Here is a 72,089-nt window from a genome sequence, read left to right as displayed (position 1 = left end):
TACTTATACTGATGAAAAATCAGGCAGCATAATGTTAGCTTCCTATGTCCTAGCTTCACAAGACACCACCAAATGAGAGGGGCCAGATAACAGGATGCTCAGGCAGTGGGTGGCTGTGCTATTGAGGGGCTCCTTCTAAATACAGCCAGCAAATTAATAGACATACACAGAAGTCAGCAGCTCTACTCTAAGTGGGTCAAGGTGGAAAGTCCTGTCCTCCTCTGAAACAAGGGGGTGGATAAAACCAGCCTTACATCTTTCTCCTGCAAACTAAGGAGATGTGGATAAGCTTCTTCATGGCAGCTCCCCATAAGACTGCTTATTCCCCTTATTACATGAGGAATAGCAAGGTGTTTTACCAAGACTTGGGTCAAATTACAGTTAAGCATTGCTTCTATGTCCTATATGGGCATGTACTGGGGTGGCAGGGCACCACCCCAGAGCTATTCCTCTACACACAGATGTAATAAGAGTCCCAGAAGGAAAGGAGAGAGAGAAATAGGCAGAAAACAGGGAGATGGGGATGTCTAATGGGTACAAAAAAAGTAGAAAGAATGAATGAGACCTACTATTTGATAGGACAATAGGGCGACTACAGTCAATAATAACTTAATTGTATATTTTAAAATAACTTCAAGAATGTAATTGGATTGTTTGTAACTCAAAAAATAAATGCATTAGGGGATGGATACCCCATTCTTCATGATGTACTTATTTCACTTTGCATGCCTATATCAAAACATCTCCTGTACTCCATAAATATATACACCTATTACGTACCCACAAAAAAAATTAATAATAAATTTAAAAATAAAAAAAGAAAGAATGGGCAAAACTCCCCAAGGAATGCCAAAGAGATAAAAACAAAGAGATTCACACCCAGACACATCATAGTCAAATTGTTGAGTGACAAACACAGAGAAAATCTTGAAAGCAGCAAGAGGCCAGCACGGTGGATCACTCCTGCACTGTAATCCCAGCACTTTGGGAGGCCTAGGCAGGCAGATTGCTTGAGCCCAGGAGCTTGAGACCAGCCTGGGCAACACGGTCAAACGCCACCTCTACCAAAAGAAAAATACAAAAATTAGCCAGGCATGGTGGCATTCACCTGCAGCCCCAGCTACTTGGGAGGCCTGAGGTGGGAAGATTGCTTGAGCCAATGAGGTGGAGTTTGCAGTGAGACAAGATCACACCACTGCACTCCACCTTGGATGACAGAGCCAAACCCTGTCTCAAAAATAAAATAAAATAAGAAAGCAACAAAAAAAGTAATTTTACTCATCTTATACAAAAGAACAACAATATGATTAATAACAGATGTCCCATCAGAACAACTGAAGCCAAAAGGCAATGAAAAGACAAAGTCCTGAAAGACAAACAACCGTCAACCAAAAATTCAATAATCAAGTAAACAATTTTTGCTTATTAAAGGTGAAATGAAGACAATTCCCAATAAATTAAGACTGAGAGAATTCACTGCTAGAAGACCTGTCTTCTAAGAAATATTAAAAGTAGTCCTTTACACTGAAGAGAAATGACACCATATGGTAACCAGAATCCACCAGAAAAAAATCACCAAAAGTGGGAAGTATGTGGGCAGATATAAGAGACATACAATCACATACATAAAAGACACAAAAATTCAAAAAAAAATAAATAAAACAAAAATATAAAAAATACAAATACATATTTTTTTTCTTCTCTTAACTTCTTTAAAAGATATGTCCTTATAAAGCAATAATTACAACATTGAGTTGCTGTATGGATTCTGACATATATAGCTGTCATATGTGTCTAAATAATACCACAAAGGAAGGGAAGGATATGGAGTTATATTGGAGAAAAGTTTCGTATTTTACCAAAATTAAGTTAGTATTGATCTAGAGTTTTCATTAATTTATTACGTTCATATTACGACAAATTAAAATTTACATTCTAATCGCTGAATAAACCACTAAGAAAGTAACTCAAAAAATAGTTTTTAAAAATCAACAGAAAGCTTTCTACCAGTTAAGCAGCACAGATTGACAGACTAGTAAAAAAGCAAGATTCAGCTATAGGCTGACTGCAAGGGGTACACTTTAAATACAAAGACATATTGTTCATAAGGAGAAGGATGAAAAAGATATGCAATACAAATACAAGGTACAAAAAAGCTTCTGTGATTCTATTAATGGCAGACAAAACAGACCAGAATATTACCAATTCTCCCGGGTAGAGGTAAGAGCCTCAGCACTAGAGAAAGTGAAACCTGCATCTGAGCCCTGCTCAGCCCCTTACCAGCTGGGAGACATTGGGCAAACAATGGTTATAAGACCTATAGCATACTAAGCACTTTACATAAATTATCTCTAATCCTCACAAACCCTACAAGATTAATATTATTATCCCCATTTTTCCCGATATATAATAGCTCAGTAGATAACAGACACATCATTACTTATAGTAATTATTATTATTTCTAATTGTTCAGTAAGTTCTTATGTGCAAGGCACTGTCCTAGGCACTAGCATACAGTGGAAACTAAAATAGACAAACTCCTTAATTTCAGAGTTTATTTCCAGTGGAGTGGAAACAACCAGAGTAAAATAATAATAATTTTAATTAGAGAGTAGTAAGTACAATGCATAGATTTAAAGTGGAGCAATGTGATGGAATAATTGGCTGGGTAATCCAGTTAAGAAAGTTATTTACACAAAAATATAAATTATACAAGACAGCCACACGAAGATCAGGGAAAATAGTAGTACAGGTGGAGGTGACAGTGCAAAGGCCCTGGGGTAGGAATGAGCTTGTTATATTGGAGAAAAGTCACAGTGGCTGAAGCTGTGATGTGGCCAACAGGGGGAGTAATATGATAGGTGATTAGAAAGGGAGTCGCAGACCAGAGCGGGGCATCCACATGTTACTCCATGCAATGGGAGGCCACTAGAGGGTTTTACGTCAGTTAGTGATACAATGTGATGCACATTTTAAAAGAACATTCTCACTTCAGAAAGGAAAATAGAGTACAGGGCAGCAAGAACAGACGCAAGGAGACCACTTGGGAGTCATTGTGGCAGTCCAGGAGAAAGAGGTGGCGGGTTAGGTGGAGAAAAGTGGGAAAGTTTGGGATGAATTTTGGAGGTAGAGCTACCTTGGTGATGGACAGGGCGTGGGGTGTGAGCAAAGAAAGACAGGAATCAAGGATGACTCTTAGGTTTGGAGCTTGTGCAACTGGGTGGAGGGCGGTGCTGTTTACCAAGAAGGCGAAGTCTGGGGGAGGAATAGGATTGCTCAAGGAATGCAATAGAGGTTGAGGAAGGGGGTGAAATAATGGGTCCTGTTTTAACTCCATTAGGTTTGAGAGACTTATCAGGCTTCTTAAACTATTACTAGGTCTACCCAACAATATAAAGATGACCAAAACAAAATCCCCATCTTCCAGAAACTCACAAGTCTAGTAGGGGAGAAAAAAATGGATACATATCAGTTCAAGAAAACCTGTAGGTACTTTATAAAACAGGTAATATGTACCTGTGTGGTAACTAGGATCCAACAGATTGGCAGGGCATCTGGGAAGCCTCCATAGGGTGTAGATAGGTTCGAAGTTCGGATTCCAAGTGTGGGTGAACCTGAACAAGCAGCCCTGGAGTGGGATAGATTCTAGGCAGAGGGGAGAAACTTAAACTGAGGCTCTCTAGAAGTGAGCCACACTCAAGGAAGGTTTGAGATGTATTAGAAGTGGATGATGGGAGGCCCTGAAAAAGCAAGTTATATTCACATTTGAAAGACTTCGAAGGCAGGCTGGGGTGGTGGGTTTTATCTTGTGGCCTAGAGTGGATGGGGAGATACAGAAGACTTTTTAGCAGAAAAGTGACCATCTTAGAGGTATGTGTTAAGGTCACTCTGACAACAGTCTTTGAAAAGTAGGTGATGGATGGCAGAAATGAGAGACAAAGAACAAGAAAAGCAGGAAGCTAGTTCAGAGATTATCCTACAGTCTAGGCGAGGGGTAAGGAAAGCACTAGGAATGAAAATGAGAAGAATGAGACATGATGGAGGTTAAGTGATAGGATTTGGTGATTGATTGGATGTGGAAAAACAAGTCCTAGATAACTCTGAGATTCAGCATGAGTGTCTGGGAGAACCAAGGTATCATGATCCAAGATAAGGGACCCGGGAGCAGGAAAAAGAAGGGGAAGAAAATGGGGAGCAAGGGAGATAATGAGTCTGATTTTGGTCATGTTCAGCTGGAGGTGCCAATGGAACATCAGTTTTCAAGTAGAAATGATCCATCAATAGGTGAACATTTTGGCCCATGATTGGGAGATGCAACTGACCTCAGAGTAAAGATTTGGGAGTCCGTGGCACCAGTAATAATAATTTATTGTGCATCAGGAGCTGATTTAATCCTTTACATAATTATCTCATTTCCTCCCCCATGACAGCCCCATGAGGTGGGTGTGATTATTATTGGCATTTTGCAAATGAGAAAGCTGAAGTTCAAGAAAGTTAAGCCCCTTGCCCAAAGTTACATACAAATGTAGTGGCAGAGTCAAGATTTGAACTTGTGCACTTGGTGCTGCTCTACATGGTAAAACTAGGGGGGAAGGAGGGAATGATGGAAGGCCCTGGAAAAGCAAGTTATATTCACATTTGAAAGACTTCGAAGGCTTTCAGACTGGGGCCCACAGGATGCCCTCTTTGACTCTGCTCAAAAGATCCATGGAATGTCAGGACTGAATGGACCTTAGGAATCACTAAGTCATTCTCTCAGGTCACAGCTAGCAGTGACTAAAGCCCAGAGAAGGGCATTGACTTACCCAAAGTCACAATGTATGTTAGAGGAAAAGTCAGAAGTGGAACCTGGATCTCCTGGCCTGTCCAGTGCTCTTTCCACTACACTGCATAGCCCCCACTTGACCAAATGCACCCTGAGCCTCATCCAGGTGAGCCTCCTACAGCCTTTCTCCTTACACTTGGTATAAATTCTGCAGTCCAAGTTCTGCACGCTCTGGCCCCTCCACCTCTTTGACCTGATTATATCACTCTCCCTCTTTGTCATGAGGATGCAGCCCCACAAGCCAAGCACATGCCCTCCAAGGGCCTTCGTGTTTGATGTTTCCTCTGCTCTCAGATATTCTCCTAACTGCTTCCTTCTTATCATTAGGTCCCAGCCAAATGGCCACCTCCTCGCAAAAGCCCACTCTGACCAGCCAACCCAAAGTAACCAACCCTATCACTCACTGTCCTTGTACATGATTCTATGTTCTTCTTGGCAGTTGTGGCTATCTCAAGTACCTTATTTATCTATGTGGTTGTTAATATTCATTCTTCTGGCCAGGCGCGGTGGCTCATGCCTGTAATCCCAGCACTTTGGGAGGCTGAGGCAGGCGGATCACGAGGTCAGGAGATCGAGACCATCCTGGCCAACATGGTAAAACCCCATCTCTATTAAAATACAAAAAATTAGCCAGGCATGGTGGCGCACGCCCGTAGTCCCAGCTACTCAGGAGGCTGAGGCAGCGGAATCATTTGAACCCAGGAGATGGAGGTTGCAGTGAGCTGAGATTGTGCCACTGCACTCCAGCCTGGTGACAGAACAAGACTCTGTTTCAAAAAAAAAAAAAGTCATCCTATCAGAATGTACAGCAATCTTTCCTGTATTCCCTGAGCCTGGAACAGAATTTAGCAGTGGAACTGCTGAGTAGAGGAAGTAAGGAAAGAAAGAAGGAAGGAAGATACAAAGGAGGGAGCAAACCTTCCTTTGGACAGAGGAGGCAGGAGGGAGTTTGTCCAATGACAGTGCCTTTATTTTCAAGAGACCCACAGCCAGACCAGGCCTCCTTGGAGCTCCCGCCTCTCCCGCCATGATATTTGTATCTCATGGACTCAGAGTCATGGCCTTGGGAAAGCCATGGACTCACTTTCAGAATAGAGAGAATAAGATCATGCCAGATACCACAAACAGGCCTGGAATTCTGGGAGCAGAGGCACCAGGACTGCCACCGTCTCTGTCTGCCTGCCTCCACCCCTCTCACCCTCTTATCTACTTCTCCTTCCCCCATTAATGCCCACATTCCCCATTCCCCATGGCCCATGGCTCATACTGCCCCTTATCTGCTCCTCTCCTCCATCACCCGGCTCCCAGAAGGCACCTTTTCATCTTCCCCATTCTCTTATCTTGCCCTTATCCCAGGGCCCCCTCTATCTGCTTCCTTTTGCTCTCTGGCCCCTTATCAGATGTCCCTCTCTCCATCACGCTTCCCTTATCTGCTCATCCCCTTGCCCACACGCACTGTTATTTTTATTGCCTTCTGGAAAGAGGCCCACAATAAACAGCAAGAGCGGAGAGTTTGCATTCCAGGCTCTGATGGACAGGCTGGGGGAGTGATTGTCAGGCCGTCAGAGTTGGGACTTCATGCACGACTGAGGACGCAGGCTTTGGAATCAGCCCCTGGTGGAATCCTGTCAGAGCTTCAACCATTTTTCATTATACTAACTAAGAGATGTTAGCAAAATGGTTTTAATCTATCTGAGCCTCATCTACAAAACAGAGCTTGAGAATACCTCCCTCTGAGGGTCACTGGAGGCCAAGGATAGTGCAGGCCAAAAGGGGAACGTGGTGCAGAGCCTCTGGGCTTGTTCATCACCGCTGCAGCCATGCACCCGTGTGAACTCATGTTCTCCTCCTTGCAACCCTAGAAGGGAGAGCCTGTTATTGTTGACTTTCTGCAGATGATGGAGCTGAGACTATAGAGGTTGACTGATTTTCTTGAGGTCACAAAGTCGACCCCAGTTGGCCCTGAGGGGATTCCTCACCATTTCTACACAGTGAAGCAGCTCTCGACATGGGAGGCAACCTCTCAGCACCCCCGCTGCACAACTGTCTGCCATGATTCTAAATTCCACAGCCAAGTGAAACCTGCAATGGCTTCCCCTCTCCTGGAACATCTGCCTGGTTCCCAGGACAAAGTAAAGGTGAGAACCAAGTTCCCTCTAAAGAAATGGGAGGGAAACTTCTTCCATTAGGACCTCAGGAAATGACTTCAGCAGCCCCACTTGGCCAGTTTTCTGGTGTTAATCATTTTCTCACACCAAGAACAACTCATTGCCACCTCCTGAGTCCTGCTCCCCCTGACTATAATTAGGGGTGTCACTGGGGTGTTGCTGTGGAAAGTGACACCAAAAGCCCTTCACACACCTGCTCTCGGCGACAGCGGCGGGCCCCACCCTGGGCTCAGCACACAACCAGCAGCTGCCGGCTTGCTAGGTGGGAGGGGTGGGTATCACCGCACTGCATAATGGAACAGCTACTGGCATCTGGAGCTGCTGGTGGCACGTCTGAGGACAGTCTCAGGCCGCTAGGGAAAAATGTCCTCAGGGACCATAAACTGCAATCAGCTGCCTTATCTTTTGGGTGAGAACAATAAGGCTCAGAGAGAGAAAATGTCTTTCCAAAAGTCACACAGCACTAACTTCCTGGTATGAAAACCCAGATTTTCTGCCTCCCCAGCCTATGTTGCCCACATCCTTTCCCATTTAAGACAGTAGTTCCTAATCAGGGGTTATTTTGTCCCCCTTGGGGAAACATTTGACGATGTTAGGAGACGTTTTTGGTTGTCTCAACTTGGAAGGATTGGTAGTTAGAAGGGAAGGATGCCGCTAAGTATCTTACAATGCACACGGCAGTCCTCTATAGCAAAGACTTATCCAACCCAAGATGTTCATAGTGCCATGACTCAGAAACCCTGATTTAGCAGCACTGTCACGAGGGCTTGCAGCTACCAAGCATATCACATGCCCTTTACAACTGAAATCAGGACGAAATGTATTGGTACACTGGCTCCCATGGGCTCCTATGCGACCCAGTGATTCCTAAAGAAAATAATTCCTGCCATTTCCCTACTTCTATGCCTTTGCTCAAGCAGTCCCCCTCTGAATGGGATGCTCTCCCTGGCCCTACTTATGCCACTCCCACTCATCCTTCCCACCCTGTTTGGTGTCACTGCCTCCAGGAAGGCAGCCCTGGTTTCTCCTGCTGGGAGTCATCTCTGAATCTCTGAACTCTAGAAGTACTTCAGCAATACCTCTTCTAACACCTAGAAGAGTTCACCTTGTATTAGAGTTAAGAGGTAGTGTAAGTCTATATTACGTTTGTGGGCTCTGGAGTCTGATGCCCTGAGTTCAAATCCCAGCTACCCTACCTCCTACTTCTGTCACTCGGAACAAGTTACTTAACCACTCTAGGCGTCATATTCCTTGTCTGTAAAATGGGAGTGAGGATAGTAATAGTGCCTGTCTCATAGGATTGTTAGGAAAATATCATTAATTAATCCATGTAAAATGCAGTGCTTAATGCAATCTCTGACACATGGGTTGGTGTGCAATACATGTTAGTGATCATTGTAATGATCTAAGAATTAGTCTTGCCCAAACTACAGCATGGCCTCCTTCAACAAAGGACTCTAGAGTCCCACATCATTGTCATTTTACCTAAAACATGACCCTGCTAAGTATGGGGTTTCTTTTTAATGAAGGAAGATGTGAAATGGCAACAGCAATGATACTTCATCCAGGTAAATCATGGTCACACTCGTGACACAGGACCTCCTTCATGTCCAGCCTCCCTCAGTGCCTTTAAGAAGCTACGTCAACCCACACTGACAAAGAGGAAAAAGAAAAAAACCTCCTGATGCATCTCCTACCTTGTCTAATCACTGGGACACAAGCACCCTTTTGAGCATCCTTAGGTTTAAAAAAAAATGATAACCCTACAGCAAGATCTCTCAACCGCATCACTTTTTGGGCTGGGTAATTCTATGCTGTGGGCACTTTCCTGTGCATTGTAGGATTCTTGGCAACATCTTTATCTCTACCCACTAAATGTCATTAGCACCACCCTCTGCATGCACACACACAATTAAAAAAAGCCTCCAGATATTGCCAAGTGCCCCATGGAAGGCAAAATCACTCCAATTTGAGAACCACTCGTCTAAGCCATACATTATCAGTGGGGGAAAAAATTGGTTCTTGGAAGGCAAAAAAAAAAAAAATCTTATCTTCTCTATGTATAAAGCATAGATATATGTATAGTACACAAACAGGTATACAGTATATTTGTGGTAATAAAAATCCAGGGGGCAGGGGATTAAGGGAAAGAAATGCGTAAAAATGTTCCTGGAAGAATGATCATGGAATGATAATAAGGCTGAGAAACACTGTTCTATGCAAGTTATCCTTTGTAGAAAGTCATAAGCTGAATCAAACCACAGATTGTTAAATGACTAATAATAATATCTGCCAACCTCTGTGCTAAGCCCTGTGCTCACAAAGTCGGTACTTCTGCATCTGCTGTTTACAGGTGAAGGCCCTGAGAATTAGAAATGTCCTTTCACAGGACCTGAGTACCATGGCTATGAAAAGGCTTTATTTTCTGGTCCTTGAATCAAGTTATATAGTCTGAGAAAGGGTTTGGAGTCATCTTTTGGGAACAAGGAACTTTCTTTTTTTTTTTTTTTAGAACCCAAGGCAGGTCTGTCTGACCCCAAAGAGCTTGTGCTTGCCTGCCAGGCCACCTTGCCTATCATCTCAGCGTTGCTGGTTGCTGTACTCCTCAGTCATGGAGCCCTTCCCAGATCCCCACCCACTTGTTCACGTGTACCTAGGCCTTGCCTTGGGACCACCTGTGGTCTACAGGGCTTTGAGAAGATAGTAATGGCTAATCATCGCTGGCTGATTTTTCTGAGCTAGGTACTTGCATTACCTCATGTTCTCCTCCCAGTAACCCTATAAGATGGATGCTGTTGTTGCTGACTTTCTGCAGACAATGGATCAGAGACCCACACAGATGTAGTTACTTGCTCTAGGCAGAGCTGGGCGTTGAATCCTAGCAGGATGGTTCCAGTGTCCGCAGCATGGCCACCATACCACAGGCCTCCCTGCCTTCCCCACACCCCCAGCACAGGCACCCGAGGATCCAGAGGACCTTGGAATTTCTCAAGATAATGTTAGTGTGTTGTGCTTCCAGGCTCCAATGGGCAGTGAAGAGCCTTGTCTGTCTGTCCACACACACCCCGGTCAGGAAGGTAGGGAAAGCAAGAAGGTAGAAAGGAAATGCAGAAAATGGAGGAGGGAAAAGGGGGCCTGTGGAGGAGAAGAGGAAAGAGAACAAATGAGGAAAAGGGACAGGGAAGGAGACAAGCACTGATGACCTGGAATGAAAGAAAAAGGAGTTAACAGAAAGGTAGCAGGGACCGGGAGCAGGAGCTCAGACGCTGGGATGAGAGGGGGAGGAGGGAGCTGCATTGCTGAGCTATTTTTATGAACCTGAGAGCGGCTGATTTACATCTTTAGCGTCTCCTTGCATACTGAGGTCAGAAGGTCTCAACTCCTCACGTGAGCAGGAATAAAAATTCATTAGTATAGCCTTCTGGAAGGCTCTTCAAGCACACCATGTCCGGTTCTTCCCATATGGAGGAAAGGGAAGGGGAGGAGGAGAGCCAACTACCGTGCAGCAAGGGTATCTTGCAAGGGTATCTCTGGAACACAAGTGTGTGCCAGAGGAGGCAGCACTGGACTCAGAGTTAATGTCAGCAGGACACCAGTGCCACCACCTCCTCACTACATCTCCCTGAGCAGGTCACTGAGCCTCTGAGGCCTCAGTTACTTCATCCACAAAAGGAAGGAAAGTGGGCTAGAGGCCTGGAAGGAGCCAAATCAAGTTAAGCAAATCACTCCATGAATTAATTCATAGGACAAGCTCATATCTCAAAGAGAGTTGGAGGAGAAAGTGATTAGCCAGGCATTTCAGATGCCTTGCCCTTTGTTCTGAACCTTTGGCTACAAAAAGGGAGGAAGGGAGGAAGGGAGGAAAAGAGGAAAAGAGGAAAGGAGGAAAGGAAGGAAGGAGGGAAGGAAGGAAGGAGGGGAGGAAGGAAGGAAGGGAGGAAGGGAGGGATGGAGGAAAAGAGGAAGGGTGGGAAGCCGGGAAGCCTTCCCAAGCTAACTTGTGCACTTGTCACTTGCATTATCCTCAAGTTGTCCTATGAAGTAGGTACTCATAAAATCCCCATTTACAGATGAGAAAACTGAGGTTCACTTGGTTAGGTTGCTTGCCCATACTCATGGTATTAGGAGCAAAGCTGTGATTTGAACGCAGTGCAATCTGAGACCATAGTTCACACTCCCAGCTATTACGCTATACCAACCAGACAAGCACATGAAGATGAACAATGAAGGAGAGCTTGGGCACATGGAATGGGAACAGGAATGACAGAAATCTCTCATTAGCCACATCGTCTCTCCCCACTCCTTGCATATCTGCCCCATTAGCCTGGAGCAGATCAGTTTTGGGGGTTACTTGAGGCTCCTCTGTACTCTCCAAAACCTTTGGTTTATACACAGTTTTGATTTATCATGGCAGGAACTCTGACCCCAATTCTATGTGAGCTCTCAGTTCAAGCCCCTCCATCAACTAACTGACTTAGTTCTGTGTCACTGAGTTCCAATTCTCCAGAGACAGGATGCAATTTACCCAGCCCAGCCTGTGGACTGGTTCTCCTTGAGTGGCCTTTCAGATGTCCACCCCTGGTTTGCCTACATGTGGCCTGGAGGCACAAGGACAAGGTGTACAAACAGGAGAATTAGAGGCCACGGGCACACCAGGAGGGATAGAAGAAACTGTGGCAGGGAGCACTGGGTGGCTTCTCCAGGGAGGTCACTCTTAAAGGCCTCTGCTCAGGGCTGCCTTTGCTAGAATGGGAGTCAGAGTGTCTGAGTTTAAGCGCGGGGAAGAAGAGAATACATAGTGGAGACAGAAGAAGTTCAACAGAAAGAGTAAGTGACTGCCTACATGGGAAGACAGGAAGAGCCCTCAGGGTCCTTGTCATAAAATATCTCCTCTGCTCGCCTGCCTAGTACCTGAAGATCTACCATTTGATATTCCTGCAGAACCTCATTCAGGTCCTTTAAGCTCCTTCTGTGTAAAAAGCATGAAGGTCAGCCATAGACATTTTGCTCTGATGAGAGAATATAAAGGTTATTGGGTGATCGTGGGAGCACAGACGAAGGTCAGAGCAGAAACTGATGGTTATCTCCCTGATACCTATTCTCCTTTTCTTCTATAAACAGACTTCTTATCTGGATGCATGGCCAACCAGCTAACCACTATCTTTTCTAATCTTCCTTGCAGACTAGCTGTGGCCAAATGCTTGGATTGAGGCCAATGAGTTATGAGCAGAAGCCATGGGTCAGGCCTTAAAAGGGAAGAAGCATGCTGTCACCTCCCCTTAGCTCCTGCTTGCTGGACAGAGCCCCTTGGTAGTGGGAGCTGAATCAGCATCTCAGCCACTAGATGGAATGTACATTTGGAGGATAGCAAAGCAACAGGATAGAAAGAGTCAGCTGCCCAGGGCCACGGAGCCAGTGTGTCAGCCCTGGGCTGCCTGTGCTCATACTGTTACATGGGTGAGGCACAAACTTCCTTATTATAAGCCAGGATTATTTGACTCTTGATGTAGCAATCAATGTCTTTCCTCACCTCAGGTAACGGCGTCCCTGGTGCCCACTGCCATGCCATTTGATAAGCACAGCTTGGTGTCCTTCACAGAGAGGGAGGGGAGCACTCGGGCCAGGTAGCCAGATTTCAGCTCTGATCCCAGCTCAGAGCCACACCCCTTGAAGCCCTCTGCTACTTCTGCTGTGGAGGCTTTATTTTCTGGTGCTTGAATCAGGCTACATAGTCTGAGAAAAGGTTTGGAGGCAGCTTTTCGGAACAAGGAACATTTTTTTTTTTTAGGAACTCTTTTACACTGTTGGTGGGAGTAGAAATTAGTTCAGTTCAACCATTGTGGAAGATAGTGTGGCAATTCCTCAAGGATCTAGAACCAGAAATACCATTTGACCCAGCAATCCCATTAATGGGTGTATACCCAAAGAATTATAAATCATTCTACTGTAAAGACACATGCACACATATGTTTACTGCAGCACTATTTACAATAGCAAAGACTTGGAACCAACCCAAATGCCCATCAATGATAGACTGGATAAAGAAAATGTGGCTCATATATACCATGGAACAAGGAGCATTCTAAGGGATATAGCTTGGATGCTAAAACGTTGGTATTTCTGGGACATTTCAAACAAGCATGAGAACACTAGCTACCTTAGATGCTGGGTTGCACTCAAAAGCCCAGGCTGTCCAATGCTTTATTTAGGAGAAGCCTGCACTCCCCACTGGCCTAACCTGTCTCTTGTCTCCTTCACTCCACCACCTCACATATTTAGAGCACTTATCTGGACCAAGAAGGTATTAAGTTACAACCTTTTTTGTAAATGAATCAAAGTAGAAAGTGGCTGCAGGGAGAGTATAGGAATCCTAGGGTAGACTTTCCTCTGATTTATACAGTTCAGTCTTCAAAGACAGGTCCTCCAACCATCTCTACCGCCCCCACCCTCCCGCCCGCCGTCGTAGACTAAATATTTTAAAACCCAGGGAAGAATTATCCACTTGCCCGGGGGTTAGACATACGCCCTCTCTTGGCTTTTCCTAAGACTGGGAAAGAAGTAACTGGTCCTCCTTTGCTTCCCTAGGAATAGGAGGTGAGCACTGGGAATCATTTTCCCACCAAATCTCACAGATATAAAGGTAACGTATTAATATTCCACTGAGATTTGGGGAAAGCAATGAATGCCAAACAGACAAGAAATGGAAAAGTGACCATTAGATCTACCATACCCTTGCAAGAAATAAAAGTAAAATCTAATCAAACAAGAGAAGAGTGGGGCTCCAGAGAGAAACTCTGGAACCAAGGGAATTTCCTTTCCCACTGAGGTATTATAACCAGTGTCATAATTTGATTTTCTATCAATGCCTGTGATTCAGAAAAGGAGAGGGAGTCAACACTGTTAGGAACACAAGCTGCAGGGGAATATCATCCGGACATGACCTCATCAACATCCTCTGGAGGAAAGCTTTCAAAAGGGATGGTAGTAAATTCCTAGGTGTCACAGCTAAGTCAAGGAAACGACTACCTAGGGAGCAGGACTGGGTGCAATAGTCTGTTTTTTTGCTATTTTCCCAGACTTCTTACTCTCTGGCAAGATTCCATTGTGCCCCCTTCTTCCACCTGGATCCAAGACAATGTCTCTAGAAATGTAGTTTATCTCATTACACACCTGAATGCCACTCAGTTCTTGTAGCCGATAGAAGGGACCATGTTTCCTTCCATTACCATCTGGCCACCTGCTATGCTTCACAGTAATGCCTCCTAAAAATACTCATCTCCAGGATCCCCTGTGAATTTAACAGAATGAAGAAAAAAATCAAAGTTAGTCTGCTCAGATTGGCTTTCCATCAAGGGATACTTTTATGATGTGCAATCGAGTAGGAAAGCAGAAGTCTGAGAGACAGACAGATCTGGATTAAAATAATGACAAATTTTTTATTATACCTAATATGTATTATTACCATGTGCTGGCCACTGTTCGATTCACTTTTTGTAGATTTCCTCATTTAATCTTCTCAATAACCCTCTGAATTAAGCAACATTATTATCCCCATTTTATAGATAAGAAAACTGAGACGTAAGTGACTTGGCCAATAACATTCAGCAAGAAAACAGCAGAGTAGGTCTGACTCCAGAACCAAGCTTGCAATCCCTCTGCAAAACTGCCTCTGATTAAATAGCTGTGCCTTCCCCATCTCTCAGATCCTTGGTTCAGACAGCTTTAGGCATGAAGCAACTCGACTGGCGGAAAAGGGAAGAAAGATACTTCTTGAGAGGACAAGGGGATGGAAAACACCGTCTGGTCATCTTGAGGACAGTCAAATAACATGAAGCACATGAACAGATCTGGGAAGCCACTGGTATTCAGGGAGAGCCTATGAGGCAGCAGACAGTCCCCCAAATGACACAGTCCCAGCATCATGGCTGTGGCCACTAACAGGGGTCAGACAGAGTGGCAAGTTGTCAGAAATTCAGGAATGGCTGCAATCCCAGCATAAGTAGATAGGTAGGTAGGTCATAGATAGATAGATACATCCATCCATCCATACATACATACATACATACATAGACGATAAAGACATAGACAGACTATTGATAGATAAATAGATTAGTTAGATGGAACATAGATAATAGAAGAGAGATTAGATAGGTGATAGATACATAGATAGATGGAAGATAGATAAGATAGATGATTGATAGATAATAGTAGATAATTGATAGATGATAGATAGATAGAAGATAGTAGATAATAGATGAGAGAAATTAAATTAGATGATAGAGACAAATATATAGATAGATGGAAGAGAGTAGATAGATATAAATGATATTGGACCAGAATGATCTATCAGATGCTTAGCCACAGAGACAGAACAATCTATGTAAAGGCAGGCACATAGATGACATGGGCTGGTACAGTATTAAGTATCACCAGGCACTAGACACCTGGCAGAGTGGGCTGAGGCAGCTGATACACTCGCTGACCTGGTCGGATGGCCTCTAAACTTGGACTGGGCCGAACCTCCTGACAGGTGCATGGATGACTCCAGCCAACAAGCTTTGGCTAATGTGAGATTCCACCTTCCTACCCCTTCCCACTTCTGTGCACAGCAATGTGGGGATTCCAATCACCTCTCCGATCATATAGATCATCACTACTGTCATCATTAGCATTTATTGAGCCTTTATTTTCTAGCAGGCATGGTTTGAAATGCCTCACATCTGATTCCTCATTAAACTATCACAATGGGCATATGCAGTCAAATGCGATTTTAGGGTCTTGGGTTGCAAATGGCAAACACATCACCTTCCTTCACTATCTGTCTCTTTCCTTACCACAGCCTCCATAGAAGCCACGTTTCAGACAGAAAAGGCAAAAAATGTCTCAACCTCTTTGGACTTTAAGAAAGTGAGAAATAGGGCAGGCACGGTGGCTCACACCTGTAATCCCAGCAATTTGGGAGGCGCAGGTGAGCGAATCACCTGAGGTCAAGAGTTCGAGACCAGGCCTGGACAATATGGCGAAACCCTGTCTCTACTCAAAATACAAAAAATTAGCCAGGTATGGTGGCACATGCCTGTAGTCCCAGCTGCTTGGGAGGCTGAGGCAGGAGAATTGCTTGAACCTGGGAGGCAGAGGTTGCAGTGAGCCGAGATCACACCACTACACTCCAGCCTGGGCGATAGAGCAAGACTCTGTCACAAAAAAAAGAAAGAAAAAAAAGAAAGTGAGAAATAAACTTTTATTGTATAAAGCCACTGATGACTCAGGGTTAATTTGTTATTGCATCTTTGCCTGACTAATCCACCGCTATCACATAGGTTTGCTGTGAGAATTGAGTTAATACATGCAAAAGATATAAACCTCGCCTAATATGTACTCTCTTGCCTAATATGTGAGCACTCCATAAATATTGCCTGCTATTGCTCCATATAATCTTGCCCAATACGTAGTAAGCTCTCCATAAATGCCAGCTGCTGTTAATATCATTCTTGGATGACTGGATATAGACACAGATCCCCAAAGGGCTTAAGACCTTACCATTGTTGACTTTTATTGCACCAAAATGAATATCCCCTGAGCTCCTGTTCATAACAGCATAGAGCTGGGGCTGAAAGTGCATTGTATTTGCAAAGGGTTTTATTCATTTCTTTAAGAATTACATAACAATCGCAGATTCTTGGAGCTGGAAAGGATCTTAAAGGTCATCTTGCCTATCCCCCACCTGAGGCTTAACTCTCTTCTACCCTCTCCTTTACCCTCATCTGAACACCTTATCTTGAGCCTACTCGAGAGCTCTTTTTTTTTTTCTTTTATTATTATTATTATTATACTTTAGGTTTTATGGTACATGTGCACAATGTACAGGTAAGTTACATATGTATACATGTGCCATGCTGGTGCGCTGCACCCACCAACTCGTCATCTAGCATTAGGTATATCTCCCAATGCTATCCCTCCCCACTCCCCCCACCCCACAACAGTCCCCGAAGTGTGATGTTCCCCTTCCTGTGTCCATGTGTTCTCATTGTTCAATTCCCACCTATGAGTGAGAATATGCGGTGTTTGGTTTTTTGTTCTTGCGATAGTTTACTGAGAATGATGATTTCCAATTTCATCCATGTCCCTACAAAGGACATGAACTCATCATTTTTTATGGCTGCATAGTATTCCATGGTGTATATGTGCCACATTTTCTTAATCCAGTCTATCATTGTTGGACATTTGGATTGGTTCCAAGTCTTTGCTATTGTGAATAATGCGGCAATAAACATACATGTGCATGTGTCTTTATAGCAGCATGATTTATAGTCCTTTGGGTATATACCCAGTAATGGGATGGCTGGGTTGAATGGAATTTCTAGTTCTAGATCCCTGAGGAATCGCCACACTGACTTCCACAAGGGTTGAACTAGTTTACAGTCCCACCAACAGTGTAAAAGTGTTCCTATTTCTCCTTGCTCTGGGAAAGTTCTTCCTTATGCTTGCCTGGATCTATTTCCAGCCCCCACATGGGCCAGTGCACCTGCCCAGCACATCCATCTTCAGTCTACCCACTGGCCACAAACACATTGGCCCATTCATCTAATTCATTCAGCAAACAGGCAATAAACTCCTACCTCATGCCTGGCTTATTGTTTACTGTGACCTCAGGCAAATTACCTACCCTCTCTGAGCTTCCAATGCCTCATCTATAAAATCACTGTAATGCTAGCACCTAATTCCCAGAGTTGTTGTCAGATTAAATGAGGCAGCATACACAGGACACTTATCACAGATCCTGGCACATAATGAGTGTCCAGGAAAGATTACTCTTCATTGTTACCTTTGTTGTGGTTTCAGTGTATTGGAAAAAATAGAAGTGGAGTCAGTATTTGCAAGTCTGATAAGTACTGCAAAAGAGGAAGTATAGAGTGCTACAGAAACACTGAATGAATTTGAATTGGGTTTAATGGTTCCATATGAAGAGACCTCTTTCTCAATGTGGGGACATGCAGTTGGTTATCAGGGGGCCCTCAGAAAGGCCTGGAAAACCAAGCTGAGAAAGCCACAGTAGCAAGGCTATTGGCTGTTCCTGGGGATGGCATCAGAACAAGGTTGGTGGCATCAGAACCAAGAGAATGAGGGCCTCTCAGCATGCATTGCAAAGGGGGACCCGGGAACAGGATGTGATGGGGCCCAGAACCTGCTTTCATGTGGCATGGAGCAGTCCCGGCAGCTTAAAGGAATTGGTCAGGAGGACTGCAACAGATAGAAAACAGACGAGGCAGAAAAGCCTTACGTCACCTTAGAGCTGCCTAACAAGGCAGTCGGCACAGCCCAGGGATGCAGGACAGCAGGAAAGATAAATTCCAGGCCCCCAGGTGCTGTATGCAAACTAAATTCCGGCTTCTGAACCAAAGCTTCACATCAACAGAGGAGACAGTCTAGGGTGGGGCATGGGTGGGGAACAGAAGGAATCACTGAAGACCCCCTGCCACCCCCGCCTCCACCTCCTCATCACTACCCAGCCCCACTAGGCCAGACTCGCCAAATGAATTACACATAGGGGGAGGTGATTGGCCCAGTCCCACCCAACACGCTTCCAGAAGCTGGTTTATTATTCCTGTTGTTTTAGATGGTCATTTTCTTTGTGAGAAGAGCCCAGGAGGAAGGCTTTCTTCCCTCCCTATTCATGCTGCTTGCCTGCTGGTTCATTGATTGTCCTTCACATGTCCTGGCTGTAGCTGGGATGTAACGAAGGAGGGCAGGCAACCTGGGGTGGGTGGTGGCGGTTCCTTACCTGAGTCACAAAGGATATCTTCCACCCCCACTTAATTGCCAATAAAACATAAAGCACAGGCTCTCTCTGGGAAACAGCAAAGAATCCTGTTAAACCCTGTTTTAAAATAGGTTTTTTGTTTGTTTGTTTTTTGTTTGTTTGTTTTTTCCTGTCTGGGTTTTGAATGATCAGGAGGGAAAGACTCTTTTTTGCTTTAAGGAGCTAAATTGTCAACTGGAGGTCCCTGCCCTCATCAGAAGCAGGAACCCTGAGTGGGTTAGGAGGGAAGCGGAGGAGTGGGCGTGATGGAGAAATTTTACCCATTGGGCCACATGAACTGGCACGACTTTCCAGGTGGCTGGCTCTCTCAACATTCAGGCACAAGGCCAGGCCCCAGTTAGTTAATTCCAGTGACAGACGCTGTCAGTCCCCATCAGGTAACCAGCATGGCTTGGTGCCTCCACCAAGTAGGGGTCATAGGAAAAACTGTGACCTGAGTTTGATTCCTAGTTCCATGCTATACATTCTGTGTGAGTTTCAGCAAGTCATACCACCTTGCTGAGCCTCAGTTTTCTCATCTGCAAAATGGAGCCAGTAATAATGACCTAATAGGATTCCAGGAGAAGATTAAGTAAGATGAACACCTATAAAAAGACCAACACAGTGCTGAGCCCACTGTAAGTATTCCAAACTAGCATCTATTAAAATCTCTAGCTATCATGAACCTGTCCCTGGCTGTGGAAGGCTTGGACCTTCAAAGGGAAACAAGGGACCCAGGTGTGTGTCACTCTCTGGAGTGTGATGAACTCAGCTCCTAGAATTCTAGAGACTACTTCCTAGAAGAATGACAAAGACTCAGCTTTGCCTGTCTTCGTGTTATTGATTACTAAGACTTGAGACTCCTCACTCAAATCACTTTTGTATTCCCTTTATCACAACAATATTGAAAGCTGGTAAGGATCCCCACAAAGGTGGGCTGCAAAGTGGTGGTCCGGCAGATGCCCTCGCTTCCTGAGGGAACAGAAGATGTAAAGTGTGTGGTGTGGGTGTGGCTGGGCCCCTGTGAATATACTTTAAGACCCAGTGGAGAGAGCACATAGCATCTCAGCTGACTTTTGCAGACAGAGCTAAATTGAGAGGTGTCATCTTCGCTGGCAAGGTCAGAGGACTCGTGTCTGCTAACCTGGAGGGGTGGGAATTGCAGGCAGCAAACAAAATTGCACTGCCACTTGGAAATCTGCCAACTGCTACAATCAGGGTAAAAATAATTGGAAAAGTAAGTCAGGTGTGAATCAGGTGCTCTGGCAACGTGTGGAGGTATGAAGCACTGCTGTCTACTCCTTCTTCTTCCTGAGCCCCCTCCTGCCCTGGCCTTTAGGACATGGTTTCTACCCATCCCTGTCCCCTTCCCTGGCTTCTTCTTTTTCCATGCGGTAGGTCTTGGTCCTTGGCACTATACTTCTCTGCTCTCATACTGCATTCCCTAGAGGATTCATCCTTCTCAGGATTTGTCTCCCCAACCCAGCCCAGCCTCACTGCTGATAACCACCAATCCAGAGCCTCCAACTCAGAGCCCTCCCTGCCCCAAGTTTCTAATGGCTCACGTGTCCCCTTCTCTTCGATACTCTGGGACAAGCCACTCATTCACCACTTTACTCCGTCAACAAATATTTAGTGACTAGATACCACATACCAGGCACTGAGCTAGGTGCTAGGGATAGAGAAGTGAAACATGTTGCTGGAAATTCAACTGGAAAGGAAGAAAATTAAAAACAAATTTCTAAGTTGTGAAAAAAATGTAGGAAGAATATAACACAGCTTAAAATGGACAAAATTGAGGCTGAGAGAGGAAAAAAAAAAAAACTATTTCTTATAAAGTAGGACCGCTCTTCATCCACGCTATTGAAGCCAAACCCTAAGGGTGGGCAGGACCTAGGTGTGGCAGGAGCATCATTCCAGAAAGATGGAATCACTTGAGGAAGGCTCTCAACAATCTCTTTACAAAATAACTTTATTTGTGTTGGGGATATGAAATGTAGGGTTCCCACTTTGTTATCAAGCAGAAGTTAAAAGCAGATAGTAGCACCATGGTAAAAGATATCTATCAGCCAGACATCTAAATAATTAATTAAATTGTCCCAACCCTGACATTTATCACCAACCCTTCCCTTGGAGGTATGTAAGTAGGAAAATAATCAGAAGAAAGTTACTTTGTAATTACCCAGCATGAATTATGATTCTGAGAGGCTATTTCCAGGGGTACTTTAGAGTAATTTAGTTCAGCATTATCAGAGTTTAATTTAGCATGACATTGTCGGTGCAGAGAAACTCTGGAACCAGACTCACAAGAACAGGATTTTTATTCTGCCATTCCTAAGCCATCTGACTATGGATCCTAATCTCATGAAGCCTCAACTGCTGTCTCTGTGATATGGGGATGATAATACCTGCTTTACTAACTTCACAGGAGAGTTGGGAGAATCAGGGCAATAAGTGTAAAAATGTTTCACGAACTGTACATGGGAGGGACCATTTATTCACGCCTTTAATGGAGGTTGAAGGACCACTTTTGGTTGCAACTGACAACAACATATTCATAACTCAAATTGGTTTAAGGAAGAAAAAAATTACTAGCTACAATAACTAGAAAATCGAGTTAACTAGCTCTAGGTACAGTTTGATTCAGTGGTTCAAATGACACCATCTGCATCCAGGCCTCTCACCATCTCTCACTCTCCTCTTCATATTGTTTCCTTCTTAGGTTGCTCTAAAAACTATACCCTCCCAGGTTCAAATCTAGAAACATAAGAGAGAATACCTCTCTCTCAACAATTCAAGGAAATTCCTGAGCCTGATTTTAACTGACCCTAATAGAGTTATGTGACCATCGCTGCACTGAAAACTGTGTCCAGGCAATAAGAAGCCTCAATGAGCCATGAATATGTCCCACGCCTAACTCTCAAGTAAGAAGCACATGGAGGCTGGGTGCGGTGGCTCACACCTGTAATCCCAGCACTTTGGGAGGCCGAGGCAGGCAGATCACAAGGTTAGGAATTCGAGACCAGCCTGGCCAATATGATGAAACCCTGTCTCTACTAAAACTACAAAAAATTAGCCAGGTGTGATGGTGGCCACCTGTAGTCCCAGCTACTCGGGAGGCTAAGGGAAGAGAATCACTTGAACCCGGGAGGTGGAGGTTGCAATGAACCAAGCTCACACCACTGCACTCCAGCCTGGGCAACACAGTGCGACTCCATCTCAAAAAAAAAAAAAAAAAAAAAAAAAAGAAGCACATGGACTGAAAGCTGGGGAGGAATTGATCCCTGGAGAAATTAAGAGAAAAATGAAAGGCAATTGGACAGCAAAAACAACAGATGTCCTCTCCACCCCCACAGCTTAAATCCCTTCATGGAAAACTCCCAGGTCAGTCTTCAGCATCTCAGAATTAGCAGTAACTAAAGACAGATGTGATTACGGACTCAAAAATGGTACATAACCGTGCTTAAGAATTACATCCTACATAAACTCAATATTGAGCCTCGAAGTTGAGCTTCACTATTGAGTTCTTGAAGTCCAACCTCTTCTCAAGCAACTCATCTTTCCTTTCAGATTCTGTTGCTTCTTCTCATCCCAGACAGTCCTATTAGGAGGAGGGAGCCTGTATTGTGAGTTTCTTCTACTTCTGCAAGTCTTGGTTCCATCCGTTAATCAACAATTCTATGTCTTTTCTGGCCCTGGCTTCTCTACTGCTCCACAACTTTTGTTTTTGTTTTTGCCTTTGTTTTCAGGTATCAGAGCATGTTAAAGATGCAGCGAACACAGGCTTGGGAGATGTGGGAAGTCGTTGAGGGTGTCGGGGAGAGAGGAGGTGATGAGGAAAGCTTCACAAAGGGATTTGCAACTGAGCCTTAAGTAATGATTAGGAATTTTCTAGAACAAGAATGAAAGAAGGTCATTTCAGGCCTGAATCATTGGATCCAAAACTATTTTCATCTCATCTCTCTTTTGAAGAAAGAAAACTCTTTTCTCAACCCAGAAGTTGCAAACCAGTGGCCTGCAGATAGATCAGGCTGGCAGATGTGTTACACTTGGCCCACACAACATTTTGTAGAATTTTAAGTAGTTGCCAACATTTAAAAATGGTGAGATTTTTTTACATAAGGATCCGGATTTCCAGCTGCTCTTGAAAACTCAGAAGCTCTGACAGCCCTGGACCTAAGCTTCTATTGGGGCAACAATTGACTAAGTTGAGTAGCACCTACCCTCTGCAGGGCTGTACGACCTGCTGACCTTGCTCCTTGTTCTGTTTTCTGCCTGGCCCCTGTTGGCATTGAGTTGGTAACTCTGTCTCAACCCAAACAACTAACCATTTATGTTTCAGACTAACTCCCATGATTATCATATTATATTATAATAGTATATTATATTTTATGTATTATATTATTATATTATGTAACAATCTAATCTGTTGCTACTACTCCCTTGCTTTGAATCCCCAGTGATTCTCCACATCAGCAGAACAAAGTCTAATGCAGACTGGGTTTACCTCAACCACTTCCCCTCTATTTTACCTACCAACTCCCAAACCCCAAAACCCTCTATACTAAATGTTTGCCATTTCCTAATCCCATCCTTTCCCATGACTACATACTGTTAACATGTGCTATCCCCTCCACTGGTCAAATTTCCCTGTGTCTTCAATGTCCAATTCAGAGGTCAGTGTAGATCACCCTGGCTTTTCTGGGTAAAACTGTCCCTCCTCCCTCAGGGCTCCCATCCAGCACCGCGTTACTACCTTGGTTCCAGCACCTGCCATGTTTCTCTCTAATTGTCTGTTTACATGGCTGCCTCCTCCACACCCACCCCAGACTGAGATCCTTGAAAGCAAAAACCGTGACTGATTCATCTTTGTATATTCAGTGCCTTTCTGTATACCTTGGCAGATATCAGATACTCAATAAATTCTTGTTAAATGAATGAAGAAAGGAACAAACACACAGGGAACAAATTGGCATGTGTTCATGGAATGTCACACCTCAGCAATTGTAATGAAAGGAATCGTTCCCACTGAAGCCTTTCTGTCTACTCTAGCCACACAGAATTGTTCCCTTCTCTGAATCCCTGTAGAAACAGTAGTTTATGACAGCTCCTGGGTGAGTTATTAGAGGAAGCTAATTAGAAGGAGGTCATATCTTTTGGATATTGACAGATATAGGATTACAGAGAAAAAAAAAAAAAAAAAAAAACACCTCAGTGCTAGTCTCTGACCTTTCTAGCCCCTGGCAGCTACAGGCACCAAAGCCCATGGAGCTGCAGTTCAGGTCCCAACATCAACTCTAGTCCAGGCAGAGAGAAACTCCATAGCTGAGACACCCCAGAGGGAAGTTCTAGGATAAGTTATTATTTTCTCACTCAGCTCCAGACACAATTGGTGCACTTGCAATTCCTTGAACATACCAAGCTCCCTCCCATCTCAGAGCGTTTGCACCTTCTATTCCCTCTGTCTGGAATTCTCTTCCCCTGTGTATCTACAGGACTCACTCCCTTACTTTATTCAGATCTCAGATCATATTTAACCTTAGTAGAAATGCCTTCCCTGATCACCAATGTAAAACTGTAGAAGTGTATCCCACAGCTTTCTACCCTCTGTTCTTTACTCTGCTTGAAGGAGGAGCTAAAGGAATGAGGGCATTACGGACCAAAGAGAGCCAGGACTTGGTGTCACCAGGACTCTACTCTCTTTCCTTTTCATCTCATATCCGTTTTTTGGTTTTGCTTGGCTCCTTTCTCTTCTACCCAGGCAGGCTTTCTCTGTGTGAAAAAAAGAAAAAAAAAAAAAAAGCCATGAGTCACAGCCTCCAAACTCATCAACTAAAAGAGAAAGGAGTTTTCCCACCCATTCCAGTGAGAATAATCTCAGAAAAATCATTGAATTGGTCTAACTCAGGTCATAAGCCTATCCCTAAGCCATTATCACAGTGAGAACATGTGTGTTCTTATTGATCAGGTCTGGGTCCTACCCCAGGATTGGCTTGGATAAGGCTTTTTCGGTTTGATTCATCTCTCAACCTATCACTGCAGCCAGAGGAAGACATGCTCACCTGCCCAGGCCTGCTCACATGCAGACTTGGACCTGGGAGTGGAGCAAGTCCCAACTAAACTATATGGTTAAGAATGAGGGAGTGGAAAATCAAGGTGAAATGTACCTTCAAGACAGAGGAGACAAATGGGTACTGGACAGACAGGTGTATTCGCTGCTTGATAATGACTTCACAGTTCCCAAAGCACTTGCTCCCATCCTTCATTTATCTCCATTGAATTCTCACAGCAAGTTCTATGTGAATGCCCTGACGTTATTATCCTCAGGGAGATATTTCAATTATTAAACAACCCATATAATTTGGGCACTGGCCAAGAAAAAGGGACTCCAGCTGTGAACCACAGGGATGACCACCCTGGTCAACAGCAGTAGAACAACAGCTTGATCACACCCATTTCACAGGTGAAGATGCTGAAGCCAGGAAAGATATTTAGACTTGTGCCCAGGTACATAGCAAATGGGTAGGAAGAACTTGAGACCCCTGATGCCAAGTATAGGCCCCTTCCCACTGTCCTAAACTACCCCTCTGTCCACACCCATCAGGGAGGTGAAGTGAGGCAGGATGGAGGGAACCAGAGGAGAGTTGCTATTATGATCCCAACCACGTGGAGAAAGAAGTCAGCATGCTGTAGCTTGCAAGGAGGCTGCTTAGTCGGTGCCACAAAAACCTGGAAAGCAGTGCCTGCCAGACGGCAGGGACAAGGAGCAGCCAATGAGATGGGAGTTTGCAGCCAGGATGGCAGATGCCAGGAAGGCTGCAGCTATTCTAGGATGCAGGCAGTGACTGCTCCATCACCCCAGCCCTCCCAGTCCCCATTTCCCTAGGGTAGTGGGGAGACCTCCATCCTCTCTCCAGCTCCTTATTGATGTAGGGTCCGAAAGCTGAGACTTTAGTCAGGCAGTCAGGCCAAAGGGATTCAGCCCCTTAAGGAAAATGGTGAACTATCATCTCAAAACATGGAAAATGCTTAGTCACTGTCCTGAATACAACTCTACAATCACCCAACCTATTCAGAATTCATCTGGTCCAAATGCCCCATGTTATTAGATGCAGAAACTGAGGCCAAGGGAGAGGATATGATTCGCTCCATGGCCCCACAGCATATTTGAAGGAGAGCTGGGCATTGCCTGATTCCTCAGTTCAGGACTCCTTCCCCTGGGGATTGAGAGCCAGGCTGAGTCTCATTTGGGATCATGATCCTTCTATTTCATGGGGCTGTTGGAGCTTGGCCTTCCATGGCTAGATCAACTCTTGACCTTTATGCCTCACATTCTCCCAGTATAGGCCATGTTGTAGCTGCAGGTGTGGATTCCTGCTACAACCCCTCTTCTCTGCCCTCATGTGCTCCACTGAGGACTACACAATGCACCCTCAGGCCCCACTCTCTATTCTGGATTCAGAGCCTGAACCAGCCCAAAGCACCCAGACTTCGCTTCTCCATCACAGTGTAGTTCCTCTCAGCTCTCCATACCAAAAGCATCTCTTGGGCAAAAACATCTTGGCCCCAAAGTCCCTCCTGCAGTAAGGGAAAAACAAAAGAATGAATAAGAAAGAAATTTCTCTTTTTCTGCTCCTGACAAGTACTAACCTTTCCATTGCCCCTACATTCTCAGCCTGGCTGGACAACAAAGAGTGTTTCACATAGGTCTGTCATGCCTTCAATGTACAGCTTTGTGGTTAGGGGCACAAACTCTGGATATACCAGACAGTCCAGAGTTAGAATCCGCCTCTGCCATTGACTAGGTATGTGACCTGGAAACACCTTTTTTCCCCTGCCTGTTTTCTCATCTGTGAAGTGGTGTCACCTCAAAGGGTTGGGAGACTTGAATGACATAAAGGATTTGGCTCTGTGCCTAGGATAGAGTCAGTGCTTGATGCTTTTTTTAGCAGTAGGAAGCTGGTAATTGCCACATGTTGTGGGATGAAGGGGATGTCACTACAGCCACCACTACCTTTCCTGCTCCTTTCAGTCCCTCTCAAGCTCTGGTTCTGCCAAAGCCTTCCCTGATTACTCTCATCTCTCCATCAGCCTTTCTTTCCAGAATCTGTACACCTCCATTTCCCATCCAGCTTAGTTCCGAATTAAATTCCATGTCTAATAGTTCTGACTTGGTGTTGTCCTTGTCAAAAAACTCCCATCAGACAAGACCAGTGGGTTTTCTTCTACCCCTAGCAGTGCAAAGTCCAGGACCAGGCACGTGGGAGGTGCTGGAAAAGTTAGCAATTGAGTGATTGTACAGCCAATTTGTCACTTTCATGGGACTGGAGTGAAGCTATCTCAGAATCTTCTGTATCTACTTCATCTCTTGCTCTTTCCATTCTTTGATACTTTGACACATCCACATCCCAGGGCACATCAGGAGATCCTGGAGTCAGACCTAGAAACCTATTAAACAATGGAGCCCCAGCATGTCTCGTTTACTACCCAAAGGAAGGAAATTAACGTCACATGTATAAAGCACTCGGTAGTCCATAAAATGCTCTTAGCAATTCACTGCGTGAGGGAGTGCCTTTTCCCACTTCCACAGAGGGATACCGAGCCTCGAGGGATTAGGAGACTAATCCAGGCTCACACAGCTGATAAGGAACAGCCCAGACATTTTGGCCCAGTGCTGCTAGCCCTCAATCTGGTGCTTTGCCCTCTGCACCGCCTGCCATGCAGGGAATACACGTTAATATCTCTCTATATTAGTCTGTTCTCATGCTGCTAATAAAGACATACCCAAGACTGGGTAATTTATAAAGGAAAGAGGTTTAATTGAATCACAGTTGCATATGGCTGGCATCATGGTGGAATGCAAAGGAGGAGTAAGGCCATATCTCACATGGTGGCAGGCAAGAGGGCATGTGCAGGGGAACTCCCCTTTATAAAACCATCAGCTCTCAGCCGGGTGTGGCTGCTCACACCTGTAATCCCAACACTTTGGGAGGCCGAGACGGGTGGATCACCTCAAGTCAGGAGTTCAAGACCAGTTTGGCCAACAAGGTGAAACCCCATCTCTACTAAAAATACAAAAAAAAATTAGCTGGGCATGGCAGCGAGTGCCTGTAATCCCAGCTACTCAAGAGGCTGAGGCAGGAGAATCACCTGAGCCCAGGAGGCAGAGGTTGCAGTGAGCCAAGATCACGCCACCGCACTCCAGCCTGGGTGATAAGAGTGAAACGCGGTCTCAAAAAAAAAAAAATCACATTTCATGAGACTTATTCACTATCATGAGAACAGCACGGGAAAACCCTGCCCCCATGATTCAATTATCTCCCACTGGGTCCCTCCCATGACATGTGGGGATTATTACAATTCATGGTGAGATTTGAGTGAGGACACAAAGCCAAACCATATCACTCTCCTTCTTGGCCACAGGTGGACATGAAAAACGCTTTCCCTTAACCAAGCAGGAGCCCCAGTAGCTGCTTTGTTCAACGTCTGTTTCTCTAATGCCTCCTACTCTGGAATATTTAGGAAAACCCAAGCTGGCTCAAAAAGATCATCCCTGTATCAGATCTCAGGGACTCTAGTGTGACCCAACCTCTCCCAGTCCCTATAGGCATCTCCCTCAAACATCAGAACTGGTGCAGACCCAAGAGAAGAAAGGTGTGACTCCAAGATGTCCTCCCTCACAGCTGTTTATCACAATGGGGCTCCCTTCACCATAGAAGGGAAGGCTGAGGTTCAGAAAGATGGTGTAGGCTTGGACTTTGGAAGGAGAATGACTAAACTGAAGTTCTTCCTCTGCCATTTACAAGCTGTGTGACTTTGGGAAAGTTTCTTACTTTTTTTTGCTTTTTAATGTCCTCATGTATAAAAGATGGGGTTGTCATACTTAGGTTTAAGACTATTGCACATGCCTGTAATTCTAGCACTTTGGGAGGCCGAGGTGGGCAGATCACTTGAGGTCAGGAGTTTGAGACTAGCCTGGCCAACATGGTGAAACACCATCTCTACTAAAAATATAAAAATTAGCCAGGCATGGCGATGCATGCCTGTAATCCCAGCTACTCGGGAGGCTGAGGCAGGAGATTCGTTTGAACCTGGGAGGCGGAGATTGCGTTGAGCCGAGATCGCACCACTGCACTCCAGCCTGGGCAACAGAATGAGACTCCATCTCAAAAAAATTAAAGACTATTGCAGAGATTTTAAAAGATGGCATAGGTACAACACTGAACACAGTGTTTCATGAGTGACAGTCATAAGCTTTTCTACCACCTAACTGTGTTCCTTTTAGCAAACTACCTAATTTATCTCGGCCTCGGTTGTTTTGTGATTCTTTTCAAGGGAAAAAAAAAGCACCTCCCTTCATAGGCCTGCTATAAGAATAATATAAAATAGTTGACATAAAGCACTTAACCTCTTGCCTATCACAGGAAAGGTGCTCAACACCTGTTAGTTCTGTGTTGACGTCCCCAGATCAGAGAGCCAGAAAAGGAGGGCTACAGTTCCAGCCAGGGTCTTCTGGTTCCAACCCAGCAGCACCTGAGCTAGGTTGATAATGGTAAGGAAAAGAAGAAATAACCAATAGGGGCCTCACAAACACAGGCAGGAATAAGTCACTCCCATGTGGCAGCTTTTCTGTGCCTGACCCAAGAGATAGGTGTTGCACATTCAGAACTTCGTAGCAGTGTTCTGGAATCCTAGTTGGGCGACTAGCACTCAGAACCCAGCCACTGTGTTCTGGAATCTTATCTGAGGGTCAAACATTGAGACACTCATGGAAGTCTGGAATCCTATGTAAGGGACAACAACCCAGAATCCAGCAGCAGTGCTCTGGAATCTTTTGTGAGGGAAAAACATACAGAACACAGCAGAACACATCTTATCCATGTGGACAGATAAGAAAGAGCAAAGGGCATAGGTCACAGAGGTGAATATGACCTCATTGTAGTGCCAGGATATTTCCAGGCAATTGGCAAGACTTACTGACAATCATCCAATAAATAGGATAAATAGTTCTTACTTCCCAATTGCCTGGGAAGAGAGCTTTCAGCTCTTTCCAATTCCTGCCTCTTATCTCTTCCTCCTCGGACACTGCAGCTCTCCGTTTCTGGAAAATCTCAGGGCAGAATCTGGGCTCCTTCCCACTCTCTTCTGTCCAGAATTCTAACGATGCCTGGGAGAAGGCATCTGCCCTGAATGAATGGGTCAGAGGCATGATTCCAAGTGACTGGCTGGTAATTGGAAGAGCTCAGTGGTCTGACTGGGGAGATGACAGAGCCTGCTAAGCACATCTGGACAGCATCAGAATCACAAATTGAAGAGAGCTGGGAAGGACTCAGCCCTCGCTGACATACACAAAGGAAGGAAAATGTAGGGAGCCAGACAGAAAGGAGTGATGCTCTTCAAAGTCAACAGGCTTATAACAAACACCATCTCACAGGTGAAAGTGGAAGCACAGAACAGGCACACTCAGCTAACACACAGCTTTCTGAGGGAGGTCATCCTCCACCAAATGAAAATAGCCCTGCTTTTTCATTTTTTAATTTTTATTAATTTTTAAATCAACAAATAAAAATTATATATATTGGCCAGGTACAATGGTTCATGCCTATAATCCCAGCACTTTGGGAGGCCAAGGCAGGAGGACCACTTGAGGCCAGGAGTTCAAGACCAGCCTGGACAACATAGTGAGATCCCATCACTACAAAAGAAAAAATATTTAAGGAAAAAAATTGTATATATTTATGGCATACAATGGGAAGTTTCGACATATCTACACATTGTGAAAAGATTAAATCAAGCTAATTAACATATCCATCATGCCACATCCTTAAATTTTTATGGTGAGAACATTTAAGACCTATCTCTTAGCAATTTTGAAGTGCATGCTGTCACCATGCTACACAATAGACATCCAGAATTTATTCATCCTGTCTAGCTGAAACATTGTATCCTTTGACCAACATCTCCATACCTCTCCTGCACACCTCCCAGCCCCTGGTAACCATTATTTTCCTCTGCTGCTATGAGTTCCATTTGTTCGGATTCCACATAAAAGTAAGATCATGCAATATATTTCTGTCTATGCCTGGCTTATTTCACTTAGCAAAATGTCCTCCAGTTTCATCCATGTTGTCACAAATGACAAGATCTCCTTCTTTTTTAAGACTGAGTAGTATTCTATTGTGTACATGTACCACATTTTCTTTATCTGCTGTATTAGTCTGTTTTCACACTGCTGTTAAAGACATATCCAAAACTGGGAACAAAAAGAGGTTTAATTGGACTTACAGTTCCACATGGCTGGAGAGGCCTCAGAATCATCACAGGAGGTGAAAGGCACTTCTTACATAGCAGCGGCAAGAAAAAATGAGGAGGAAGCAAAAGCAGAAACCCCTGATAAACCCATCAGATCTTGTGAGACTCATTCACTATCACGAGAATAGCACGGGAAAGACCAGCCCCCATGATTCAATTACACACACCCCGCCCCCACTGGGTCCCTCCCACAACACATGGGAATTCTGGACAATACAATTCAAGTTGAGATTTTTGTGGGGACACAGCCAAACCATATCATTCTGCTCCTGGCCCCTCCAAATCTCATGTCCTCACATTTCAAAACCAATCGTGCCTTCCCAACAGTCTCCCAAAGTCTTAACTTATTTCAGCATTAATCCAAAAGTCCACAGTCCAAAGTCTTATCTGAGACAAGGTAAGTCCCTTCCACCTATGAGCCTGCAAAATCAAAAGCAAGCTAGTTACTTCCTAGATATGATGGGGATACAGGTACTAAGTAAATACTGCTGATCCAAATGGGAGAAATTGGCCAAAACAAAGGGGTTACAGGGCCCATGCAAGTCTGAAATCCAGCAAGGCAGTTAAATTTTAAAGCTCAAAATGACCTCCTTTGACTCCAGGTATCACATCCAGGTCACACTGATGCAAGAGGTGGGTTCCCATGGTCTTGGGCAGCTCTACCCCTGTGGCTTTGCAGGATACAGCCTCCCTCCTCACTGCTTTCACAGGCTGGCATTGAGTGTCTGCGGCTTTTCTAGGAGCATGGTGCAAGCTGCTAGTGGATCTACCATTCTGGGGTCTGGAGGACGGCGGCCCTCCTCCCACAACTCCACTAGGCAGTACTCCAGTAGGGACTCTGTGGAGGGGCTCCAACCTCACATTTCCCTTCTGCACTGTCCTAGCAGAGGTTCTCCATGAGAGCCCCACCCCTGCAGCAAACTTTTTGCCACAGGCATTTCCATACATCTTCTGAAATCTAGGCAGAGGTTCCCAAACCTCAATTCTTGACTTCTGTGCACACACAGGCTCAACACCACATAAAAGCTGCCAAGGCTTGGGGCTTCCACCCTCTAAACCCACAGCCCAAGCTCTACATTGGCCCCTTTCAGCCATGGCTGGAGTGGCTGGGACACAGGGCACAAAGTCCCTAGGCTGCACAGCACAGGGACCCTGGGCCCAGCCCATGAAACCACTTTTTCCTCCTGGGCCTCCAGGCCTGTGATGGAGGGGGATGTCGTGAAGGTCTCTGACATGGCCTGGAGACATTTTCCCCATGGTCTTGGGGATCAACATTAGGCTCCTTGCTACTCATGCAAATTTCTGCAGCTGGCTTGAATTTCTCAAAAAATGGGTTTTTCTTTTCTATTGCATCATCAGGTTACAAATTTTCTGAACTTTTACTCTCTGTTTCCCTTTTTAAATGGAATGCTTTTAACAGCACCCAAGTCACATTTTGAATGTTTTGCTGCTTAGAAATTTCTTCCACCAGGTTGATCACTTGAGGTCAGGAGTTTGAGACCAGCCTGGCCAACATGGTGAAACCCTGTCTCCACTAAAAATACAAAAATTAGCCAGGCATGGTGGTGCACATGTGGTGGTAATCCCAGCTACTTGGGAGGCTGAGGCAGGAGAATCACTTGAGCCCAGGAGGCAGAGGTTGCAGTGAGCCAAGATTGCACCACTGCACTCACTCCAGCTTGGGCAACAGGGCAAGATTCCATCTCAAAAAAAAAAAAAAAAAAAGAAAAGGAAAAAAAAGGAAAATAAATTTCTTCTGCCAGATACCCTAAATCATCTCTCTCAAGTTCAAAGTTCCACAAATCTCTAGGGCAGAGGCAAAATGTCGCCAATCCCTTTGTTAAAACATAACAAGAGTCACCTTTGCTCCAGTTCCCAACAAGTTCCTCATCTCCATCTGAGACCACCTCAGCCTGGACCTTATTATTCATAACACCATCAGCATTTTTGTCAAAGCCATTCAACAAGTTTCTAGGAGGTTCCAAACTGTCCCACATTTTTCTGTCTTCTACTGAGCCCTCCAAACTGTTCCAACCTCTGCCTGTTACCCAGTTTCAAAGTTACTTCCACATTTTCAGGTATTTTTTCAGCTATGCCCAGCTCTACTGGTACTGATTTACTGTATTAGTCTGTTTTCTTGCTGCTGATAAAGACATACCTGAAGCTGGGAACAAAAAGAGGTTTAATTGGACTTACAGATCCACACGGCTGGGGAGGCCTCAGAATCATGGTGGGAGGCAAAAGGTACTTCTTACATCTGCTCATCCATCAATGGACACTTAGGTTGATTTCATGTCTTGGCTATTACGAATAATGCTGCAATAAACATGGGAATGCAGGTAAGTCTTTTACAAGCTGGCTTTCATTTTCTTTAGGATAGCTCTGCTTTTTATCTCCCTGTACCATTCTGTCTTCTTTTGAAACACTTTTTATCTCTTTTTATTTTTCAATGATTTAAGATTCATCTCCTCTGCTTCACCCCTCCCTGAGCATGGATCTTTTCTGATTTGTCGGCTGCTGTATCTCCAGTGCTTAGCAAGTTGCCTGATACAGCTAGGGGCTCAATAAATATTTGATGATCGCTTATGAAAAGATCTCTCTTTCTGACATTTGCTCAGGTAGGACTACAGTGAGGTTCGTGACCAGCTGCTCCCACAGCCCCTCTTCAGATGTGACTAGAGTCAGCTTTCAAATTCATCAAGTCCTGGTTTCACCTCTTATTTGCTGTGAAGTCTCAGGCAAATTATTTAACCTCTGTCCCTGTACTCTGATTTGGTTTTCTTCACAGCATTTATCATCACCTGTCATATATTTGTTTGCATTTCTACTTATCATCTATCCCCTCTGACCAAAAACTGAGCACCAAGAGAGTAGGGACCTTTTGTTCGCTGCTAACAGAAGGCATAGTTAAATATTTAACAACCAAGCATCATGGACACTGACCATTCAGAGTGGATGTCTGCCTCATAAGCTGTGCAGGGATATATGCTGTACAGGTAGATCAAACCTGGGTCTGATATATAGTAGGTGTTGAATAAATATGTGTTAAATAAGTGGATGAATTTCAGTCAGTCACCCTCTCTGTACCCTCTGCACATTATATCTATTCAGCATATATTGGTTCCTGTCCACTCCCATGGTGGTCTTTTCTGGTCAGCTAGTGAAGAGTCCCCCTGTGGCCCCATTCTCTCTCCTACTATAGTAAAATTGATCTCTCTCAATAGGACCTCAAAGCAACAGCATCTGCTACTTCTACTTCTTATCATTGAGTGTTAATTTTGATCTTTTAGTTTGTCCCTTTATATCCACTTCTATTTCGTCTAGCAACGCCCAGAAGCCTCTCTTTCCATTATCAAGAGTGGTCAACAGCAGTGTCCCTAGATAGACATTTAACCAGCCTGCCTCAGCCAGAGAGGTTTTATAGGCTTTCAGCCAAGAGAACCCATCAGCAGGTACTGCTGACCTGATGCTCAAGAATTGACTCATTCATGCAGCAAATATTTGTGAAGTTTCTGTGGTTATTATTTGCTAGACACTGGAGAAAAAGATTCAAACAAAATACCTGTACCTGCCCACAAGATGCTGACAGCCTAGCAATGGAAACAGACAGGTAAACAGACAATTACCTTGAGAATTCCTGACAGAATTCCTGACAGAAGAGGGGCAGAGAGTTGCAGTTCCTAACAAATTTTATTTTGTTCTCCCATTAACTTTTCAGGAAAACACATTTAATAAGCACTTGGCAACGCAGGTTGTATATTGGTGGGGACAATTCTAAGCCTTATAGCTGCCTTAGGCTTGCAGGACAGTGGCAATGACTCCAGGAAAGATGTGGCCAAGAGAGTACTGGGTGACAAGAGGAGCTACGCTCCACTCACCCTTCTTTTCCCATCTAGCCTTGCCTCCACTCTAGGTTGTTCTCCCTGCCAGGGAAGTGGTCACAGGACACAGGACTGGAGCCACCTTCCATTCACATTATGTATGAATGCATGTTGTCTGGCAACAGATAATCATTAGATTTTACTCTTTATGCTTCCAAGTTAACCACATCCCCCCTTCTACAAACACACACACACACACATGCACACATACTGTGTATGCATGCACATACCCATGTATGCACACACTCGGGAACACACGCGCATGCATGCACACACACACCTCCATGGTGGTCAGGAATCATGCAGATGTTGAATCATGTCAACAGCAAATTACAAAGGGATGATGTGGAGGATCACTAAGGCAGGAGCATGAAGAATATATCATAAAAGCTCAAAAACTGGAACAGGGATGCAGAAACCAAGGAGCAGAAAGAATGTGTGAACTGGTCACAGGTAAAAGGATAGGCTGCAATTGTTATCTAAAGACTAAGTGCTATTATTTGAGGTGTGGCTCCATATTCACCTCCACCAACTCCCTACCAAAATAATAATAAAATAATAGTCATAGTTATGGTTTGTTGAGAGTTGACAGATACTATGTTACACATTTTACATGAGTCATTTCATTAATAACCATGAGTCAGGTGTTATTATTATTATTATTATTAATTACCCAAAAGCCTTTATTCCTAACACTATGTTACATAGCCTCCTATCATATAATATTGCCTCCCAGGTTGAATCAAGAGATTTTAGTGTCAGGAACGGAAGTCATCCAATTCATTTTCTTTTTTCTTTTTTTTTCTTTCTTTTTTTTTTACTTTTTTGTTTAGAGCCAGAAACCCACTCTGTTGCCCAGGATGGAGTGCAGTGGTTAAGTTATAGCTCACTGCAGCCTCAGTCTCCTGGGTTCAAGTGATCCTCCTGCCTCAGCCTCCCGAGTAGATGAGCCCACAGGTGCATGCCACCATGCCAGGCTGATTTTTTTATTTTTTATAGAGATAGAGTCTCGTTATGTTGTCCGGGCTGATTTCAAACTCCTGGCTTCAAGCAATCTTCCCAAATTGGTCTCCCAAAGTGCCAGGATTACAGGTGTGAGGAACTGCGCACAGCCCCATTTCCTTTTCATATAATGATACTACTCATAATTGTTATAGTAATGGCCAATTCCTTGAGATTCTATAAAGGACCAAGAACTATGCCAGGTTCTACATGGATTGCCTCTTTGAAATCTCTCCATGGCCCTGTGAGGTGCATCCTAAAATCATGCTCATTTTAGATATGAGGAAATTGAGCACAGTGAGGTTAAGTCATTAGCCTAAGGGCACACAGCCAGTGAGTGGTGAAGTATTAGTTAATTGTCGCTCTGCTTTATTCCATTAACATGATTGTGCATGCTGTCCAGGCAACAATATTACCCATCAGGATGCCACAATTAATAGTGTTCTATTTGGTATTTCTTTTCATGATAAGATGCTTGCTTAGCACCCTCTGTTGCTGAATGTTGGACATTCACATTACTTCCATCTTTTTCTTTATCATAAATGTTCCTTCTATGAATATTTTTGAACGAACTAATTTCTTACTAATTGCAGAGTCAAAGGTATAAGCAATTTCCTAAGTGGGCCTGAGCCAATTCCCAGTGCCCCCCAAAAATGTACATGCATCTCGTTCCCCCAAACCCAGCACATGTAGTTTACAGGTGGATTTATTGTTACTAGTTTAACGTATTATCGCTAAATTGTTTTTATGTTTATGTCTTTAATTTTTAGCCAGACCATGCATCTTTCCACATGACATTTATGTTACTTTTCTATTGCTGCATCACAAATTACCACAAACTTAGTGGCTTAAAACAATCCCCATTGATTAGCTCATAGCTCTGGGGATCAGAAGTCCTGGTACAGCATAGCTGGGTTTGATACTCAGGGAATCACAAGGCTGTAATCAAGGTACTGGCTGGCCTGCTGCATTCTCACCTGGAGCTTGGGCTTAATTGTCTTCCGAACATGTTCAAGTTGTTGGCAGAATTCAGCTCCTTGTGGGTGTAGAATTGAGGTTCCCTTTTTCTTGCTGACTGTTGGCAGTGATCAATCGTAGCAACTGGAGTCCATTCTCAAGTTCTTTCCATATGTTCCCTTCTGTTCCCAGAGCTAGCAATGGAGAATATCCCTGGAGTCAAATACCCTTTCAGGAAGGGCGGGGAACTTTTAATGGCTCACCTGAACTTTTAAAGGCCCACCTAGATAGCCTGCCTTTCGATTAACATGAACTAACCTAATCATACGAGTTTTATCCCATTGTATTCACAGATTCTACCTGAACTCAACCAGGAAGTGGTCAGCTTGAGGGCTATACTGGTTTCCTATTGCCGCTATAGCAAATCACCACAAACGTAGTGGCTTACAGCCACACCCACTGATTAACTCATTGCTCTGGAGGCCAGAAGCCTAAAATGGGTTACCAGGGCTGAATTCCTTCTGGAGGCTCTAGGATAGAATCTGTTTCTTTGTTTTATCTAGCTTCTAGAGGCTGCCTGCCTTCCTTGACTAATGGTTCCCTCCTCTATCTCCAAAGCCAGCAGTGTAACACCTTCAACCTCTTCTTCCATCCTTACCTCTCCTTCTCTGACTCTCCTACCTCCCTCTTTCCTTTCTAAGGATCCCTGTGATTACATTGGACCCACCTGCACGATCTAGGATAATCTTCCCATCTCAAGTCCCTTAAGACGACATTTTCCTGGGTTTTGAGGATTAGAAAATGGACATTTTGGGGGCCAATTATTCTATCTACCACAAGGGCCATCTTAGAATCTTACCTACCACAATGTTATATTTTCTGTATCTGTATCAGAGTGATTTGTGTATTACAGCAATTTATAACAACTGTATTTGTAGCAATTCTTAATATATTTTCCATGTATTATGTCAAATGATTTTCATGTAAAATTTATTTTTCCATTGACTGTTTTTCCTTTCTCTCTGATTTTGTTTTATCATTTTTTGCTCAGCAAAACCCCACTATCTTTTAATGTCATATGTTTGAAAAATGACATTGTCCATTTCCTCCACACACAGAAAGATATCTTCTCTCCACAGCTAAGATAAATGTGCTGTTCTGCTCTCTTCCTGACTCGTATTTTTTTATTGCTTGTTTTTCCTTTGGACCTTTGAATTTTTTTCAGAGCAAAAAAAAAATGAAGTATGGAGCTAATGTCTCAAGACCATTTCTTGCTTTGAGGTTGATTCCAACATTGTTGTAGTTTCCCATTTTTCATATTCTGTATTGTGATAGTGAGAACCACTTCCAGAAACTATAGTCTCGTCTATGGTCATTTTTCAAAGAACAAATTTTTTTTTAACTTTTATTTTAAGTTCAGGGGTACAGTGCAAGTTTGTTACATAGGTAAACTTGTGTCATGGGGGTTTGTTGTACAGATTATTTTATTACCCAGGTATTAAGTCTAGTACCCATTAGTTATTTTTCCTGATCATCTCCCTCCTTCCCACCTCCACTCTCCTACAGACTCCAGTGTGTGTTGTTCCCCTCTGTAAGTCCATATGTTCTCATCACTTAGCTCCCACTTATAAGTGGGAACATGCAGTATTTGGTTTTCTGTTCCTGCATTGGTTTGCTAAGCATAATGGCCTCCAGCTCCATCCATGTCCCTGCAAAGGACATAATCTTACTCTTTTTTTGTGACTTCATAGTATTCCATAGTAAGTATGTACCATATTTTCTTTATCCAGTCTATCATTGACAGGCATTTAGGTTGATTTTATGTCTTTGCTGTTGTGAATAGAAAGCACAAATATTTAGTAAGGTCATCAAGTGATTTTTAGTTTGCAAAATTTTTTTAATCTTTTAGTTAGATGAGTCCATCATCTTTACTTTGAAGCATTTCCTGTCATCATCATCATGGCCATCATCTTATTAACATGATCTGTGCATTCTTGCCAGTTTTTCTCCCAAATGGTTTTCATTACCAGTTCACCAGATTCTGATTCAGATACTTTAAGCTACGATACTGAAGAAAGCAGAATCATCTTTGCTATTTTTACACTTTCCCAGCAACTAGAGAGATTACCTTTTTCCATTTCTTCCTCCATCTTCATTCTATTAAGGTTTCATAATTTTCCTTGAATGAATTTCTTATGTGGTAGATTAAATTAATTCTCATGTATTTAAAGATTTCCTGCCATTGTTACAACTAATTTAGCACATATTCGGGAAATCATAGTAATGAAAATTATTTTCCAACTCATTTCATTTGTGCAACTCTTTGATTGATTTCTGTGTATTTTCCCAGTAGAGTAAATCCTTGACTATCATGGATTGAACAATCACAGTTTCAATAACTTGCAAGAGACCCCAAAAGGCCGTGACACACAATCATTTATCATTTTGCTGGGGTTCAAAATAGAATCACTCCTACTGCAAGAATGCTGTGCAGGAAAAAATCATTTTGTGAAGGGAAACAGCCAACCACCCAGTATGGGTGTCTCAACATGAATTCATTGAATGAATTCATTGAATTTTGTTATCTACGTATCTAGTAACTCTCATAAAGTGATACACATTCCTTTGTGTAAAAAAAAATAAAATGACCTCTATGGAAGCCAACTGCTATTACTAAAGATACTTAAGCAAGAGATAGTCTATAATAAATTTCAGCTCCATATTTCCCAAACCATGCTCACCAAAAACTACTCCCAATATTAACAGTTCTGACAAAAAGAAGGAAGAGGAGGTAAAAGGTGAGAACAGGAGAGGAAGGGGAGAGGGAAAGGCAGTAGAGGAGGGAGAGCAGAAGATGAAAGAAAATTACAGATCCCAAATAAGTTTAGGAAATGCTGGATATTATATATTCCTCATTCCCCAATCCCGTCAGTTGCAGACTGGCCCTAACCATTTACACATTAAAGCCGCCGAGAAATCTTACAGTAAATAAACTCATTTCATTTTGTTTAACTCAGTGTTTCTCAAACTTATTTAAGAACCTCATGGCACACAGTGTACCTCGGGACGCCAATTTGGGATTCATAGAATCCCATAATGATTTGTAAAATGATTAAAGGTATAAAGTCACATAAAATATTTCTGTCTCATTGAACCTCACTTCTACAGAAGATATATGCAATGATAATGTTCTTGAATTAGGGGTTTCTGAAGGTTTTGCAACTCATTTGCACAAGAATACATTCAAATCATCTGCAAATGTAATATTTTCCTTTCTTAACTTTTTACTTTTTGAGCAATTTATTTGTTTTTCTTTCTCTATAACTATTTTAGAGATTTTATATTCTGCTATTTGTTTATTTTACTTTGTTTTATTTGTTCATTTGACAAAGCCATCTGTACGCTGTTCTAAGTGCTTTATTTATAATGGCTCATATATCTAACAACCCTGTGACTTAGGCGTCATTATCCCTACTTCATAGGTCAGAAAACTGAAGTTTCAAACGGTGATGAGGCATCTTACCTAGATCCTATTTTTTAAGGAACACAGTGACTAATGTTTTCATTTAGTTATATTATTAATTCTAATTTTAAATATAAACTTCGTATCATGTAAAGGAAGAAAATCTTCATAAGTTACCTTTAGTCAACACTAAATATTGAACTATGCTGGATAGCTTTTTTAGCCTCCATTCAGATAATTATGTTTTCTACCATTTTTCAGTTAATGTTAATAACATAGGATGCTAGCTTTCCTTTCTGGAGGCCAACAGTCCTCAGTTAGAATAGATTACTTGTTTCATTGTGTTGTGTTTTCTGGGTTAAGATTAATATTTTACTTCTAAACTCATAAATGAGATTAAACAAACATTCGTATTTTTAAGCAGGGAGTGAAATCTCATTTACCTCAGTCAACTCAATATATAAATATTTATGGAGTGGCTGCCATGTTACTCTGTGCCAGAGACTGTAGAACATGAAAGATTCAAAATGAGCATCTGAGAGAACACAGAAGGGAACTGACTTTCTACAAGCATATAGCAAAAAGAATCATGTTAGAGAAGACAACGACCATGATTTTAAGAACTTTATAAATGCCCAGAATCTGTATAACTTCACACTTGCTGTTTTCTATTACTTCATTTTGGTTCCCCCAAAGACCTAAGCTGTTATTTAAATGCGAGAGGCCCCAGGTCAACCGAATGAAGCAGATCCATGAGGGAGGAGTCTATGTCCATCTTGTTGCCCACCATCTGGCCAAGTACCCAGCATACAGTGAATGCTCAATAAATATTTGTTAAGCAAAGAAATAAGCCAGCTCTTTGAGCAAACCAACTGGTCAAGACGATTTTTAAAATGCAGGACAGCTAGAGACTTGTTTAAAGGGTGAGCAAGAAAACAGGTATTGCACAAATTTCATCTTCATCTGAAATCACTCCAAGGAAGCTTGGAAGGATGGAAACAAGATAACAGACAGAATCCCTTGAGCCTGGAGAAAGAAGAAAGGATCACAAGCTTCCTTTCCCCTTAACAGACCCAAGTGTCTGTAGAGCCCCAGGTGCCCCCACCTGGCCAAGAAGTTGGCCTTTTGGATCCCAAAAGTTCTCATATCCCAAGCCAAGGGGAAATTGGTCTACTCCAGCCAAGCCTCCTAGCCCCAGAAAGCCCATGGGGTCAGGACTTAGGGAAAATCAGGGAACATATAAAAGGTCTCTCCTGCAATGATGGTCCCTAACAAGCCCTGAGCCAATCACCTGGTAGCTGGAGCCCAAAATACCTTCCAACCCAGGTAAGTAGATATTATATGGTGACTACAAAGATATATCCCATCAAGTGAGCAAACTTATCACATTCACATCTCTTTTTTGTTTCCATTCCTATTCATGTTTTCAATGTCCCCATTCTTCACTTCCCCCATCCCCCGCTAAGTCCCTTTCTCCATTCATTGCAAGCCCTCTTAGTTTTTTCTTCTGGATCTGATGCCCTTAAGCCATCCCTCCTCTGTCTCCGATTTCAGGTCCACACCTTGCCCCTACTACAACCTCTCCCACTGGGCCCTGCCTGATCCTCTTTCTCTGCCCCTGTCCAGTTGCCCACCCTTGTCTCCCCTTCTTCTCCTCGCTCCATCCCCAGGATCCTGTGGGCGGCTGTGAATTTTGCCCTGTGCTTCCTTCCCTCCTCTCTCTTCGTGGTGGGGTCCACAGCCAGTTCTCCTGTTGCTCAAAAATGTGGAGGCAGTTGCTAAGAGACAGCGAAACGTCAGTACCTGGCCCTCGAGGAAAAAAAGGGGAGTGAAAAAGGGAGAGAAGAGGGGGAGGGATGGAGGGAGGGAGAGAGAGAGGGTGGGAAAGGGGGAGGGAGGGGGAAGACCTGGCTCTGGCGGAAGCCTTATACCCCAGCAGCCTGGGCACCAGCTGAGTTTCAGAAAGAAACATTCAGATTCTGTAAACTTTCTTCCGAGCATCCTTTCTCTGTGATTTTCCTTTTGGGTGAAAGAAGGGGCAGGGGGACCGCAGGACGGGAAATCACAGAAGATGCTGGCCTGGGATCCGGGAGACAAGGAGGAGGAGAGGCCGGGGGAGGGGAAGAGCCGGGGAGGCAATCTGTTCTGAAGGAAGCAAGGAGCAAGCGGGGATTCCAGGAGGAGGGAGGGAGACCCGCGTCTGCCGCAGATTGATGGCTGTGTCCTTGGAACGGAGTGAGTAGGCTCCTGGGGCCTGTGGGAGTGCGGGGGGAGACCTGGGGCTTAGAAAAATGAGTCTGCATGAAGGGGAGCTGGGGTGATTTCCAGGTGGGCGGGATTGAGGGTTGAAGCGGTAGGAAAACAGGCAGCGCCAGGCCGAGGGTGAGGGGAGGACCCAGGATAGCAGAGGGCGCGGGGCGCGAGGGCTGAGGCTCTGGGCGTGGCATCACTCTCGGTCCCTCTGCTGGGGGCGGCGAGCAGGAGAGTGCAGTGTGTGGAAAGGGATGCTGGGATGAGGGGTGTGGGCTGGGGAGGGGGGGGCGCGAAAGATGCTGGGGGTCGACTGGAGAGGGGTCTGCAGGATCGCCTGTGCAGAAGGAAGCTGGAGCGAAAACCGCGAGGCCTGAGCACGGGGCAGGGCAAAATATGGGGGAGTCACAGAATGTTGTGTGAGTGAGTGTGTGTGTGGTGAGAGAGAGAGAGAGAGAGGAGCACTTAGAGTGTTTGAAAGGGGTGTGCAAACCCCCAGAGCATGGATGCAGGTTTGTCTTAGGGAGTTGTTCAAGGGTGGCGTGTTTGGTACTGATGAGGGTGGGGTTATGAGAAGAAGAAGGAAATGCATCTAACCCAAGACAGGAACCCAGAGGAGGATGGCTGCAGGTTGGGTCAGGGAGGGCTCGTGGGTAACAGCAATGTGAGCCTGGGGTCTGAACCTTCCATGGCCCACACCTGACAGACAGTAAGCAGAGAACTTTGTGGTTGGGGGAGCAAAGGAGGGAGGAAAGAAAGAGACAAAGATAAGACAAGGGTCCTAGGTGAAGGGACAAGGGGGTGTGGGCACAGGATTTCTCTGCCTGAGTGCTTTCCTTGTTGACAGAGGGAATTCGGCCTCCACCTGCTGAATACAGAGCTGCGCTGAGGAAGGCACTGGCTTGGAGAAGTTGCCAGAGCTCTGCCAGCTGACCCTCAGCCTGCACCTTCAGGACTCATGACTTCTTCTGGCCCCGGAGGCCCAGACAGTGGGCATCACCTGGGGTCCTCCTCTCTTTGGGAAAAAAAGAGGCTTCCTGGGGATTCCAGCAGCCACTGAGGCTGAGGACTCTCAGGCTTTTAGGAGGCCCATGGAGACTCACTTCCTCCCAGGCCCTCTTCCCAAAACACCCACCCTGGGACCCCCTTGGACTCCAGCCCACCAGGCCACCAGGACAAATGGCCTCTGAGACCTTCAACACTGGAGACCCAGGTGCAGCCCTGGCTTCCTAATCAGTCCCAAACGTGGGACAGGACTTAAGTTTTCTCAGAAGAAGTGCCAAGGATCTTTAAAGGGCACGTTTCATCTCCTTCAGCCCCTCCCTCCCAGACACAGCACCAAGAGGAAACATCCAGCAGGCATGGGTGAGAGAGACACAAAAGATCTGCAGGAACTCTTCCAGGACCTGCTGGCAGCTGACCCAGCCCCATCCTTGTCCCCTCCCTTTCTCAGGTTTTGATCATCATTCCAGACCCTAGGGGACCTCAACTGGGTGTCTTGCCCCCTAGGCTCCAGAAGGGGACCTCCCGTGGATCTCAGGAAGCCCTCTGGTGCTCAGAGGCTCCTGGGAAAGTCTCTAGCCATGATACCACATGCTCAGAAGCCCCACCTTCGCAGACGCTGGCCCCAGATGTAGCTGCCTTCCTGTGTCACAGACTCTCAATTCCATGGACACGGTCCTCATGGGCTCCCTCCAGCACTGCTGTTGCCAGCTGCCTAAGATGGGTGACACTTGGGCCCAGCTTCCCTGGCCTGGGCCACCCCACCCAGCAATGCTGCTGATCTCCCTCCTCTTGGCAGCCGGGTTGATGCACTCGGATGCTGGCACCAGCTGTCCAGTCCTTTGCACATGCCGTAACCAGGTGGTGGATTGTAGCAGCCAGCGGCTATTCTCCGTGCCCCCAGACCTGCCAATGGACACCCGAAACCTCAGCCTGGCCCACAACCGCATCACAGCAGTGCCGCCTGGCTACCTCACATGCTACATGGAGCTCCAGGTGCTGGATTTGCGCAACAACTCCTTAATGGAGCTGCCCCGGGGCCTCTTCCTCCATGCCAAGCGCTTGGCACACTTGGATCTGAGCTACAACAACTTCAGCCACGTGCCGGCTGACATGTTCCAGGAGGCCCATGGGCTGGTCCACATCGACCTGAGCCACAACCCCTGGCTGCGGAGGGTGCACCCCCAGGCCTTCCAGGGCCTCATGCAGCTCCGAGACCTGGACCTCAGCTATGGGGGCCTGGCCTTCCTCAGCCTGGAGGCTCTTGAGGGCCTACCGGGGCTGGTGACCCTGCAGATCGGTGGCAATCCCTGGGTGTGTGGCTGCACCATGGAGCCCCTGCTGAAGTGGCTGCGAAACCGGATCCAGCGTTGTACAGCAGGTAATGGAGGGGCAGGACGGGGCAGTCAACAGGGAGGGCTTGCCTCAATGGGAAGCAAAGGCTCCAAAGAAAGCGGGGGACTTAGAGCCGGAAAGCACCTACTTCGTTTTCTAATGTGGGCTTGCCTCTTTGTACACCAGCTCTGCCAACAGGTTGTTTGTAGAATCCTTCCTATGCAGGTGAGGCACCGAGGGCCCATTCATTCATGAAGTAGATGTCCCTCACCACTGTGCTGCTCATGACCTAATGAGGCAGACGGATAGTAGACAAGTGAGAATAGCTCATCATTGGTGGTTTTTATTGAGCTTTCACCATGACCTAAGATCTTGGGATCCATTATCTCATGAGACCCCCATTTTTATTATACCCATTTTCCAGGTGAAGAAACTGAGATTTAGAACAATAAAAAGGCTTGACAGGAATCACGAACTTAGAAAGTGGCAGGGCCATGAAAAAAAATACAAATTAAAAAATTAAAAAGTGGCAGGACCATGAATAAAACCTAGATTTATCTGACTTCTAAGCCCTGTTCTAATCTACCAGAATGCTTTTTTAGCATTCCAAGTGTTGGAAACTCTCGTATAAATAGTAATGGCTAACACAATCTCAACATAGCTGCAATAGCTTAAGTTGCGTGACAGCCAATATGTTCCAGGAGGAACTTGAGATCTTAGTACTTGCTATTTACCAGGCCCTCTCTTAAGCAGCTTTACCTACCTCTTCCTATCCCCAGAAGAACACTAATGAGATTGCCACTCTACAGAAGAGGAAGCTGAGGCACAGAGAGGTTCAGTAGCTTGTTGGAAGTTACACAGCTGCTAAGTGTTGAAGCCAGGATTTGAGTCCTGGCAATCTCCCTGACTATATCCTGAAGAGTCAGATTCTGGCCTGCCAGAAGAGTCAGAACCTGAGTCCTGGACTGGCCAAAGGGCTGCCATAGAGTTCCAGGACCTCATGCAGCTCCAAGACCTGGACCTCAGCTACGAGAACCTGGCTTTCCTCAAACTCAAGGCCCTGAGCAGTGTAAACTTTGGGCACAGGGTAGGGAGCTGAAAGGAAGACTGAGATGCGGCAACTCAACCAGCCAATCCCAACTGGAGGGTGGACTGGGGCCTGAAGGAGCCCAAATCACACTGGGTTTGATGGGCGTCCCAACCCAGTGGCATCTGAGCCTGACCCAGAGGCAGGCAATGTTCAGCTGTGGCCCTAGCCACCAGCTCTCCTGTGTGACAACACCAAGGCTTGGCACAAGCACCCAGAAGTAGTAGCTGAAGGCCGTATCCCAGGGGCTTTCCCAGAACCTGAGCCCAGCACATGTTGAGAAGAAGCAATGCTGAATGTGGTAAAAGGGAGAGGAGGACTGAGTGGGGAGCCCAAGACCAAAATAGTTTGGGGAGGGCTGTGGGTCACGATTCCAGTGTTTCCACAGAGCTGTAGGAGGAAATTCTCTTGCACCAAAATAGCTGGGGACTGGGATGGGGCGATGGTGGAGGGCAGGAGGGGGAGGCTGCCTGGAGCAATCTCCCAACTTGCTCAACCTTGGCAGGCCGCACCTTCCCTCTTTCTCCTGTGCACTAATAACAGAAAGGGCACCCAAAGCACTAAGCTTCCATTACACCCAGGGACTCCTTTTCTGTGATCTCTGAGGTCCCTGCTGCTCTGAAGAAGCTCAGACTCCCAGCAAGCAGGAGAGGTGTCCAAGATTTCATCAGTGTAGGCTCACACATACATCAGTACAGGTGAGGAACCTGAGCTCCAGAGGGGGAGAGTGGCTGTCCACAGGCTCATGATGACGAAGCAAGCAGGCCCAGCTGGAAAGCCAGGCTCCCTATTCCTCCACAGAACACACTTAACACCAGGCCACACGCACCAGGGTGCTTCTCCTCAGGGACAAAACCTTGCCAGTGGAGGCAGAACTAGGTGATGCTCTTCCCTTTAGGTCCTTTTCAGCTGCTTCTTCCCTTTTTCTTCATGGAACTCCACTGTTATCCATGGTTTTTGGAAACATTGAACAAAGAGGGCCATAATAAGCAAGCCCCTGGGATACAGCATGACTAGGACTGGTGCCTTGACTTACCAGGGGGTTTTATCAGCCTCCACGTTCCCATCTTGCATCCTGTGTGGTCCCACCAAGGGCTGTCAGGGGCTCCTCTGGCTGGTCCATATGAGTGTTGCCACATTCCCCATCTCACTATCTCACCAGTACCCACTTTATCTACATAATAGACTTTAGAGTTCAGCATCTTCAGGTTTCCAGAGGAGAGCTCATGCAAGTCAACCCCAGACAGGATCCTGGCCTGGGCAGGACAGGGGTCCTGTGCTCACAGCCTACAGGGATTACTCAACCTGGGATTTGGGGAAGGTTGCGTTCTCCTTCCAAACCTGACTCCCCATTTCCAAGGATGTTGCTGATTCAATTCTCGAAAGGTTCAATCCAAATCCATCATTTGATTCCTTGCCCTCAAAAACTGCAGAATGAATACATAGCATTTATGCATTTATACAACACATAATTTAGAAAATGTCCCATATTGACTCTCAGAAAATTTAGATTGGATTATCCCCTTCTTTTTTTCTTTTTTTTTTTTTTGTTTTTTTGAGACAGAGTCTCACTCTGTCACCCAGGCTGAAGTGCAGTGGTGCAATCTTGGCTCACTGCAACCTCCACGTCCCGGGTTCAAGCAATTCTCCTGCCCCAGCCTCCCGAGTAGATGGGACTACAGGTGCGCACCACCACACCCAGCTAATTTTTGTATTTTTAGTAGAGATGGGGTTTCACCACGTTGGCCAAGCTGGTCTCAATCTCTTGACCTCATGATCCACCCGCCTTGGCTTCCCAAAATGCTGGCATTACAGGCATGAGCCACTGTGCCTGGCTGGATTATCCCCTTCTTATAGAGGCAGAGCATGAGAGCCAGAAAGACCAAAAAAAAGACTTACCCAAGGTAAGAGCTTGATTAATATTTATCCACTAAACAAAGGAATGATTGGCTGCTCAAAAGCTGATGCCTAAAGCTGCATGGCAAGAGTGTCACCTGCACACTACCTTTACTTCCCAGGCAGAGTGAGATAAGACCATTGACAGCCATCATGCGTTCATAAAAGTGACCCCAGAAGGATGAAATGAGACCATCAATGCTGAAGATAACAAAAACCCCACCAGAAAAAGCAGCCCCCTCCTACAGAAGCTTGAGTGCAGAATATGACCGCCAATGACCTGTCTAGGAAAAACAACCAATATAATAATTCATATAATTGAAATATAATATATGTTATATATTATATATTACATTAATATGTAACATATAATTCGTATATGTTAACTCACTGAATCTCAGTATCCTGAGAAGTAGATACTGTTATTATCCTCATTTGACAGATGAAGAAGTCAAGACACAGAGAGATTAAATAACTTACCTGTAATCATGCAACTAGCAATGGGTGAAGAGGGGATTTGAAACTAGGCCAATAGCTCTGGAACCCATACTCTTAACTCTATACCCTGTGTATCTGGAAATGCCACATAAGTAGTGGAAAGGCCCAATGATTCGGAGTTGGACAGACTCTTAAATTCATGTTGTAAAGATTCATCAAGCACTTACTATGGACAGGACACTGTTCTGATGCTAAAGATGCCATGGGAGGGGCTTATATTGAAAGGGGAGAAGACAGAAAATAAACCATTAAACTTTCAGGCAGTGATCAACACTACATAGAAAAACAGAGCAGAGCAGGGAAGATAGGGAGCCCAGGGGGAGGTGAAGTGGGGTGCTATTTTATTCAGAGTCTTAAGGAAAGGCCTCACTAATAATGTGGCATTGAGCCAAGTCCCAAAGGAAGTGGGGAGCTGAGCTGTGCAGAGATCGAGGGGGGAAGCTCCCTCCCAAAGGGACAAATGCAAAAGCATCCCTTCCCCGCTTCAAGAGGGGACACTCTGGGATCATGGAAAGATGACCAGGAGGTGTGTGTGGCTGGAGCAGAGTAAGTAAGGAACAGAGTGGAAGAGATGGGTAAGAATCCCTGGAGCCCATGGGGAGCACCTTGATTTTTGCTCCATTCAAAGACAGGAATCCAGGGAAGGGTTAAAGTAGAGAAGGAGTGGCAGGACATCAGGTTCGAAAGAACCACTCAGCTGACTGTATTAAAATGGTTTGTCAGCTGCTGGTGAGGTCCCAGCCTGCAGGCTGAGGACAGACACCTTCTGAAGCCCAGAAACCAGTTGGGAGGTTATTGTAAGAGATGATGGTGTCCCCAGATCTACCACTGGTCATAGCCAGATGACTTTCAGCAAATTGCTAAACTCTTTAAACAGTACTTTCCATATCTATAGAAATAGACATAAAAATCCTTGCCTTGAGAGTTGTTGAGGGAACTAAAGGAGATAAGTAGAATTCTTGGCACATGGAAGAACCTCAGTGAATGTCTTTCTTACTTTTTCCAGCAAGCGGTTGTGGGTGGGCTTTCCAATCCCCTCTCCTTCCCTGGGTACCTCACCCTCCCTGGCTTCTGTGTTACAGATTCTCAGCTGGCTGAGTGCCGGGGCCCTCCTGAAGTCGAGGGCGCCCCGCTCTTCTCACTCACTGAGGAGAGCTTCAAGGCCTGCCACCTGACCCTGACCCTGGACGATTACCTATTCATTGCGTTCGTGGGCTTCGTGGTCTCCATTGCCTCTGTGGCCACCAACTTCCTCCTGGGCATCACTGCCAACTGCTGCCACCGCTGGAGCAAGGCCAGTGAAGAGGAAGAGATCTGACATGCCTGCCTCGCATCCCTCCACGCTGCTGACCGCCACAGCTGCTGGCCACCAGACGCCCTCCCTGACTGCCCACTCTGGTTCCATGGTGACCTGGCTGCCTCAGTCATGGTTCAAGCAAGGTGGGGACCTCACTTTGTATGAGCATCTGCTTTGGGCCAGGCGGTGCGCTAGGAATTGGGAGCGTCAGATGAACTGACTCAGTCCCTGCCCTCAAGGCACTTCCCTCTGGTCAAGAAGAGAGATCCAAAAACTATTCCCTTTAAGACTATATGTCAGGACTCTGAGCACGTCATTATGGAGGCCCAGAGGAGGAGCCATCATCTAGCAATGTCCATGAGAATTATAAGATTAGAGTGATTTGTGAACTGGGTCATCAGGAAATATCTACTTTGTCAGGTAGGCAAAGAAGGGTGTCTGCAAATGGCAGAGGCCAGAATATGCATAGTGTTCTGTGTTGAGAAGAGTGAACAGTTCCTGGTCACTTACTTGTATAGAGGGGGTGTGGCACAGAACTCAAATCTACCCCCCACCTCGTGACATCAAAACTGTCAGCTCTCAGCAATGCCAGCCACTGCCTCCAGGGAGTAAGAACACCTCCATGCCAGCCCCTGGCCTCCTTCCACCAGCAGCTACCAGGTGAGACCACCTCCCAGTGACTGCCCCATATGACCAAATGTCACTGATTGGTGAAGTCCCAGGCAGCAGGCTGAGGATGGACACTTTCAATGCCCTTGCTCCTGCCTCTCACTCAAGCTTGGCTTCAGAAGAGAGAGGCAGGAGGCCCAGCAACTGGGGCAGCATGAGTCCTGGCACCTTGGGATCCTAATCATGTGACTGTTCTTGCCACAGTGCTCATGCCACAGGGTCTCACCAGGAAGGTGCACTGTGGGCCACAGACCCACAGCCTGGCAGCACCCAGAGCTAAAAGGGGACAAAGGCAGCACAGTTATGACCATATGAGGCTTTGCATTTTCTTCTAAGCAACTTACCCACGTTAAACATGAGGGTGAGAGAGCTATTAAATACTAAGCCCTTGCCAGTGTCAGGTACTGTGAAAAGCTCTCTCCATAAACCATTCCCTTTAACACACACAAATCTTTTGAGGTGAACGCTCTTCTTCCCATTTTATGGATGAGGCAATTAAGGCTCAGAGAGGTTAAAGTCACATGCCATTATGAGCAAGTTAAAGTCCGTGCTCTTTCTACTGCCCCATTCAAGTTGGGGAACATCACCATTCCCTCTAGAGTTATATAAATTCAAATTCAACTAGAGCTGACAAAGTTCCTCATAAGGTCCAGGCACTCCTCTGGGCACTTTTAATCTATTGACTCACTTCTTTCAATTCTCACAGCAACACTGCCTGGTGGTTTTTATTATTCCCATTTGACAGATGAATTAATCGTAGAGAGTTGAGTGACTTACCCAAGGTTGTCTGGATAAGCCCTAGAAGGAAGGCAGTAGGCAGCTCCATTCAGGGAAACTGCATCTAATCAGTCAGTCAAAAATCAAGTAACTTTACGAGCAAAGCACAATTATCATCATCGTGGTCTTCTTCATCAGTTTTGTCAGCAGCATCATTATCTTCCCTCTATTTGTTCAGCAGCGGATAGTTCATGAGTATTTTTGCATCATTCTCCTTGACTTTTCACAACCCTGTGCAGGACATAAATCAAACATCAGTAATCCTGCTTTACAGATGGGAAAAAAAAGTCTCAAGGTTGGATATGACTTGCTATGTGGCAAGGTTGCGGCTCAACCCTAACACGGTTCTCTTTCCAGTGCTTTCTCAAGTGCTTGGGGAAGAGAATGCCTCAGAGGGCTGGGTAGTGGGGCCATGGAATTCAGCATCCACGAATGTGCTAGTGGATAAGCTAAATAGAAGGCAGTCAAACCCATCTGCTCACGGTAGGGCAAATTGCAGGCTCTGAAACAGAGACTACGCAGGTAACATCTGAATAGGAGACTCCTCCTTTACAATGTGTAGATAAAACATCAGCAGTGGTGGCCATGGTGGCAGTCATGTGAAAAGTAAGATCTTTGGGAATCAAGAAAGGGAGCTGTATTAACCACTCCTACTCAAGCCCTGCTGCGTGTGTTGCAAGAGATACTAAGAGAGCAAGAAAGCTATAGGTGAGAACCTCTGCAGTTTAGGAGAAAAACATCAAGGCACAGTCCAACATGCTGATAATTCTGGCCAGGAGGAGAATTAAAACAGGGGCTTTCCACCTATCTTGCCCCAAGCTCCAGCGGTATTCTATCATCCGATCCTCCTGGAAAGCCTGAAAGGAATGAAGGAGGCTAATATGTCATCTTCCAGGAAGGCATCCCTCACTTGTGCTTCCCTGAGCTAGTCAACCAAAAGAGTCTTCAGAAACTTTGCTAGACCCGAAGTACTTGAACCCGTGTCCCCTGAATCTTGCTTACAACATCTGGGACAAATCCCTGGCCCTGTGACATCTGAAGCAGAACTATGCCCTGCTCTCTCCTGTGATGACCAAGGATGGTGAACTCGAGCTGTTCTCTACAAGCCAGGCCGGCAACCTAAATACTTGGAGAGGAACTTTTAGAAACTATAATCCTGACAAAATAGAAAAGTTTCCCATAGGGGCATACCGTAATACTATAATAACCTCCTAGGAACTATTGTTTGCCAAAATATAGTTAATATATTTTAAGATATATGCTTTTTCGCATAGGACTAGAACCAGAAAAGACACCAAACGCCCCCTTGACATCAGTGTCCTTTCTAGTGGGACGATTTGGCCTCCATTAATGCCAAACCTTTCTGAGCAGGACACATGGCTTTTAAAGGACAGATGTTTCTCCTGCTGCTAGAAGCTCCTCAGTTTACTAGAGCACAATGAGGAAAGTATTCAACCTCCCTACTGCCAAGGAATTCCCTGCTTCTCCCCCACTGCCATCATCTTGTCCAAGCTATCAGAAGTAAGCTTCTAGAGATAATCTAACAATCCTGATTGGAACTGCTCGCATATCCCTGGTGACCACAGGCTTCAGTCAAATTGTCCAAACTGGTTAACATGTATGTGATGGGGTATCTCTGCATTGGTATGTCTGTCTGTGAGGTTCCTTGCATGTTGGCTGTCTGCTGACATGGGACAGATCTCTCTGGAATTTGGGTTCAGTTCTCTGACATAGTCCACTCAGCCATAGGCTGAGTGGCTAAATATGCATAAATAAGCATGCCTAAATAGGTGTATATAGGTTGGTGCAAAAGTAATTGCGGTTTTTGCCATTAAAAGTGACAGCAAAAACCGCAATTACTTTTGCACCAATCTAATATTACACTGTTTGATAGATTAAGATGGAATCCCACCAGGTTTAGGATAGGACTGGATGCTCAAAAAATAAAGAAGGAGAAAAATCTGTGGCAGAGGCATCCTAATGAGAACCTGACTTCTCCCTGCTTTCCTCTGCTCTCTCCTGCCCCTCAGAGTCTTGTCCTCATTGCAGAAGCTTCCTCCGTGCTAGGCCAGAAGATATCAAAGTTTAGTTTGGTCAAGATTTGGGCGAAGAAAATTCCTTTTTAGAAGAGCCCTCATATCTGAATCACACCACTTTGGGCCAGTTATCTCTGGTCACCCTCAGACAAACCCTCATCTCTTTTTCTCCATTCCTAGAGGAATTCCCAGGGAACTTTGCAGAAATAGGTCTCCAGAGTTGCTATAGAGGTTCATGGCTCCTTTCAAAGAGGGACATGTATGAAATTTGAACAGATCAAGACAGGTGTTTGTCTTCAACCTTGAGGGAAGACCTCCAGCTTCCATTTTCCCCTATAGGTGTCTGTGCTGACATCCTTTCCAGCAGTAGAAGACTAAAAAGATATATCTTAACCCATTCCTCAAAAGGACATCTTCCTAAAGCCAGAGAAAATTGTCTGCTCTTCCCCACCCCAGGAAGAGGCAAAAGGGAAGTGAGGGTGTCACAAGGTCCTTTGTAAATCACTATTGTGTTTGTCACAGCACTGGGCGGAGAGCTGGATCCACAGAGCTCTCAGTTTTTCTAAGCACTGTCCTGTAATGTGCTAATGTCTGGGGGTGGGAGGGCTGGGGAGGGGTGGGGTTAGAGGGAAGATGCCAACCTTTGTATGGAGATGATTTTATAACCATGCACTTTTGTAACTGTGAAGAATTTTTCATAAATGTACATTAATAATAAAGAGTGTATAGTTTAACAAATTTTCCTAAGAGCTGTGAAGAGGGATAGGGAGAGGGAGGGAGGTAGAGAAAGAAAGAGAGAAAGGAACTAGGCTGAACCAAGAGAATGTGTGCCAAAATATACACACAAAAGGTCTATGGGAGGGAGTGGATGGAAATAATTAGGAGATGTGCCAGCCATGGAGGGGCATGTGTGGGAGTTGAAGGAACATCACAGAAGTATATTTCTACCAGGCAAAAAAAGAATATGCGTGTGTCTGTATGCACATACCCCTCTGTGTAGGCATATTTTGGTGCCTGAAATTACACAAAGAAGAGAGCATATGTCTTACACATGTTGATGTTTGCAACTTGGGTCATCCATAAAACATACCAAGGCAAGTGGGTGTGCCTGCCTAGTTAGCATCACTGAAGGGTGTGTGATAAGGAGATAGCACACACCAGTGACATAGGCAAAAAGACATTAACTCAGGCATGCAGGTAAATCAGGCATCTAAATGCATGGTGTTGAGGCTGGATGAGGCCATTGCTGGTATAAGTTCAGCCTCTGTTCTCATAGGTTGATAAAGAAGGGAAAGGATACTAAACCTCCTGGGTTTTGCAAATGTTGCCTGTACATCATCAGAAGTGAGATGGCTAGGCAGTGTACCCTGAGAACAGGGACAGGAAAAGAAGGAAAGTGTACTTCTGTAGGTACAATGGCAGCTGTTTTTATCTTAGTATTCTAAGTAGGAAGTGGCTGTAAGGAAGTCAATCCAAGCAGGAAGTGGCTCTGAGCAGAAAGTAGTTCCTTCCACCAACAGGGATGTTAACCTCCTTCTATTCCTCCCACTCCAGTTGCCACAGGGTACAAACAAATACCGCACTCATAGCCTCTAAATGGAACACGGATACTGACTCAGAACACTTAGCTAAACAGAGAACATCTTCAACTGTAATCAGTGTTTACTAGAGTAGATTAGAGGGAGGCAAAACCCTTCTCTTCAAATTAAGTATTTAATAGAGACTATGCTGAACAAGTGCAAGATCAAAAATAAGGCTCCTGAAATAAGCAGACATCTCATGAAAGACCAGATCTTGCATATCCCATTCAATACTGTTCATAGTGCCAAGGACTGATGATGATGATGATGATGATGATGATATAATATTTACTGATCACTTACTGTGTGCCAGCTGCTCTGCTAAGCACTATATATGGATTAATTTACTTAATTTTCACAAAAACCCAAGGTAAGTACTATTATTATTTCTATTTTACAGATGAGGCAACTGAGGCATAAACAAGCTAACGTGCTTAAGGTCACATAGCTAGTAAGTAGTTGATCTGAGTTTAGACACTCAGTAATACTTGGTGACTGACTAACTTCAGAAGACAAGAACAATGTGGGCCATAAGAGAATATTCAGTCTCAATCAAAAGTAGGGTATTAGCCACAGAGGTCTTTATATTAGTTTATTTTCACACTGCTGATAAAGACATACCTGAGACTGGGAAGAAAAGGAGGTTTAATTTGACTTACAGTTCCACATGGCTGGGGAGGTCTCATAATCATGGCAGAGGGTGAAAGACACCTCTTACATGGCAGCAGCAAGAGAGAATAAGGAAGAAGCAAAAGGGGAAATCCCTGACAAACCCACCAGATATTGTTATTCACTATCACGAGAATTGCATGGGAAAGCCCAGCCCCCACGATTCCATTACCTCCCCCTAGGTCCATCCCACAACACGTCAGAATTCTAGGAGATACAATGGAAGTTGAGGTTTCAATGAGGACACAGCCAAACCATATCAGTCTTCTATGATTATTTGGTGAAAAAAAATTGGAGAGTAATAGGTAAAACCAACAAGTATCCTATCTGTTTCATTGCAAGTAGCTTTAATGGCTGCAATGGACAAGGTAGACTAATTGTGATAATAGGTGATTCCAAAATCTCAACAAAGTAGAGATTTGTTTGCTAGGTTATTTGACACAATTAATTCTTATTTCCTGCTCATGTCATGTTCCAAAGCATGTCAGAGGCTCTGCCTCACATGGTTATTCAGGGACCCAGGATTCTTCCATCTAGTGGCTCTGCCATCTCTGAGGCCATGGGAATTCTCTACAGCATGGAGGATCTCAAGGACATTCGCAGGAGTCAAAAATAGAAGTATTGTACTTCAATTCCCGCATATTCCATTGGCCAGAACTGAGTCCCATGATTTCATTTAACATCAAGGAAGTAGACTAGCTGTGCACATAGAAGGCAAAGGAAACAGACTTTGATCAACTCCACCAGTCTCTAACATGGTCTGCTCTTCTTCTTACCAAATACCTGTTTTACTCTTCCTCCACACTTATCTTACCCTGTCACCACATCCAGGTCAAAGCTCAAGATCGCCAATGTTCCAGTATCTCCATCAGGTCTCTTGGTGGTCCAGTGACCTATGAACTAAAAAGAAAAATTATCTGCCCCCCAACCCACCCCCTACTCTACACACACCCAATATACAATAGTGGCACAGGGACAGAGTAACAGCAAATTAAAGACCTTGTTTGAAAAGAAGGAAAACACACACGCCCATTAGGGTTCATAGCAATTCTGAAATCCTGCTTGGAGAGCATTATGAAGGCCTCAGACTAAGTTCTTATATTCAACTCTGATTCTGTTTTCTGAGAAGAACTCCTTCGTCACCGTCCTCTGTGACCTGACTCTTCCCTTTTGAAGGGTCTCCCTTTTCCATTATCCACCATGGCTATATCTGCAGTGGATATTGGGGAGAATGCAACCTTTGGCAGTTACCCAGCTTTAACAGCCAGCCTTCTGCTGGTGCAAGCATGCTGGCCTGAAACCGGTTTTAGGACTCAATAGTCGAAAGCTTTTTGGCTCCAGGTTCATGGTTTCATAGAAATTTACCTCCCTTAAAAACGTAATAGATTTCTGTTTGCTTCCACTAAGTTCCACATTTCAGTAAACATACAAAGTTCTGCCCCAAAAAGTGCTTTCAAGCCTATTGTGATGCTTTGCTTTCTCTTCTTCCATGCCTCTTTCTCTTCCCTTAATGCAGCCTTGCACTTATCTGAAACAACAGATGAGAAGGACACATTCTTATTCTTGTTCATTTCCTCTTGGCTAAGTCTCATTAACTGGATGTTTTTAGGGCACCTTGTTGCTCAAAGCCTTTTTCAATTTTATCTCTTATCATTTAGGTCTAGAAGCAGTCGGCTTTTTCCATTTTTTAGTGCCCTTCATTTTTTACTTTCTTTCTCTTTCTTTTCATTTCTAATTTCAAACTCCTTTAGAACTAAGTAAGGCATTTAGAAACCTGGTTTGGATCAATCTGGACTGAGACCAAAAATATTTAAAATGCATCAACAGTTAGGCAACCTGAACTTCACAAAGGGAATGAAACTCCTCATGGGAAATGGTCATTGGGATGAGAAGGAAGGAAACCGAGAAGAAGAAAAAAATGCTACCAAGCTAGAGAGTTCACTGATGACATTCAGATTTCAGAAAGTCTACCAGAAATCACCACAGCAGGGATAGGTCTGCCAGGTTGCTGGGAAAATGTTACTGCTCATGGATGCTGGTAAAGAGGCAATCTAAAGAGAAAATGTTGGCTATATTTTATTGCTGGTCATTATTCCCAACCCCCTCAACATGGAAGGCAGAGATCACAAGGAAATACAAACGCCACTGTGACACGGTTACAAGAAAAATACTATTGTTATGTGCCCCCCTCCTCCACCCAGCTTTACACCTATCTCATGGAATCATTCAGGAGTATACTGCATGACATTCTAGAAAACACAAAATAATGTGGCTGATTTTACAAAGCTAAGGATTCTATTCCTGTAGCTGAGCCAGTATTCAAAAGAGATCCCTGGATCTGCAAATTAAGAGCCAAAGCTGGGCTGGGCACAGTGGCTCACGCCTGTAATCCCAGCAGTTTGGGAGGCAGAGGCAGGTGGATCACCTAAGGTCAGGAGTTCGAGACCAGCCTGGCCAAAATGGTGAAACCCGGTTTCCACTAAAAATACAAAAAAATTAGCCAAGTGTAGTGGTGCATGCCTGTAGTCCCAGCTACTCAGGAGGGAGAGGCAGGAAAATCACTTGAACCCAAGGGGTGGAGGTTGCAGTGAGCTGAGATCACGCCATCGCACTCCAGCCTGGGTGAAAAGAGCAAAACTCAGTCTTAAATAAATAAAAAAATAAATAAGCCCAAGCTATGAAAATGGTTGATATAAGACTACTTAGCCAAGAGTTAGATTCCCATATAAAAAAGCAGTTTATGCCTCCATTCATTTAAAAATATGAATCCCACACCTCTGCATGCTAGGCATATATTTTGAGTGCTGAGTATACGGTGCTGAAAAAACTAACATTCCTGTCCCTGCCCCTTGGTGTCTTTCTATGCAGGGGTAGGGGTGAGAGGGTCGGGAATGGTGGTAGATCAGATAATAAACAAGAAAAATAAATAGTTCCAGATAGTGATAAGTGCTGCAAAGAAAATACAGCAGGAAGAGGGTTGGGGGGTGAGATTACAGAGGTAGGCCTAGATCTCACCAGATAAGTAGGTCCTTGTGGGCTCTGGTCAGACTTCAAATTTTGTGTAAATGCAATGAAAAACCACTGGAGGGGTTTCAGCAGGGGAATAACGTGATGTGACGCGATTTTCCAAGACCATTCTAGATGCTGTATGTTCAAAAGGTGGGAGAGAATATATAAGCTGTGACATCAGGGAGGGGTCTTCTCCATGAGTCCAGGGGAAAGGCGTTCTAAAGGGACACCAGGGCTGGTGGTGGATGAAGGAACAATCAGAGTAGAAATTTTAAAGGCAGAGCCAATAGGACTTGCTGATGCAGTGGATGTAGGGAGAAAGGACAAAAGAAAAATCAAAAATAACTCCTAATCTTTTTTTTTCACATCAGCTGCAGCAATGCTCAGCCAGGACTAAGTAGCGGAAAGACTGTCTTAATTCTATTAAAAAACATACACACACAACAGATAGTCAACAATCAGTAAGTCAGAAAACCCTGATGAGTAAGTTGGAAGGGAGAGGGAGGAAGCAGATAGAAAAACAGATTCATAATGTCAGGAAACGGCCGAAACCTGAGGGCCCGGAGATGGGGGTAGAAAAATATGAACATACAGAGTTGGTTTCAATAGGCTGCAATATCATTCGGAGCGTCCCAGTGGACCTTAAATAGAGCAATGGGGCCTCGGGAACTGGAGTTCAAGTCTAATAATCAGCAACATTTTCAGTAGAGATAGATTTGTATCCACAGTGATGTGCTAGAGGCGGAGCATCAATCTAAAGTTGTTTCCTAGAAAGAGAGTCTTAGACTCCCTTGGCTATATACCAGGAAGCAAACCCAGGAAACAAATTATATTTGAGATGGGCTCAAATATGAAATGGGAATATTGCATAGAATCACATAAAGAAAAATGGGATTGAACAGCTTGTACTCACTCATCTTAACCAAGGAATGAAAGGCAATTGTGACAAACTAGGTGTCTCAGGATGGTGCTAATACTGAGAACATCCAAAACCGTTATGATTATTATGCATTTACAATGTATTACACACTGCACCAATGTACTTGCAATATCTCACAGCTGTCTCACTATTTTCCTGGAAGAAAACACAGACTTGATTAAAAGCATGGAGTAGGAAACCACACTCCCTGGTTTCAAATCCCAATACTGCCACCTTGGGCAGGTGACATCACCTCTTTGAATCTGAGTTTCTCTGCCTGTAAATTTCAGAGGATAATGGTAGCTACTTCACAGGACCTCTGAGAAGATTAAATGAGTTCATGTAAATAAAGTACTTAAAACAGTGCCTGGGACAGAGTGATATTCAATTAGTGATAGCGACTATTACTATCATTCCTTTTCTACAGGGAAAGACTTAGAAGCTGAGAGACGCTTAAGTAACCTGTCTAACGTCACAGGGCTGAAATGTGACAAAGCCAGGGTTTTAATCGCCTCTGTCCTCCAGACCCAGTATCTATCAGATACCAGGTAGGTCACACTGGCAAGCTGTGAAGGCGAGTCTCCAAACCTGGGACCAGATGAACCATGTCCTCAATATTCATATCCTTGAGTGGTCCACTCCCACACTGAATCTGCGCTGGCCCTGTGACTTCATGTAACCCACAAAAAGTGGCAGAAGTAATGCTGTGCCTGGCAGCTTCTGCTTTTGTGCTCTTGGAAGCCCTGAGCCACCATGGATTAAGTCCGATCCATGCAGAGTGATGGAGAGTCCCTATGGAGAGACCACGTGGAGAGAAAAGAGGCTCAGCCTTTCCAGCATGCCAGCTGAGCCCATCTTTCTAGCCATTCCCCCAACGCACCAGACATATTAGTGGATACATATTGAACATTTCAGCCCCAACTATCCTCTGACTGCATACCCATGGGAGACCAAAGCAAGACCAGCAAAACCACTCTCCAAACAAGCTACAGTGGTGACAACTTATTGTTTTAAGCCTCTATGTTTGGGGCTATTTGTTATGCAACAATATGCAACTGAAACAATAATCTATAAGAAAAAGACTTATTGGGGACAAAAATGTGTCAGTAACATAAGGCCGAAACCTAGAGTGACTGTTGCATCTCAGAAGCAAGCTGTACAGAAAGTAATCATCCATGCTCTGGAGTCCTATTAATGAGCATATAATAGTGCCAACCACACAGTAAGAAATCAACAAAAAATTAGCTGCTTTTTTTAATTATTAACAAGAATACACTTATTCTAGATGCAATTTAATTGCGATGCAAGGAATAGATAAAAATCCTTAGTTTTTGCTTCTAACTTCTCCAGGAATAATGCTGCAGGAAATTTATATCACTTTCCTTTGCTTTAGGAAATTTCAGTGCACAGTATTATAAAGACGTGATTATTAAAAGATTTGACAAGGACAACAAAAGTTTACCACAACTGGTCTCATACTGCTCGTTAAGAGTAGTGACTTCCCGGCTGGGCACAGTGGCTCACATCTCTAATCCCAGCACTTTGGGAGGCTGAGGCAGGTGGACCACCTGAGGTCAGCAGTTTAAGACCAGCCTGGCCAACATGGTGAAACCCCGTCTCTACTGAAAACACAATAATTAGCCAGGCATGGTGGCGGACGCCTGTAATTCCAGCTACTAGGGAGGCTGAGGCAGGAGAATCACTTGAATCCAGGAAGTAGAGGTTGCAATGCACCGAGATCGTGCCATTGCACTCCAGCCTGGGCAGCAAAAGCGAAACTCTGTTTAAAAAAAAGAAAAAACATAAGGACTTCCGAAGTTACTCCTGCAAAATGGCATTGTTACAGAGCAATGTATCATGACAGGCATTTTTTGACAAAAAAAAAAAAAATCATTTCCAATTCAGACACAAAGTAGTATGAGATTTTGTCTATGCAAAGAATTTTAAAACCCTGTCTCACTCCACAATGGTGAAAGAATATTGAGTTCCCAGAAATAAAGCAGCAGTCAGAGGTAGCACAGACAAAGACACTGAGCCCATGAGTTACATAGAGGAGTGCAGCTGTACTGCATTCATCATTTTGATGGATAAATAGATAAGGGAAAAGCAAGGCCTTCCATAGAAATAAAGGTTATTTCTATAGATTACGTTAAACGTATAATAAAGTCCTTCAGCGAAAAAAATTAGACATTCCAACAGAGATCTCAGGGGACAAGAGCAACATGGAATACCCAGAAGACGGTCTAGATTGAAGAGAATAGGATCATCAGCAGTAGAATTGAGAACAATCACCAGACCTTTGGTGGAGGTGGAGCTGAGCACTGATCTTTGGATACGTTATACATCCTGTATTGCTTCATCGAAGCAATGGTATAGTCCAGAGGTCCTTGACCTCCGGGCCACTTATGGGTACTAGTCTGTGGCCTGTTAGGAACCAGGCCACGCAGCAGGAGGTGAGCAGCAGGCAACCGAGTGAGCGAAGATTCCTCTGTATTTAAAGCTTCTCCGCATCATTCGCATTATTGCCTGAGCTCTGTCTCCTGTCAGATCAGCGGTGGCATTAGATTGTCATGGCAGTACCAACCCTACTGCAAACTGCGCACGCGAGGGATCTAGGTTGCACGCTCCTTAAGAGAATCTAATGCCTGATGATCTGTCACTGTCTCCCATCACCCCCAGGTGGGACCCTCTAGTTGCAGGAAAACAAGCTCAGGGCTCCCACTGATCCTACATTTTGGTGAGTTGTATAATTATTTCATTATTGTTAACAATGTAATAATAATAAAGTGCAAAATAAATGTAATGCACTTGAATCATCCCAAAACCATTCCCCATCCCAGGTGTGTGGGAAAATTGTCTTCCATGAAACCATTCCACGGTGACAAAAAGGTTGGGGACCGCTGGTTTAGTCCACTGGAAATCATTCCTTGTTTCCATAGAGATCCTCCTCTTCTACCATTCGTGATATATGCAGTTTTGGATGCATGAGTCCTATCTCATTATTAGAGTCTTCGGATTTGTCAAGAGTTGGCAAAACCAACGATGCAGCCCACTCTCTGATTTCCTCCTTGAAGAACTTATTTATTTCTGTCTAAAAGTGCTACGATTTACTCCAGGAGGCTGGTAATTATAGAAGGCAGCTGTAGTAATGTAGAAGAAGCCGTAGGCTTTAATTCAAGAGACGTGGTCCCTCCACAAACACTTGCCGAGGCCCTGGCGTGAGGCAAGGCAATGTTTAGGTACATGAAGAATTACTAAAACCCAAAGTGACCAGAGGTTATTGATTCATATTTTACCCACCGTGCCCAGCGTAGGGCTGGATGTGTAGCAGGTTTTCAATAAATGTTTGTTTAACCAAATTAATCATGACACTAGTTAGCAAATCAATTTCCCTCTCTGGCGTTGGTATTTCACCTCCTATTTCAAAATTTAAAAAATGTAAGTGGGTTATAGCAGCACCTCTCAAAATTGAATGTGCATAACAATTTCCCAAGGATCCTGTTAAGGTGCATATTCCAAACCAGTAGGCTGGGAAGGAAGGCCTGGAAGTTGCATTTCTAACAAACCTCCAGCATTGCTGGCCCATGGACCACACTTTGAGTAGCAATGGGGCAAATGATCTCTCAGGGAGAAATTTTGGATACAATGAGGGATCCTCCAATTCTGTTTTTTAATTATGAAAAAACAGTAGATACTCTAACTATGGAAGGGAGAAAAAGAGAGGTAAATGGGGCTGGGCACAGTGCCTGGGGTGGATCCAGGAGGTTGGTAGAGGCTTCTCCTGGGGGCCAGCAGGAAAGGCCCACTCTTCGTCACAACGCACAAACAAATTCTTTTTGGTGCCTGCAAAAAGAATCAGCAATAATTTCGCTGGCTCAGAAGGCTCTGTCTCTTAATGATTCTTCCTGTTTTTCTCAGCCTGATCCAAGAGAATGAGAAAACAGCCCTAGCGAAGGTCAGCGAAGGTCAGAGAGGTCCCTGGAGAGGGCTGCTTTCAGGGAAATGGAGCAGATAGAGGCCCACCCCGTCTGCCCACCCTCATCTCTGCCTAGCTCAAGCACTACTCCTTGACCAATCCAGCCCAATCCCAGTGTATCAGTACTCTGCCCCAAGTCAATTCCATTCAATTAGATATTCATTACTACTGATGTGTGTGCCAACATGCTAGATGCCCCGGATGATGCCAGGATGTGACACTGCCAGGGCCCTCCAGTTGCCCATGGTCTAATAGGGAGGAGTTCCACGTTCACAAGAAGACATATTACAATGAAGAATGCAATCAAGGACATGAGAAAGAGATCTGCAAGTACAATATGAATTTAGAGAAGTGAGAGACCAAACTTTACAGAGAAGGGGACATCTGAAATTTAAAGATGGGTATAGGCTCTTCAATAAAGATGGAAATGAGCCATTCCAAGTGGAGGGAAAGCAGGAGAGACAGCACAGAGGGGAAGGAAGAGTGGATGCTCACGACAGAATCCAGTGTGACTGGAACAAAGGGTATTTTGAAAGAATAGCCTGCAATGGAGGGTCTGGGAGGTGCAGGGGAGATTTTCATCCTTAGGGTCTTAGTCCTCCCTTTTCCATTTTTACAGTCTGATAATTGGCCCTCCCTTCAACATGCATATGCTTCCCTGACCCATCTTTAGGATCATACTTGCAAAAACAGTTCAAGATTAACCACAGCAATTCATTTATTCCACCATCTTTTACCAAAACCCTAAGACATGTGAGGCACTGTGCAAGCATAGGAAATACAGCCAGGGATGAGATAGGTAAGTTCCAGAGAGCTGGGCAAACAATCAGTAAAGTGAGACGGTAGAAAGAACGTAGGAAGAGGAAAGTCTTGGGTGCAAATATACGTTGTGTGTCCTATGAACAAAAGATCTCATATCTCTGAGCCCTGGTTTCTACCTCCCTGATGGGGATAATCATACTTATTCCATGGGGTTATTGTAGAAATTTACCTGTGGGCAAAGAGCTTCACACTGTGTTGGGCACACTGTAAGCATTTATTACCCATGTATTCTTTGTTCAGCCATAAAGAGAGGCGCCTGGAATACCAAATCTCCAGGGTCCCTTTCAGCTCTGATATTTTGCTTGGGCAATTCTAAGACTCTGCGGCACCTGTAACTGTGCCCACTGACCAGCGTCCTGGCACATCCCAAGGAGTGAGGCTCCATCCCTCCCTGAGCAAGAAACCTCTACCAGGGTGGCCTGAGATGAGGCCAATGGATCAGGCGGGCATTAATCAGGTGGCCGCCCTCCTTGGCTGTGGCGCCGGCAGGCTAGGCAGTGTTCTGGCTGCCTAGCTTCCCCGATCGGCTTCCACACCACTCCACAGACCCGTTGCCATGACAGTGAACCCCAAGGGGCACCCAGGAGTGGCCAGAGCTGGAGAGGAAGGTTCCATTGATCGAAATCCATCTGACTCAGCCTTGGTTGATTTCAGGATCCTGGAGTAAGAACAAACAACAATTTAAATCTACTGAATGCTTTTTTCAATGCCAGACAACATATTAAGTGTGTTTTTCAGATTCTCTCATTTCATACTCACAATGGTAACGTGAAATAGGGATCCTCATTCCCACTTAACAAAATGAGAAACTGGGGATCAGAGAAGAAAATACCAATGTCACCCACGTAGTAAGTGGTAAGGCCAGGACACAACTGTGCCCCCCAGCTCCAGCCCCAGGGATGTATCATTCCAAAGACCCTGTGCTTTTCCACAAACCACAGTCTTCCCAGCCACCTGAGCCTCCAGGAAAGTGGATGCCACTTTCCTCACTTGCCTGAATATTCCTGAGGGGTCAAGCGGGGGAGGTCCAGAGAGCTAGGTCTCTAAGTGATTCCTCAGGGACAAGGCCAGGTCACCCAGATGATGGGCTACTCAGACAGCTGCCAAAAATATGTTCTGGGATTTTCCAATGTAATCCCAATTTCAAATATTCTGCTTGTTTTTTAAAAGAATGAAAATTCCAACATATTGCCACCAAACTAATAACGTCTCTCAAATGAGCTGTTGTTCATCTGAAAACAGCACAGTATTTGACAACATCTGTCAGACCCCGTCACAACATTTGGTTCTAAAGAGCACGGTCCCTGTATTTTGATGCCAGGTAGAAATGTGCAAGCTCCGGCCTTAGGTTTAGGGCTCTGCCCTGCCAGAAGGAGGATATCCAGAGGCCAGAGGACATCAGCCCTTTTTCTAACCTCAGCAGCTGGGGAATTTGCCGAAAGAACAGCTTGGCATTTCTTCTCTGCCTCTCACCCCCCCTTCCCATGGCTACTGAACTATTGAGACCAAACTCTGGGAACCCATGACATGGGAAAATCCAGCTGGCTTCTGTGGCCCCAGACATCTGGATTCCCTAACCCCAGGCAGCCAGCTGAGTGAGGAGGCAGCAACACAAGGATGCTTGGGAAAGCCTTTGGAGGGACGTCTGCCAAGTCATCTCCCTCCTGAACAAACACATGTCCCACTATCTAGGGGTCAGCAAAGCCATGTTTATATGTGCTTAGGCCATTCAACTGATTAATTAATTAGCTCCCTGGGTGGCCTTTGGCCACTAAAGCTTCATCCCTTGGGGCCTCAGTTTCCTTATCTATAAAATATTAGAATTAGGCAAGTTGATGTCTAAGGTTACTTCCTGCCCTACGATTTCAGCTTTCTACCATAAAAGAACAGGATGAGCATGGACAGGATTTGGCTCTAATACTGTCCCTGCTCTGCCAGCATGGGAAAGTCCCTTCCCATTCTAAGCCTCAGTTTCCCTGGGGAGTTAAATGAGGGGCGGACTAGATGATCTCTCAGTCCAGAGCTCTGTTATCTCAGAAACCGGAACACATCTTGACATGCCCTCTCCCTGATCACCTGCATGCACTGTAACCCAGCAGACCCCATCTCGACAGCTCCATTGCCACCTACTCAATCGGGCTGCCTGCTCTCACCTGGACCACTGCAATAGCCTCCTAACTGGTCAAGCAACATCTGCCGCCCCTCCCTTATCCCTATCCTGGAGACTACCAGGGTGAAGTTTCCTTTCAAAACACAAATCAGCTAGGCACAATGGCTCATGCCTGTAATCAGTCCCAGCACTTTGAGAGGCTGAAGCAGGAGGATTACTTGAGCCTAGGAGTTTGAGACCACCTGGGACAACATAGCAAGATCCCAGCTCTACCAAAAAAAAAACAAATTTAAATTATCCAGGCATGGGGGCGTTTGCATGTAGTCCCAGCTACTCAAGAGGCTGAGGCAGGAAAATGACTTGAGCCCGGGAGGTCAGGGCTGCAGTGAGCCATGCTCATGCCACTGCACTCCAGCCCAAGCAACAGAGTGAGACCCTGTCTCAACAACAACAAAAAAAAGCTAAGATCATGTTAGCCTGCTGCTGGTATGGATTTCCATTGCAATTAGGGTAAACAATAGTGCAGCTTGTGAGACCCTCACGGCTAACCCAGCCCACCCCTAGGCACCATGTCTCACCACCCTCCCTTCCTCAATGTACGCAAGCCCCTTGGCCTTTTGCTTCCTTAATAGACAAGCCTCCCAAGCCTCAATCTTTGTTCATGCAATTTCTTTGCCTAGAATGCGGATCTGCTCCCTCTCTATCCCACTCCCTTCTTCAACTTGTCCATTTCCTCCCTTCCTTTAGATTTCACCTCAGGCATCTCTGCTTAGAAATCCTCCTGGGAACTCACCAGGCTAGCTCAGATTCCCTGGGTGGACTTTCCCATAAGACTGTCGCCTTCCCTACAGAGCATTCCTGTCCATTTCTGAGTGCGTTCAGGGATGACATTGCTTTCTCTCATTCGTACTCATCCCATAGTCTACACTCAATAAACCTTTTCAAGATGAGGGGCTGGATGTTCTGCCCTTAGGAAGCTCCTAAGAAGAGGATGGCCCCTTTTCCAACAACCCCTGGCAGAAATCAAGACTAAAACAGATCTGATCTAAGACTGTCAGGCTCCCGAGGAGACATGCTGCTGACTGCTGGAAAGCTCTGCCCAAGGCAAGCTTGAGACTTAGCCAATTGCTATGGCTATGCTCAGAGTTCATTCCAGCAGAGGGTGCTCAGAAGTCCACCCTAGAGCGCTCTGAGCTGGCTGCCCTCCCAGCCAGCAGGCAGCCCGGGGGAATGGCTCCAGAGCATCAGACTAGGAGGAGAGCTGACGTCTGTACTGTGGAAAGGCAAGATGACTAGATAGATTCTTCTTTGGAAATGTCTTAAAGTGCCTTTTCCCCCACCTTCTCCACCCACTGACTTGCACAGATCATTCAAGTATAAATGGACCTCCTCCTTCAGGAAGCCTTCCTGCATCACCCCTGCTGGGCTAAGGTTCCTAAATCTGCATTTCTATGCCCCCTGGGCATCCCACTAGCATTGTATACTACTACACTGAGAAAATGTGTTTCCACACCTGTCTCCCCAGCCAGAATAGTCTTTTTCATCTCCTATCACCAGCACCCAGTGCCTAGAACACAACTATCACTAGGGAAAACTCTGTCATTTTATAGATGAGGAAGCCAAGATCCAGGACAAAGAATGATTTGTCCCCCAGGGTCACACAAGTCACTCACTGGCAGGGCCAGGAATCTAACCCACGTCTACCACTTCAAGCTGACACCTTTCCCTGTTGCATCCCTGCCTTCAGGAAGGGATGGGAATGAATTTGCGATGGGATTCATTTATGATCCTGTGGACAAGATCCTCCAATGATTCTCTGGGGATGCCTAATCACCCCTTTATAAGAAAGGTTCCAAGAGCAAGATCCCAGACTCTCCCATGGGGAGAGCACTTGTAGCCTGTTGTGTCGCCTGCCCACCAGCTGGAGAGGCTGACCCTACTCAGTACTGAGATTAATGAAGAATCTAACCTCAGTTCCAGCAGGAGGTGAGCACACGATGGCAATCCCTCCCTCTCTGCATGCAGAAAGTTCGTTTTCCAGGAAATGGAGAGTTACGTTTCCTCCCCACTCCCTACCCCCAGTCGATGCTTTCTGAGAGTCAATCCAGCATTTATTAAATGTGCCGTCTCATTCGGTCATTCAACCCCAGACCATAAGTTTCTTGAAGTGAGGAAAGTGTCTTAAGTTTGGATCACAGAATATATTGTTCTAAAGGGCATTTAGGATTCACCAGGTTCCAGCTTCTCTGTTTACACCTAGGAAATGGGGTCCAGAGGGTGAAAGAGACTTGCCATGTGAAGGACTGCAGAGCCAAGGTCTGGGCCCTGCTCCCTGGTGTCCCACACTGATCTCTCTGCTCTGTGTCTCTGGACTCTGGCCCTGACAAGAAGCCTCCTTGGTTCCTTCCAGGCCTGAGAGCAGAGCAGGTCCCTGTGAAGGTGTGTCTGTCCGTTGACGAGAGACAGCATGTCAAGATTCAAACTGCAAATCTGATCGCCTCACTTCTCTGTTGAAGGACTGCAGTGGCTTCACCCCACCCTCATATGAAGTTCATCCTTCCGGATGGGTCCTCCGAGACCCTGACCCCTGATGTTGTCTCCAGACACGGCCCTGTCACTCTGAGCCACAGTCCCTCACTCGGCACTTCCCAGCTCCTCCCTTACCTTACCAGCTCACTCAGGGCTGTTTCCCACCTCTTCACCTGGCCAACTCCTGCTCTTCCTTCAGCTGAATGCCCAGCCTCCTCCTCTATGAAGCCTTCCCTCATGTTATCCCACCCCACCCACAACCTCCAAAGCACTCTGGACTTTTGGACTTCCATTCAGCTCACTGTGCTTGCTTATCCTCTCTCTCTCTCTCCTCCACCCAACCACAGACTCCCCTGGCCTGGGACAGTCTCTCTCTCCCCATTATCAATGTACTTGCACACTCAGGCTTTGTCATCAGCACTCAGAGGATGTTCGACAAATATTGTAGGGGTGTTTGATTGACAAGTGGAGACCACTCCCCTTTATGTGTCCTGCTCCTTGACTCAGTGGAACCACAGAGGCCACTGAGCATGGACCCAGAAGATAGTTCCTGCTAAGGCAGGGGCAGTGATAGAACAGGAGCAGCTCATGGAGAAGCCTCTAACCATCTGCCCCACAGGAGTGTCTGTCCAAGACAGCTGATGTTCCAGTCTCCATATCAGTCCAGGATGCATGTGGATGGGGAAGTCTTCATCTCCCTCTGATCCCCGGCTGCTACTTCCTGAACCTTCTTAGGGCTAAGGGGCTAGCAGGCAGGCAGGCGGTGGGGCAGCCACACGCTCCCACTCCTAGCACATATCCTGTCGCTACCTCTTCTGGCAGGATGTTATTGCAGAGCCCAGGGCTGTTATTGTCAGGAGAATGGCTTTCCTGAGCTCATTAAAGGACCTCTGTCCTTTCTCCAGGACCAACCCCCCTTTTCCTCTGTCCCCAATCAACACTGAGAGAAAGGGGCCCTGGGGCAACTCCAGGTGGAGCATCACAGCTCCCCTTCCTCCTGCTACTTCTCTACTTGGCTGGCTGATGACTATGATCACAGATGGTCATCATTCCTATTTGAATGCCTTTGTGTGCCTAGACATTAACGGCCGTTGACTAATTCAGCCCTCACAGCACTCATGTAAGATAAATGTTATTATTAATCTCATTTATACAGTAGAGCAAGCTGGGGCTCAGAGAGGTTAAATGATGTGCCCTAACTCACACAGCAAGAAGGAAAAGGAACAGTAATTCCAATGCAGTTCTTCCTGACTCCAACACCCTTTCTCTTGCACCACCCACTTGCTGCCATGAGCTAGTTTTTGTTCTGTGTAAGTGGAGAATTGCAGTGAACGAGGGGGAAAAGGCCTTCCCAGGAGCCAGCATTTCCCTACAGGGAGTCTAGAGGTCACAGGATCTTCCTCATCCTTGGGAAAGAGCTAGAACTAAGATGTAATAATGAGATAGCACCCATCTTGTGTTTGCTCAGGCCTTAACCAAATCAAAGCACTTCCACCCCTCAAGGAGAGAAGCCACTGGCTCTTCATCTTCATGGGACAAGGCACAAGAAGAATGAAGGTAATTAAAAACTGGAAATAATAAGTTGAATTTCTCTTAAGTGATTTTGTGTTGATGGAGCAGAAATGTAGCGGCTAAGAGACCACGGCTTTGTTACCACTAGCTGGGTAATCCTGATATATCACACCTACTAGGGACCTCATTTTCCTAATCTGGGAATCAGGAATAACTACCCCCACCATACAGCATTTGTTATATGAATCCAATGACTCCATGTCTATGCAAGTGCCTTATAACATGAAGCATACAACCCCTGCCTCAGATTTGCTGAAAAGATTAAACACATTGATACATAAAGCACTTAGCACAGTGCCTGGAATTCAAGTGCTCTATAAATCAATGGCAGCTGCTACTTTGTCACAAAGTAATCATTTCTATTAATGCATTTATTGTTCTGCTGAAGTTGTATTTGCAGTCCTGCAGCACAGCAGACTCTGGGTAAGGAGGCAGATTGGGCCTACCTGGTCAACAGCAAGAACCCTCCTGACTTCCACACCCAACACCTAGAGCCACGTGCCATGAAACAACAAAACCAGCACCTCCCTACCACCTAATAAAACAGAGAGACAGGCCAGGCACAGTGGCTCACATCTGTAATCCCAACACTTTGGGAGGCTGAGGCAGAAGGATCACCTGAGCCCAGGAGTTCAAGACCAGCCTGGGCAATATAGTGAGACCCTTTCTTTACAAAAAATAAAAAATTAGCCAGGCATAGTGGCACATGCTTATAGTCCCAGCTACTCAAGAGGCTGAGGCAGGAGGGTCACTTGAGGCCAGGAGGTCTAGGCTGCAGTGAGCTGTGATCACATTACTGCACTCCAGCCTGAAAGACAGACTGAGACCCTGTCTCAAAAACAAAAACAAAAAGAAGAGAAAGAGAGACAGACAGACAAACAAAAGACGCTCTTAGAATAAAGATGTGATGGGAAGAACAGAGCTGTCTGCTTTGTTACCACCAGAGCTAAGTTTACTACTGGACCCTTATCTGATGCCTAAAGAACCAAAAGCCCTTTACCTACATAATCTCAATCAATCACTACCACATCCCTAGGAGGTAGGGTCTGTCACTTTCCAAAGAAGGAGATCAACTTTGAGAAGTTTAGTGACTTGCCCAAGCTCACTTAGTGGTGTGATCTGAACCTCAAAATGACTCTAAAGCCTACTTTCTTAAATATTCAAGCCAGGTCCAAAGACCAGTCCATCACTTAGTGGCTGTGGCCTGGGACAAGCCTTTCTTGAATTTCCATTTTCCTTGCCTATGACATAAGTGCACATAAAACTCACCATGTAGGACTGCTGTGGCCATTAGAGTCTTGAAGCTACAGCCCCAACATAATGCCTGACCAAACTGGTGCCTGGTTCTTCTCATCTTTAGGCTACATCAAATTTTCCCAAACCTGCTTGACCATAAGAATTACTTGGCATGCTGAATAAAAACAGATTCCTGAGAACTGCCTCACACCTGCTGAATTCAAATCCTTAGAAAATAGTTCCCAAGAGTCTGTATTCTGTATTTCTTTTTAGAAGTCTCTCATGTTCCTAATTTTTTTTTTTTTTTTTTTTTTTTTTTTTTTGATAGAGTCTTGCTCTGTCACTAGGCTGGAGTGCAGTGGTGTGATCTCGGCTCACTGCAACCTCCGCGTCCCGGGTTCAAGCCATTCTC

General features: G+C 45.1%; 1 protein-coding gene and 1 long non-coding RNA gene across 5 annotated transcripts; one reads left to right on the top strand and one right to left on the bottom strand.

Moving 5' to 3' along the window:
* Window positions 1–22,084: 22,084 nt before the first annotated feature.
* LOC129048613 (uncharacterized) lies at window positions 22,085–37,182 on the bottom strand. Its single transcript, XR_008511107.1, has 5 exons — window positions 36,966–37,182; window positions 33,302–33,421; window positions 31,079–31,132; window positions 24,454–24,565; window positions 22,085–22,684 (listed from the first exon to the last, which is right to left on the bottom strand). It is a non-coding gene; the product is annotated as an uncharacterized LOC129048613 (long non-coding RNA).
* A 5,129-nt stretch (window positions 37,183–42,311) lies between these two features.
* LRRC55 (leucine rich repeat containing 55) lies at window positions 42,312–55,754 on the top strand. Of its 4 annotated transcripts, none has more exons than XM_054524379.1 (3): window positions 42,312–42,643; window positions 43,506–45,041; window positions 49,559–55,754. In XM_054524379.1, exons 2-3 carry the CDS (start codon window positions 44,252–44,254, stop codon window positions 49,792–49,794), a joined length of 1,026 nt encoding a protein of 341 aa, XP_054380354.1. In that variant the 5' UTR covers window positions 42,312–42,643; window positions 43,506–44,251; the 3' UTR covers window positions 49,795–55,754. The 4 variants fall into 4 exon arrangements, with proteins under 4 accessions (XP_054380354.1, XP_054380357.1, XP_054380355.1 ...); XM_054524382.1 differs by lacking the exon at window positions 42,312–42,643 and adding an exon at window positions 42,972–43,077; XM_054524380.1 differs by lacking the exon at window positions 42,312–42,643 and adding an exon at window positions 42,972–43,170.
* Window positions 55,755–72,089: the final 16,335 nt, after the last annotated feature.

This window comes from Pongo abelii, chromosome 9 (assembly GCF_028885655.2).
Source record: "Pongo abelii isolate AG06213 chromosome 9, NHGRI_mPonAbe1-v2.0_pri, whole genome shotgun sequence".
Taxonomy (NCBI): Eukaryota; Metazoa; Chordata; class Mammalia; order Primates; family Hominidae; genus Pongo; species Pongo abelii.
Note: the sequence above shows the minus strand (reverse complement) of the source record. Positions and strands in the feature narration are given on the sequence as shown.

Excerpts from the sequence above, each read along its gene's own strand:
- LRRC55 (XM_054524379.1), top strand. The coding sequence starts at position 44,252 with ATGCTCAGAAGCCCCACCTTCGCAGACGCTGGCCCCAGATGTAGCTGC. Across the intron at positions 45,042-49,558 it reads GATCCAGCGTTGTACAGCAG|ATTCTCAGCTGGCTGAGTGC; the intron begins GTAATGGAGGGG and ends TCTGTGTTACAG.